At 37.4% G+C, this 63,257-nt stretch overlaps 5 protein-coding genes across 5 annotated transcripts; 4 read left to right on the top strand and 1 right to left on the bottom strand.

Annotated features, from left to right (window-relative positions):
* The first annotated feature begins 12,326 nt into the window (after positions 1 to 12,326).
* LOC125195988 (protein FAR1-RELATED SEQUENCE 5-like) lies at positions 12,327 to 13,192 on the top strand. The gene is made up of 2 exons (XM_048094318.1): positions 12,327 to 12,336; positions 12,750 to 13,192. Exons 1-2 carry the CDS (start codon positions 12,327 to 12,329, stop codon positions 13,190 to 13,192), a joined length of 453 nt encoding a protein of 150 aa, XP_047950275.1.
* Positions 13,193 to 27,114: 13,922 nt separating this feature from the next.
* Positions 27,115 to 28,555, top strand: LOC125195984. The gene is made up of 2 exons (XM_048094305.1): positions 27,115 to 27,933; positions 28,016 to 28,555. The coding sequence occupies exons 1-2, from the start codon at positions 27,115 to 27,117 to the stop codon at positions 28,553 to 28,555; spliced, it is 1,359 nt and encodes a 452-aa protein (XP_047950262.1).
* Positions 28,556 to 31,400: 2,845 nt separating this feature from the next.
* LOC125208635 (N-acylphosphatidylethanolamine synthase) lies at positions 31,401 to 34,509 on the bottom strand. Its single transcript, XM_048108290.1, has 5 exons — positions 34,263 to 34,509; positions 33,933 to 34,060; positions 33,280 to 33,365; positions 32,273 to 32,410; positions 31,401 to 31,796 (listed from the first exon to the last, which is right to left on the bottom strand). The coding sequence occupies exons 1-5, from the start codon at positions 34,457 to 34,459 to the stop codon at positions 31,518 to 31,520; spliced, it is 828 nt and encodes a 275-aa protein (XP_047964247.1). The 5' UTR covers positions 34,460 to 34,509; the 3' UTR covers positions 31,401 to 31,517.
* Positions 34,510 to 46,604: 12,095 nt separating this feature from the next.
* LOC125195974 (pentatricopeptide repeat-containing protein At5g06540-like) lies at positions 46,605 to 49,959 on the top strand. Its single transcript, XM_048094292.1, has 2 exons — positions 46,605 to 48,593; positions 49,213 to 49,959. Exon 1 carries the CDS (start codon positions 46,605 to 46,607, stop codon positions 48,111 to 48,113), a length of 1,509 nt encoding a protein of 502 aa, XP_047950249.1. The 3' UTR covers positions 48,114 to 48,593; positions 49,213 to 49,959.
* Positions 48,582 to 54,604, top strand: LOC125195966 (probable pectinesterase 55). Its single transcript, XM_048094281.1, has 7 exons — positions 48,582 to 48,593; positions 49,229 to 49,406; positions 51,729 to 51,864; positions 52,649 to 52,805; positions 52,869 to 53,081; positions 53,865 to 54,109; positions 54,442 to 54,604. Exons 1-7 carry the CDS (start codon positions 48,582 to 48,584, stop codon positions 54,602 to 54,604), a joined length of 1,104 nt encoding a protein of 367 aa, XP_047950238.1.
* The last annotated feature ends 8,653 nt before the right edge of the window (positions 54,605 to 63,257 follow it).

The raw sequence follows: 63,257 nt of genomic DNA, 5'->3' as shown, positions 1-63,257 counted from the left end.
GTTAGAAATCAATCAATAAAGAGAATACCCTTTCTCCAAGAAAATCCTCTCTACATTTTCATCAAGAAATCAGTGTGTGTGTTCTCTGTGTGTTTGTGTGTGCGATTGTTCATGCTGTGAGTGTGTGAGATAATCAAAGAGTGTTAGTCTTGCTGAGTTAACAAGTGGTGCCGTCTGTGGGAAATCTTGAAGCTGAGTTCCAGACGATTTTCAAGATGGAAGCAAGGCTAGATGTAGAGAAGTTTACGATAAAAATGATTATGGCCCGTGGAAGATTGAAAATGAAGGTCGTTGATTCAAGAGGTTTGGCAGTTCTTGGACCTACGAGAAAGGGGAAAGGGTCCGTCTTGATGAGAAATCCCGGCCCAGATGGAAGAGATGCAACTCAAAACCCACAAAGGCAATGATCTTGTGTCAGGAGACAAAGTGCTCGGAGATGTTCAAGAATGCAAGACTGCTATGGAGATTCGGAGAAATTAGATGAGGTCTATTTGGCTAAGTCTCTAGCAAATAGACTTTATCCAAGAAGAGCTCTACTCTTACGCCTTCACGAGATCTATTATAGAGCGTAGAGGATTCAACAAGATTATTGATGATTTTGGCTCGTGGATGTCAAGATTTGGGATGAAGATAAGGCCATCCTGGGACTCAATGCCCCCTAGCTCTTATGATAAACTGAGGATGCCATCATCTATGGGAGACAAGCCTATCACATACAAAGGTTTATTCACCATGGCTAAAGAACTTGAGAAATACCAAAAGGGACCCGATCTGCAAGCGAAGATCTAAATGTAAAGAAATTCAAGAAGCCAAAATTCAAGAAGAAGTATGAGGAAAATTCCAAGGGATCCACCGATACTCAAAAGGAAACTAGGTCATCCCCGTGCAAGAAGCGGCATCTAAAGAAAGATTGCTTTGCTTGGAAGAGGAAGCAAGCATCCGAGGGCGGAGAACACCTCGATTGTGTAGGTGTGATCCTCCACCAACCCCCCGAATGTAGTAGATAAAATAATCGGTGAATTATGGACTCGGGTCGGTTTCATATGTGCCCAAACGAAGTTGGTTCCATGATCTCACGAGGGGGGGAAACAGTTCTTCTTGGCAATAATATTTGCGGGATCACGGGAGTTGGAAGGGGGTTGAGACTCCAAGATGGTTCATTAAGATCTTCGGAGGAGGTTTATTCCGAAGTTAAGAGGAATTTGATCTCTCGGGGATTTTGGGAGCAAGGGTTTCAATATATTTGAATCAAGGAAAGATGTTTGTGAGGTCTAGGATCAAGTGATAATGAAGGACGTAGATCATATCCTTTATTATCTCATGCTAGGGCTCGATGGTGAAAGCTATGCATAAGTCAATGAAATCTTGATTGTGGCATATGAGATTAGGCCATCCAGCCAAGGGAGCATGAAAGAACTAGTAAAGAAAGGTCGATTCTGAAATACAAAGAAAGATGGACCCCTGTGAGCGGCTTTCGGGAAAGAAAGAAAGCCCATACCCTCCCGGGTATACACTCATCTACCCCCCTCTGACTACATTCATAGTGATCTTTGGGGTCCCTCCCCGTACATTCGTTGGTGGAGGGAGGTGCTCCCATTATTGATGATTACACTAGGAAGTTATGGGTGTATATTTTGAAGATGTCGGAGACTTTCTCTAAGTTTAAATTGTGGTGCAAAGAGGTGGAATTAGAGAAAGCGGGAGTGTGAAGGCCTAGGACGAAAAATGGCTTAGAGTATCTATCCTCTGAGTTTGATTTGTTTTGCAAGGAGAAAGGGATGAAGAGGCACAAGACAGTCCCTTGCAACCCCCAACAAAATGGGGTTGCAGAGAGGATGAACAGAACTATCGAGATGCCTGCTTCTAAGTTCTGATTTTAGCAGCAAGTTCTGGGGAGAGGCAGTGTATACTGCTGCCTATCTTATCAACAAGTGTCCTACTACAGCTCTAAAGTCAGAGACTCCAGATTACATGTGGTATGGAGCTCATAGTGATTATTCAAAGTACAAGGTGTTTGGATGTGCAGCTTTTGCACATGTTAGACAAAGTAAGCTTGAAGCTAGAGCCAGGCTCTGAAGTGTATTATGCTTGGCTATCAGAAGGGGGTTAAAGGGGTATAGGCTCTGGTGTATTGAGCCTGGTAAGCAAAAGGTGATCATCAGTAGAGATGTGATGTTCACTGAAACTCACATGCCCTATTTGAAGAAGGATTCAAATTCCTGATGAGTCTGATAGTGACTTCTTTAAGGTGGAGTCAGGTGGCCAAGATGTAGGTGGAGTTAGTGATTCTGAGAGTGAGTCAGAGGCTGAAGATGTAGGTGCTTCTAGTCAAGGTGGAGGTACTTCAGAGACTACTAGAGAGTACCAGATTGCTAGAGATAAAGGCAAGAGAAATGTGAGACCTCCTTAGAAGTTCTCTGATGAAGTTTACTATGCTTTGTGTGCTGCTGAAAACATTGAGAGCTCACTGATGCTCTCACTTATAAAGAAGCTATGAGGAGTAAGGATAGAGAAAGGATAGAAGTTATGAATGATGAAATTGAGTCTTTACTCAAGAATAAAACCTGGATTTTGGTGGATAAATCTCAGTTGAAATCTGATGGGAAGGAAAGGAGATTAGTAAGCTGCAAATGGGTGTTCAAGAAATAGGTTGGAAGCTGCTGATAAAGATAGAGTTAAGTTCAAAGCTCGTTTGGTGGCTAGAGGATTTACACAGCAAGAAGGTGTGGACTTCAATGAGGTGTTTGCTCCTGTTGTGAAGCACACTTCTATCAGAATTTTGCTGGCTGTGGTAAACCAATTAGATTGGGAATTGCAGCAGCTTGATGTTAAGACTGCTTTTCTCAATGGTGATCTTGAGGAAACAATCTTCATGGATCAGCCTGAGGGGTATGTGAAGGTTGGAGATGAAAACAAGGTATGCTTGCTTAAAAGGAGTTTGTATTGACTAAAACAAAGTCCTAGGCAGTGGAATAGAAAATTTGATGAGCAGATGGTGAGAATTGGCTTCATAATGTCAAAGTTTGGTGACTGCATTTACATAAAGATGAAAGGGCAGTACTCCAGTTGCCTATCTATTACTTTATGTAGATGATATGCTTCATTGCAGGGCCATCTGTGACTGAGATAAATAAAGTAAAGGCAAATCTGATGTCTAGTTCTGAAATGAAGGATCTGGGTGAAACAAGAAAGATCCTGGGGATTAATATTCACAGAGATAAAGGCTCTAAGAAATTGTGGCTGCTTCAGACAGATTATATTGAGAAGGTTCTGAAGAGGTTCAAGATGGACAATGCCAAAGCTGCCTCAACTCCTCTTTCACAAAGTTTCAAGCTATCTAAGGAGCAGGCCCCTAAATCTATGCAAGATGCAGAGGCAGATGGAGTCTATTCCTTATGCTAGTGTGGTTGGAAGTGTTATGTACACCATGATCTGTACTAGGCCAGACTTGGCTCATGCTATCTCAGTTACTAGCAGATACATGGCTGATCCTGGGAAGGAGCACTGGAATGCTCTTAAGTGGACTGAGGTATTTGAAGAGCACTAGTAACTGGGGTATTGTGTTCAATGGTTGTGATAAGGAGGGTGAGGAAGTAGTGGTGGGCTACTGTGATGCAGACTATGCTACTAATCTTGATAATAGAAAGTCCCAAACTGGTTATCTTTTTACCTATATTTGGCACTGTGATCAGCTGGAAGTCAGGGCTGCAGAGTGTTGTGGCTTTGTCAACAACAGAGGCTGAGTACATGGCTCTCACAGCAGCTGTGCAAGAGAGTTTGAAATCCTTTCTCCAAGAAAATCCTCTCTACATTTTCATCAAGAAATCAGCTGTGTGTGTTCTCAGTCAATAAAGTACCCTGTTTGTGTGTGTGTGTTGTTCATGCTGAGAGTGTGTGAGATAATCAAAGAGTGTTAGTCTTGCTGAGTTAACAGGCATACTTTCAACACCAATCACACAAAATCATCAAAACTGCCAAATTCCCAAATCCATGAACTCTAAATTTTGGCTCCAACAAAATCCATCAAATTAAATCTAATTTCATACTTAAACATAGAGAAAATCAATAATTGAGTACTATTTCATCAATGCTTTCAAACAAAGATAGTTCTCCTTCTTATTCATGGGACAACAATTCACTTCAATTATCATTTTATAAACAAGATTAAAGAGCTTAGGGAAGAATCTAACCTCTAATTTCAACTATTTTGAAAGTAGGTGTGAAAAATTCAACTTCTAACATTGAGAAGAACTAGTGGAAATTGGGACTTGGGGTTGATGACATGGGCTGTCGGAGGCAGAGGCGACTTCGACGGCAACTTCCAGTGCAGTGTACGGCTGAACGGAGAGAGGGTAGGGGTAGCGGTGGAGTAGAGAGAGCCGTAGGGAGATGGGAGAGATGAGTTCTAATTTGATTTCTATTCTAAACCTTTTGATGTGGATCCATGTATTTTGTGATCCATTTCCCAAGAATTTACCCAATTTGTAGGTGATTGATCTAATATTTTTGTGAAGTAGATTTTCTATTGTGTCAATAATGGCAACCCAACAACAAATAAGGAAACTAAGATGAACAAAGAAGGAAATAACATTGGATAGGGTGGAAATTGGGATACATAGTCATTGATGAAGCAAGCTAAGGCACTTACAACATAACTAACATGCATCCATGGCTAGATCTTCAAGGGAACCACAAACCTCAAAGCATACCTCTACTTGATCCATGCTTGAACTAGCAATTGATGGATTCAAGCAACCTAAATCTAGGAATTGGATAGAAACCCTCTCCAAGAGGAAACAAAGCTCTCAAGCATCTAATTTCATCAAAATCTAAGGAAAAGAAATGACATCAAGAGGTATTTATACTATGGGTCCAAAAATAGAAAGTTGGCCCACAAAATCTAAAAATCGGCATAATCGCCCGGTCGGGCGTTTTTCACATGCCAAAATGCCCAGCCCGGGCGTTTTCCCTGTCCCCGGGCGTTTTGCACAGTAAAAAACGCCCGGCCGGGCGTTTTTCCCGAAGCTCCCGGCCTTCTCTGCGCGACTTCCGTAAAACCACCATAACTCCCTCATTCGGACTCCGATTGGGATGTGCAAGATACCCACGCGAAGCCGTTTCCAAGACGAAGACAATGGTTGCAGTTTCATAGCTTTCGGTTATCATCTATATAGGACGGTTTTCGGTTGAATCCAGCTGTAGCTGAAATCCTCGACGCACGGCCTCCATGATCGTATCATCCTCCCCTTCTTGGAAAGGATTTGTCCTCAAATCCGAGCCTTCTCTATTCCTTGCACCCTCGGGAGGCCCTCTAGCTTTATTGGATCCTTGGCATGTCTTCTCTTTCATCCTTGGGCCCCAATCAACCCATGGTTCACGCCGAAGGGAGGACCCTTGACGTCGAGCACCCGTGGTCATATCATTCTCCCCTTCTTGGAAAGGATTTGCCCTCAAATCCGGATTCCGTACACCTATAAAATAGCACGAGATCAAATCAAATATCCATGTAGGATGATTGAGATTAAGACCACTAACTACTCTAATAGAAGTCACCATACCACGACGGTGGACACACTCTAACAAGCTCAAAACTAATACATAAGCTATGTTGAAACAAATACCCAGGCAATCTTTTACATTGAAGTCCCAAACAAAACCATGTGATGCATAGTCTTTGACAAAATGACAATAAAAGATACCAACCCCACTAAACGGCTTGATTGTCATGCAATGAAAACAAGTATTATGCCAGACACAAGCTTCACACAATTTGACTCTTTTTGCCTCAAACATTTCCACATTATCTATACCCATGTCCTTCAACATCTTCACAAAAGATTTGGCATTCTCATCAAGACAAGGCATATACAAGAAAGGGTCCTCATATGGTGCAAAATGGAAAGTTATCAAGAGAGGCCTAAGCACAAAAATCTTATTCTCACGCTCATGCAACGAACAATCATTTTCAATCATTAACACACCATTCTTGCTCAAATAAGAAGTTCTCTTCCATAAATTGACAAACTCTAGGTCAGGATATAGAGGAGGTTTATGATAATTCACATTAAGTTTGCAAGAAAGTGTCTCAACCAACAAACCAAGTTTATTACAAGGGATCTCACTCAATTGTCCCAACAATTTCAAGAAATGATCAAAAATATATGAGCAATGCATCCATATACCTTCATGCACAACATGTAGAGTAAGAACAACATCATGCATGGGGAACTTATGAGAAGCAACATCAAGTATCAAGAGAAATGTTTCCAAATTACCCCCACACAAATGCTCCAACAATTTTAAAATAATATCACAAACATGAGAACGATGCAATTTTATGTCATTAATCACAACACCATCCACAAGAGACATATGAGTGGAAAAATCCTTCACAAAACGGCCATAGAACACTCCAATCCCATTGAAGGGTTTAACCACTTTGCAATGAAGACATAGCAAACACCAAGTTCTAAAGTCATTATCCACGTTACTCTTCTTGGTCTTACTATCCTCACCCACATACACATGAAGCTCAAAATTACCAACAAATGAAAGCTTAAGCATCTTAGCATACAAGGAAGTCACTCCAACATTCAAGGTAGAAGCCACAAGAGAAATGTCATGTCTCTCAATGCTTGATTTTACCAAGAAAGGATCAATATATGGTGCAAAGGTAGATTTAGCATTCAAAGTTTCAAGCTCATGAGACCACTTTTTACACAAGACATCAATAACAAATTTATCAACACAAAGGGGTTTCTCTAATATAATCTCATTCAATGAAACATCACAAGGAGATAAGGATAGTGCACTTGAACCTTGGGCAAGGAGTTCATCCACTTGCCCTCGTTCCTCTTGTTCCTTCTCCGGGTGAGTAGTTTCCAAGCCATGTACAACATGATGCCTCACTTCCATGCCTTCAATTAAATTTCCTACAAATTCATGAACACAAAAAGACATAGAAGAAATGTTAGTGGGTAAGGGTTTAGTTTCCTCACCAAGGGCAAGAGGCAAAGGATCATTTGGTGCCCACCCAAGGTTGACCTTAGAATCTAACAAGCACCCTTTACTCACTTGTGCTTGTGGTTTTTCTCTCATTTGATATTTTTCTTTTCTCTCACCCCCACCACTCTCTCTTGACTTTTGCACCTCACACTCTTGTCTTTTGTCACGCTCTCTTGGCTTTTTAGACTCACATTCACTCTCAAGCCTTTTCTCTCTCTCTCGTTCTTTTTTTCTACTAATTTGGATTAAGCTCTTCGAAGAGGAGACATTTCCATATACATCAAGAGACTTATGTGATAAATGGAAAGAAGAGGGTGTAGCCAAATTACTTGATGAGTTACCTCTTTGGTTTGTGTCAACACCACCATGTGGGTAGGTAGGCCTCAATCGAGCTCTATATGAGACTTCTTCTTCAATTGGCCTCTCAAACCCCTTATGGCTAACTTGATCTCTCACCCTCCTAGAATACCACTCTCCATGAGACTTGGGAGCTCTTTTCCCACTATATCTTCTATCAAGCCCATCTCCATGGTACCTTGATTCATAGTCACCTTTAAAACGGCCACGGGCACCATTTCTTCCCCCAAACCGATCATTCTCCATGTGATTGACTCTATTTCTATCATTCCCCCTTTGTCATCCCTCATACACCACTTCTTCCATCATCTCCTCCGGGGCAACATTAGGTAGATTGTTACCCCTAGAAGTAGGAGTCCTAGATGTGCGGCCTCCCTTCAAGGTGTTGAACTCCTCAAATAAAGTGTTTTGGGCGGCAAGCATGCGGGCTTCGGATTCTTTTGATTGAGCAATGGATTCTTTTGCTCGCACATCCATTTGGATCATCATCTCTTGTTTGAATTCCATCATCATGCGGGCCATCATGCTCACAAGGTCCCCATCGGGTATAGGGTGAGTCATGCTTGTTTCCTCCCCTTCCGCACTTGTCCCCGCCATTTTGTTGGACCGGGTGCGAGGAGGCATAGAGTAAGTACCTACAAATCAAACAAACACTAGGAACTAGTCCTAGAGGTTAGTAATAAAAGAAAGTAGAATTTAAGAAGATGAACTCAACCTTGATGTCCCAAACCCCCTCAAATCACTCCCCAATAACTCTCGACAAAGGCTTAGAATATTGTGAGAAAGGTGGATTCACTCACACTCACAAATCCAATTCCAAGATTTAAGTGCTTGAGGTGGATCAATCAAGGTATACTCCTTGGTCAACAAAATCAAGAAGACAAAGCCATAAACACATATTAGCAAGATGCAAGTCAAAGAAAAACAAACAAGGGGTGACACTTTTGCTGAAATTTGGCTGATCTTTATGATTTTTTTTGGTATTGATTCCCGCGCCCAATTTGGATGAATTTTGGTGGATAGATTCCCAAACAAGTCTAGATCAAGGGAAAAATGGCCATATATCGTCAGATTTGATGATTGGATATGTTTTGTATGGTTTTCCCCAACTATGCCAAAACAGGGCAATGATGTTAATCTCCACGGTTAACTAGGCAAACGAACGACGTTTTTGATGAAATTTTGCAGGTGCATAGGTCACATAACATAGATCATACCCACCAAATTTCAGCTTAATCTAAGCACAATTGATCAATCCGATCATCCCAACAAAACAGAGCAAAAACAAAAGACAAAAGGAAAAATAACCCAACCCAAAGCAACAATAGATCAAACACCTAGTGGGTACTAGGCTCTAGATACCAAATGATGTGGATCCATATATTTTGTGATCCATTTCTCAAGAATTTACCCAATTTGTAGGTGATTGATCTAATATTTTTGTGAAGTAGATTTTCTATTGTGTCAATAATGGCAACCCAACAACAAATAAGGAAACTAAGATGAACAAAGAAGGAAATAACATTGGATAGGGTGGAAATTGGGATACATAGTCATTGATGAAGCAAGCTAAGGCACTTACAACATAACTAACATGCATCCATGGCTAGATCTTCAAGGGAACCACAAACCTCAAAGCATACCTCTACTTGATCCATGCTTGAACTAGCAATTGATGGAAATCCCATGCTTGAACTAGCAATTGATGGATTCAAGCAACCTAAATCTAGGAATTGGATAGAAACCCTCTCCAAGAGGAAACAAAGCTCTCAAGCATCTAATTTCATCAAAATCTAAGGAAAAGAAATGACATCAAGAGGTATTTATACTATGGGTCCAAAAATAGAAAGTTGGCCCACAAAATCTAAAAATTGGCATAATCGCCCGGTCGGGCGTTTTTCACATGCCAAAATGCCCAGCCCGGGCGTTTTCCCTGTCCCCGGGCGTTTTGCACAGTAAAAAACGCCCGGCCGGGCGTTTTTCCCGAAGCTCCCGGCCTTCTCTGCGCGACTTCCGTAAAACCGCCATAACTCCCTCATTCGGACTCCGATTGGGATGTGCAAGCTACCCACGCGAAGCCGTTTCCAAGACGAAGACAATGGTTGCAGTTTCATAGCTTTCGGTTATCATCTATATAGGACGGTTTTTGGTTGAATCCAGCTGTAGCTGAAATCCTCGACGCACGGCCTCCATGATCGTATCATCCTCCCATTCTTGGAAAGGATTTGTCCTCAAATCCGAGCCTTCTCTATTCCTTGCACCCTCGGGAGGCCCTCTAGCTTTGTTGGATCCTTGGCATGTCTTCTCTTTCATCCTTGGGCCCCAATCAACCCATGGTTCACGCCGAAGGGAGGACCCTTGACGTCGAGCACCCGTGGTCATATCACCTTTTTTTAATTTCTTTTTCTTGTTCTATTAATTATCACAAAGACATGTACTTTTCAACTTTGAGTCACCATTTTCTATTCTTTTTCTTTCTTTATTTCAATTCTCTTCCTATTTTCTATTTTTCTTTTTCTAATATACAACTATTGAAACCAAAACAAATAACACTACTATAACATAATTTCTAATTCTAATTCTAATTCTAATTCTAATTCTAATTCTAAATTTTATCATTTACAAAATTAGGATAATACAGATAACTATGTTTTTGAAGTTCTTGAAAGTTTCTAAAATTTGTAAGGCATGTTATAGTGCATGCTTGAAAGAATAAAATGATTTTTTGATATAGTACTTTCCCAAATAGAAATGAAGAAATTTGTTTGATTGCAAGCGAATTCGATCTATTTTCCTAAAATTTCTCACTATTCACAACACTATTCATGGAACAATTCATCTATACTTTTACCGTGTAGAAAATTACCACGTATTGATTGATCTCTTCATTTGTAGGTGCATGCTTGGGAATTGAAGCTTTCAAAAAATGGAGCACCAACTGTCATGTAAAAATCCATAACTCTTCTTTGTAGTAGCATAGATTAAATACACTAAGTGCGTTTCCCACTTGCAGAGAAATGACTATTATCTGTATATGAATATTTAGTATTCATTTGTGTTATAATTGTACATTGATAATTATTGGATATTTTTTTTATACTTTCATTGCAATCAAAACTCTTTGAGCATATCATTTTCTGGTAAAAGTATTTGATTAGCAACTAAAACCCATCAACGATTTCAAACATAACTAAACAAAACGTTAAATAAAATTAGCATGAGTCAAAAGAAATAATGACTTGATATACAAACCTTTTGATAAACTTTAAACATCATTAAGAGAATGAGGTGTTTCATGTAAAATATCAATATTTACATAATATAAGATCATAATTACATGTTATACATTCAAAACGAGGTAAATCTAGGCCTTAGAATCATACAATTAAATTCCGTATATATCAATCCGACAAAATTAACTATTTGTTTGGCCCTAAACTAACAAAGAGAAAAACTAAGAAAGAAACATGGACAACAAATAAGTTTATCAGGACATAAATCAACTCAAATAAAGTTATTAGTGCATTTTCGATACTAACTCATGTATCACAAGCGTGTGGATGTATGTTTATTAGTGACGCTTATAGTGCATATAGAAAAAAAAAATGCATGCTCTCAAGATAGCGATATGAAAAAATTAACCACAAGTTTGCCAAAAGTCTAATCCATTATCTACTTATGTGGTTGAAAATAAAAAATCGAAATGTCTTGTATTTGTTCGTGATGTAAGCTCTGGTGCAAAAGTATAACTAATTCAACCTAAATTATAGTAGCAAAGATAAATCAACTCATACTACTTTCATTTAGTGTCATTCCCAACAATTCATTCAAAACTTAGTAAATACTCTTAGATTTTTTCTAGATTTCTTTTCACTTCCCAACTTCTTAAATCTTCTTTTTTCCATTCGAATCTTATTTCAACCTCTCTATTTTTTTTGTGCATCCTTCTTTTTCCTATGCACAACTATTTTTTCTTTTTTTCCCCAGAAAAACATATGTCTATATTTTACGTACTACTATTTTTTTTATTTTTCTTCTTTTAATCTGTCCAATTTTTTTTTGCAAAGTATTCTATGCAACATAATTGTAAGTATCTCATTCTCATTGTTTAACTTCTAAAGATAGACTCAAAAACTTAAAATGGCTAACTATTAACATTTAAAGAATAAAGTCAAATTTAGGTGTAAACCTTGCTCAAATATAAGGATGACATAACTTCATCTTTTATCAATTTAATAACTATTGTAAATTTTGACAGACTACATGTAAGTTTTAGAAATAAATATACATAATTGTAGATAAATCACAATAAGTGAATTTAGAGTTTAAATCATAGTGAATTAATTTAAAGTTCAATTTTACAAGGTTCAATGCATGATTCAAGACAAATAATTAATTCACTACTTATGCATGTAAGTTTTATGTCTCACATATGTGACATGTGATAGAATCTTAAATAGAGTTGGATTTTTAATATAATACATAAATTTGGTATATGACACATTTTCCCTAATTAATTAGCTATTGGAATATTATATTATGAATGGGAGGATTTCTTAGTTAATTGGCAAAATATATTTCAGTCAATTAGCGCTAAAAGAATATATGAGTATAGGGATGTATTCATATCCTTCTTCCATATAATGTTCCATTCTCCTTTTTAATCTTGGCCATTTATTTTCTACATCTAATGGACGAAATTAGATGCTGATTTATACTTTTTAATTAATTAAAAAAACTGATAAGGGCTTTTAGGGTAATCACAATACAGACGGTTATGGTAAGTGCTTGATTATCTCAATCCAAAGATTCTACAAAATATTTTTTATCTTCTTCCGGTATTCTTCAATCTTTCTCCATTGCAGAAAATTATACAGATTGCAGCGGTTTTATTTCTCGTGGTCGCCATATTCGAGCAGCCCCGTATCGTGCTGGCCATATTATCGTTTTCGTGTTCTTGAACAATGGAAGAAGGTAATTTTAGACGAATTTATTTTGTGATTAAACTGATTCAGCGTGACTTGAAAAACCTTTGTGGTTTTTTTGTTAAATCAATAAGAAATAAGGTTTTCGCATGGTTTCAGCATTAGTTTCGAGTTCTTCTAGGGTTGAGTGTTTATTTTTTTTCGCAAGGTTTAAGCATTAGTTTCGACTTCTGCTCGTCGTCGCCATATTGGAGCAGCCCCGTATCACGCCATATTATTGTTTTCGTGTTCTTCTAGGGTTTGTTGTTTATTTTGTTTTATGTGCTGCTGTGTTGTAATTCTGGATTTATATAATGTACGAATAGTACTGTGTAATGCATTCTTTCTTATATTTAATGTATGGTTCATATCATATAATGAAACTAAATTCTAATATGCTTGTTGTCTTGATTTTATGTATAGTGTTTGTTATACCTGAATTTTCTCCACAATTGAAGCCTGTGGTTGGTCAGAAGTTCCAACCCCTTGATTTTGCTTTTGCGTTTTATGATGTGTACGCCCGCGCCGTCGGTTTTGATACACGAAAACAAGGAATGAGGAAGGCGGCGGACGGTGTAACTACTTGGTATTCTGTCGTATGCAACAGGGAGGGCAGCAAGAGGTCGAACGAGGAAGACGATGTGAATGCACGATCTGGTTTTACTATTAAACGCAGGCGGCTGTCCAAGCGATGTGGTTGCAAAGCAAGTATATCCTTCAAGTTCTTTTCTGAAGCAGGAATTCCGGGATATATTATTAAGGAGTTCAGAGAGGTTCACAACCATTATATGGTGGAGTCAGAGCATCAGCAGTTCATGAGAACGTACATCACAAATTCATTCTGGACTGTTCCAAAGCTAATATAGGCCCCACACTTACCTTTAAGGTATTGAACGAAATTCTCGGTGGGTTTGAACGTGTCCGTTGCAATGTCGGGGATATTAGGAACACTTCGCGAGACATCAAAGCATACGCAAACGGTTGTGAAGTGCAGATGGTGTTGGACGACATGGCGAAGAAGAAGGAGCTGTCCGATGCGTTCACATATCACTACGAAGTAAATGATGCTAACCAGTTGGTCTCCCTTTTTTGGTGCGATGGTTTGATGAAGAGGAACTACCATATGTTTGGTGATATAGTGGCGTTTGACTCCCCTTACAACACAAACAGCCTGACACAAGTAAATAATGCGTGAATTATGATTTAATAAAGCAAAAACCTCTGTATACAATGCGTTGTAAACTTTATAAAAAATAGCAACACCTTCATGCTCACCTCCAACACCATCATCTCCTGTCTCCTCGGCATTAGGGTTTTCCTCTTCCGGAGAACAACCCTCTGTCCGTTGTTCTTCTTGCGTAGCAAAAGGGTCCGGACACTCAAAGCCATCCAAGACGAACGATGGCCTATCAAATCCTCTGCTTATTGTTTTCTTTTCGTCGTATGCCTGCATCATCTTCTCCATTTCAGCAATCCACTCGGGACTGTACTCTTCCTCGTCTTCCCTCGCTTGTGTTAGTGTTGTCACGATTTCCTCATCTTCCACAGGCTTTTCATCTTCCATCCCTAACAACTTCAACCCAATCTGAAGCCCCAATCGGAAGCACCCATCGTCAAGCAGTTTAATAGGTATCTGCTTAAAATCGTCGACCCACCTTGAAATGTCGTGTCCCATCAAAGAAATCGAAGCAACAAAACGATCTCTGAGTCTCTTCGCCTTGTACCTGCTGGGTGTTCCACTAACATCCCTTTCCACAGCGTCCACTCTCCTTGCTTCCTCGTCGGTAAGATACTGATGTTTGTCAATGCGTCCCTCTAACCGCCCAGTTCCGAACTGATCAAGCTCCACATCTTCCCTTTGCTTGAGGGTCTCCGCTGTCCAACCCTTTATAGTTGGCCAGGCACGCTCGACTCGCCTCCGTATGTGAACCACACGGTCCACGTACGCACACTGACACAAAAACAATGCACAGTAAAGGTTGTTATAATGCAACAGATTGGGTTCATTAATGCAGCAAAAAGTAATGCATGTACTCTAACATTTAATGCACTGACACTATTACCTACCAAAAGAAAGTGGATTGGTCCGGTGAAGTATGCAGTTTCCCCCTGGCCCAGCCCGGATATGTGACTTCCAGAATGGATAAGATGTAACCGCACCAATTCATGTCACTGATAGCCTCCACATCGTCGATAAAGTGTAGTATCTTTGGCTTGCAATTGCCGTCTGACGGAGTCTCCATCAAGGCATTCTCGAGTAAGAACATGAATAGATGCATGAAGATCGGACCACCATCAGTTTCTTCCTTAATCATATTTGCAACATCTGTCGCGTTCAGCTTGTACCGAGACTTTTTACACCGCGCAGCAACCATATCGTTGAACTCGAAGTTTGATTGATATTCTTCTTTGCGTGCAATCTGAATCCGCCCTCTCGGGAAGCCCAATGTAAGGTGGACATCCTCCTCATCTAGTGTTAGGCGGTCGCCACCAGATAATGGAATCTCGCACCGAGCCAGATTTAACGACTTCAACACCCGGTAAGCTAGGTAACCTGGGAACTCCCTGATGTTGAACTCTAGGACAGCGCCGAATCCCAGTTCGATCACGGCTTCCTTCTGCCGGGGAGTCAGGTTTTGTATGCATGATATGAACTCAGTTGGGTTTTGTCGACAGTACAGGTGATCGGCTTTCTTCCCCCTGGGTTTCTTTTTCTCTAAGTCTTCATTGTGTGAACTTGTTGCAGCCTCTTCCTCGGCTAACCTTTGCCGAAGTTTCTGAGCTAATGCTATGGGAATAACATCGTCTACCGCTTGATCAACTCAGTCCGACGGTGCTTGGAGCCTGTCCAGAACAGGTAAAACCATGGTTTAGAACTTATAATCTATGCGTTTAAGTAAGTAATGCATGCCATCTATTTACCAATGCACAGAACTGAAGATGCAATGTACAAACCCAAACATACCAATCAATCACTTGCTAAAGGGATGCATCCAAGAATTTCATGCCAAACTCCCACAGAACAAAATTTCCAACAATAACCTATGCGTTACAGTATGTAATGCATGACATCTACATATCAATGCACAAAACCGAAGATGTAATGCACAAACACAAACATACCAATATATCACTTGCTAAAGGGATGCATCCAACAACTTCATGCCAAACTCCCACATAACAAAAATGCCAAATAACCTATGCGTTACTGTAAGTAATGCATGACATCTATATATCAATACACAGAACCAAAGATGTAATGCACAAACACAAACATACCAATATATCACTTGCTAAAGGGATGCATCCAACAACTTCATACCAAACTCCCACATAACAAAAATGAACAATAATCTACAAAAAAGATGGAATGATGCATAACCTTCATTCTGTTCTGGCTGGCTTTTGTAGGGCCGTTGTCTTTTAGTCATTCTAGATCTGCGCGACGAGAGGGCAAGAATCGGTAAGTTTTCAACCATAACTCAGTGTGGTATCACCCAAAGAATGATGAAAATTGTACATATTGGCCAGAAATCCAGCATACAGTGAATAGAATGCTTACAATACCAACGTCTCCAACAAAAAAACAACTACTTTTGTGCATTACACCTACTGTAAAGTAAAACGATGCAAAACCCAGATCCAAGGAAGAGAACTAATTGTGATAGCAAGGATGAACAAAACCCTATCTCTAATAACTGCAATTTCATCGTTTCCAACAAAATCGAGCCAAACAATTTTGTGAAATATTTCACTTATAAACTAAAAATCGATGTTTAGGAGTGTTTGTGCCTACCAAAGAAAAAAAACAGAACAACACCTTTTTTTTTGCAGGAGATGTTTCGACTTTCAACGATTCAGAGCGCGTAGTGATTTCACGGCGGGAATGGTCCACCAACGTAGATTCCACGGCGGGAATGGTCCACCAACGGAGAGTTCACGGCGGGAGCGTTGGTAGAACTTGATTTCAACTTACTCGGCGGCGGCTAGGGTTTTGGGGAACTGGGGGAGAATATTTGTGAAGAGAGTGTGGATGGGATGGAGTGAGAGAGAGGGGAGTTGAGAGGTCAATGAAAATGCCGCGTAAATTTCAGACCTGCCGTTTTGAAACTGATTGTGTAGTATGCTGTTTTACTGCTTTATCCTTTTAATGCACGAAAATGCACAAATAATGCAACACGGGATCAGATTGGCCCTTCTAATCTAGTCCATCCATTCCATCAATCTAATGGTTGATATTAAGAAGAGAAAAGACACTTAGGGTGTAATAGGACCCTAATGCTCCCCCTATGAGTATATATATATAATGATTTGGTTGCCATTTATGTGTAGCCAATAAAATTAGAATATATACTTTAATTTGCTGTTACTTTAAAGAAACTGATTCAAATTAATTTGGTCAATTAGTCATTACGATTTGATTAAAGAATGATATATTTATGGATCAAATTAGTTAGCAATATTAATGCAAAAGAATCGTCCATATTATTATATATAGCCACTTTGATGGAAAGGGTTTTAAAGTTTGATAATTAGGGTTTGTCATCTCTCTGTCTATAAATACAAGTGTGGTGATCCCATCAAATCACACACATTAAGAGAACACATAAACGAGGGAAAAAAAAGAGAAACAAATCCTTGGAGTTGCACCACTACGCCAGAAAAGGTTCAAGAAAATCGTCTCCTCCTTCCTCAATCGCTTCCGCTATGGATTGCCAAGGTATATCTCGATCCTATTATACTTATGGTTTACGTGAAATACATATTGTTCGAAGATCTTCCTTTATTTATATTCAATTATGTAATCTTGAATATATGATGATAAATAATGTCCAACAATGCATTTTTTACACTAAACTTTTTGAATCATTACGTTAAGAGAATTTATGCATATATAAAAAGCAAATTTTGGACCATTTTTGAAATATTTATAAATTGTGGGCATCAATTGGAATATTTATAAGAGTGCATAATCAATGTATCATTATAAGAAAAAAAAAACGTCTTTTGTGATTCACATTTAAATTCCACAATTGATATTACCCTACCTTACATTATAATATAAAAAAAACATGTCATTATAGCTTTGACCACTAATCAAATTTTAAATTTGAATTTTAGTTATCTAACTTATTTATCATATTTAAAGTGGATGTTTATAAGTTTTGAATTTGAAAGGTAAAAGCATTTTTCTTATAAACGGAGGAAGTGAAAAGTTACGAGAGGCATCTATTTTAAATACGTTGTTAGCTAATGGATGTTTATAAGTTTTGAATTTGGAAGGTAAAAAGCATTTTTCATTATAAACGGAGGAAGTGAAAAGTTACAGAGAGGCATCTATTTTAAATATGTTGTTAGCTAATCTATACGTATATAAAAGACGAGTTTTGGCCATATTTTAAATAATTGTGAATTTTGGGCAAAATTTTAAATATTTATAAATTTTGGATCTTGATTGTAATTTTGTATTTAATTTGTGTATCATCCTATCTTGAATTCAGTCATAATATTGTAACGGCCAATTACTCATAATTGTTTATCATCATACCTTGAATTCAGTCATAATATTGTAACCGCAATCATATTAATGTGGAAATTATAATATTTATGTTGATGAGTGCATAAATATTTAAATATGGAAAGAATCGTCAATTCCTTTGACCATAAAATTTATTTCCTTTTAGCACCCACTTAAAATTTTGAGAATTTAACATAAATTTCTTAATAATAATAACATCGTTGTCTAATTTATACATATATATAAAAGACGATTTTTGAGTTAAATATTGAATACTTAAGAGTTTTGAGTGCGAATTTTAAATATTTATTGTTATTGGATGTTTCTTATCAGTTTTGTAATATCTCGGTACAGGACGTAGATGAAATATTTACATGCACAATTGTTATAAGCAATATATCTTTTATTTCGTGAGAGATTGTGTGAATGTTTTGACATTTGTATGTCTAGGAGCTTGATGCAAATAAGTTTTCTAAACCTTATGAACGAATATATTGTTATCGTAAGGTACAATTTTTTATGCTGCATACTTATATTCTATGGACTCTTTTAGTATTGATAATTATCTCTACTTTTTGATGTATATGGTATTGAAGCATTTAGGCATGTCAAATCGGGTATCCACGGATATCCGATCCGAAAATTTCGGGTACCCGATCACAAATTTCCCAAAAACTACTATCCGATACCCGATCCAAAAATGATTTCGGATACCTGGATACCCGAGTCGGTTATCCAGTCCCAAAAAATTGGGTATTCAGTCCCGATTGGACACCAGTGGTAGAGGGCAGCAACAGTGGACAACTGTGGTTGGGCAGTAGGCGGTGGGCGGCGGTGGACGGCTGAGAGCGCTGCAAGGCTGGGAATATAATTCTTTTCTGTATATGTTAGTAAAACAATTTGGTAGGCTTTTGTTTCTTTGCAAATAAAGTGGTGTAAAATGATTAATTAACTACTTCTATTACTCCCTCCGTCCCAAAGTATTAGACCAACTTTCTTTTTTGGGATGTCCCAACATATTAGACTCATTTCCTTTTTTAGCAAAAAGCATCTATCTTATTTTATTCTCCATCTACTTTTTTCTCTCTTCTCTCCCCTACTTTTTCCCTCTCTCATACTTTACTCTCTCCACTTTAACTATTTAAATATCAATTCCTTATCATATGCCCAAAAAACGTGAGTCTAATGCTCCGGGACGGAGGGAGTACCTATTACCCTAAATTAAGTAACGAAGGAATAAATATATTTAGAAGGAAGCAAAATAGCACAGAAAACAAAGTACGGCGTCTGTTTCTGGGAAACAGCTTGGAGCTGTGCTTGTTTGCACTGTAGAGATGACGAGGGTTTTTGGGATACATTTAATTATTTAATTTTTTAAATAATAAATAAATATATAATTTACTAAATTAAAAAAAAAAAAAAAAATCGGGTAATTCGGGTATACCCGATCGGGTATCAAGTATTCAAAAATCACATATCCGAACCAGATGCCGAAACCCGAAAAATTGGGTATCGGATATCCAATTACCCGATTTTTCGGGTTTGGATATTGGATATTCAAAATCCGATATCCATTTTGACACACGTAGAAGCATTTATGTTGTCAATTAATACAATATGAAATTATGATTGTTGTTTCGTGGTAGACATTAATACAATATAAAATTATGATTATTGTTTTATGACAGGGAATAAAATGGTCATTTAAATTGTTTTACACATCTGCGATTTTTAAACACTTTGTTGATTTATAAAGTTGTTTAATTATATGTTTTGGATTGTTCATTTAAATTGTTTTACACATGCGATTTTTTAACCATGAGATCATATAATTGTATCTGGATTTAGGTAATTAGTTCAAAATATGATATTGTTGTGATGAAATTAAATCGACCTGTGCATCGCACTGATACTAATTTAAATAAAATACTACTCCATGAAAGATCTTTTGTCTAATGTCTCTAAACACGTGAATTTCCAAATTATCTAGATCTAGCTTCAATTTCCTCGATTTTTTTAAACTAAAATTACTTAAACAAAAAACTAAACGAAAATAATAAATATGAATAATATAAGGTGAATAAAAAATTGAAAGTGGTGGTTATGTCACGTGAATCCATTTTTTGTTCGTTTCCGTTTTTTTAGCTGTTAATTATTTTCATCTCCTAAATGATAATTATATTTCTTTGAATAATGATTTAATTAGTAGAATAATTTTTTCGCATTTTTATTTAAATTAGGTATTTATTTTTATTAAAATATATAGTTATAATGAATATAAAAATACTTTTCCCATTAGTGGAAAATAGTCTCATTTTTTCTAAGTTGATTCGTCTTCGGAATTAGTCTCATTTCTATTCATAGAACTTTTTCCTAACTTTTTATTTTTCCATTTAACTACATTTTATTTATTTTTTATCCTCTTAGAGCATCCACAGTCATGTCTAAAAAATAAAAAATTACACTTCCGGCGGCGGTAGCGACATCATGTTCAAACGAGACATTAGGAGTGCGATTGTTTGTTGATGCGTCGCTTGTTCTGACGGCGACATACAAGAAGTGTCGGCCGTTCTAGCAACGTGCAACATTCCAAATAAAATAGATGTAGAAGAGTCAAGAGTCATTTGGTTTGGCTCGTCTTGCCCCCTTTCTCTAGACATACTAGAATTGAGAAAAATGTTTGAGAGATAGTTTGGTTTGATGTAAAAAATTTGGGTGATGAATGAAGGAATGTACAGATGATTGAATTGAGAAAAAAAAGTTTAAAAAAGATGGTCATATTTTGGGAGTGGGGATTTTTTTAAAAAATTTTCTGACTTTTTTCAATAATTTTTTAAAAATAAATTAAATGGATAAAACGACACTCATCCGCGATGTGCTACATGGGCTGGACGCGTATACCTTGTGCCGCTAAGCTAAGCTCACTGCGCGAGCACACTGCCTAATGGTGAGCTTACGCCATGCCGCCAAAGAAAAACAATATTAGACCACCCCCATCGGTGACTATGAGATGGGGGTGGAGCATAAAAGACAAAATAGAAAGTATTAAAAATAAAGCAAAAATAAAATTATCCAACCCAACCCCCATTTTCAAGGCTTGTCAGCCGGCCCATACAAAAGTGAAGGCCAAATGACACATGTCGAATTTTCATTGGTTCCCTGTATTATTATTTTTACTTTTCTTATTTACTACTATTAATTATTGATTATCACTATTTTATTTAATAATGTACATGTCTTAGAATTATAATCTATAAATATGAAATCTAAATACTTTTGAATATTTTGAATATTGTGAATTTATGAAATTTTTATTATTTTAAGTGATTAATTTTAATTTATTTAATTACTATTATTTTTGTCTTTATATATCATTTCAAACTCATGTGAATTATTCTTCCAAACATTCATGTCAGCTCCTTTTCTGAAAAATTCACGTGAACTAGTTCATTTTATTTATGATTAATTGTTATTTTTTTTTTATTTCTTTATTATTTGCTACTTTTTTATTATGCTTCATTTTTTCTATATATATCCCACTAAGCATGCAAAACTCTTCACAAACAAATAACTTTCTTTTCATTCTTGTTTTGATAAATTTGGTTTCATGGATCCAAATTATCCAGACTATCGTCCTTGTTTCTCAAACCATCAAAATTCCCAAAATTATCAACAATTATCAGAATATCCAAACTCCCAATTTTTTTCAAATCCGGAGTATTCACAAAACCTTGAATTTTCTCCAAATTTAAGCCAAATTCCTACATCTACTGAAATTCCCACGTCTGGAAATATCACCCGCAATTTGTTCGGAGATGTCCAACAAGCGAACAAAAATCAGAGGAGCTCAAAAAATCTAAGTTGGGGTGTGAAAGAAGACATAGCACTTATGTCTTCTTGGGTCTACGCAAGCGAAGATAGTGTGCGTGGTAAAAATCAGAAGGAAGATACATTATGCAGCTAGAACGTGAAAAGCTGGATAAGCCCTCTATGAAGATGTACCAAAGAATGTTGCTTAAGTTGTTGGAGAAAGAGCACTTGTCCCCAGAAGATCAAGACATGAAAAGCAACCTAACGGAGATTGTGTTTGGAAAATAAATGCTTTTAGTTTGAGATGAGTTTGGTGTGACAACAAGTTATGTAATAGTAGTTTGGTGTGATCTTAGTTGTAGTAATATTTGTATGGTGTGCTTTTAATTATGTAATGTTAGTTTTGTGTGATCTTAATTTACTTCATTTGGTGTGATCTTTGTTTGCACTTTATGTAACATAAATTTATGTAAAATAAATTAGTGTCACAAGAATTTTCTGCAAAAGTAAGTGGGATGTCACAAACTTCAAATTTTACCACATGGATTTGCAGATATGAGTTTGATATCACATGCATTTACTAGTAAAAATAATTATTAAGATGCCAGGAACATTATTTCTCTATCACATGCAAAAGTAAGTGGGATTTCAGAAACATATGTCACATGCATTTTCTGGCAAAAGTGATTGAGAAGTCACAAGCGTAATTTCTTTATCACATGCATTTTCTGGAAAAAGTGATTATTATGTCACAAGCGTAGTTTATTTATCACATGCATGTTCTGACAAAAGTGATTGATATGTCACATGCATTACTGCAAGTATGTCTATCACATGTCTTGTTGGAAATATGAGTCAGATATCACATGCATTATACTACTAAAGTTATTGATATATCACATGCATTACTGCAAATGTGTCTATCACATGTCTAGGTGAAAATATGAATTCTGTGCCACTTGTAAATAGTATTTAGTTTATAAATAGCTTGTGAATTCTTTTTGAAGATAACACCAACTACTTACTCCAATTCCAAAAAATGCCTTCCAGTGAAAACTCATCACTTTCATCAGATTCAAGTTTTGATGATTCAAATACCATTGCACTCAATCAATGGGAAGAACGAGTTTCTCAACAAAATCATCAAATTTATACAATTGTTGAGAATATGTTATCTAACATTCCCAATCTAACTGCAGGGGTCCAAGCTTCTAGAGTAAGAAAAAGGTATTGTGAAAGGCAACGCGAGATTGGTGCTGAGCGTTTGATCAATGACTATTTTGGTCCCAACCCGACGTACGGACCAGAGGTGTTCCGACGCCGATTTCGCATGCACAAATCCGTATTCCTTCGGATAGTAGAAGCTGTGACTGCTAACGATGAGTATTTTCAGGAGAGACGCGATGCTACTGGGAGACAAAGTTTGTCCTCTTTACAAAAGTGTACAAGAGCTATGCGGGTGTTGGCGTATGGGACATCATCCGATGTCGTCGATGAATATTTGCGGATGAGTTCAACGGCGACAAGAGATTCTCTAATGCATTTTGTTGATGGTGTTATTTCATGTTTTGGTGCCACATATCTTAGAAGACCTAATGAACAAGATATGGCCAAACTTCTATTTGTAGCAGATCAACGTGGTTTCCCAGGCATGATAGGGGGTATACACTGCATGCATTGGCAGTGGTAAAATTGTCCTAACGCATGGGCTGGACAATATACAGGGAGAAGTGGAAAACCAACGATCATTTTGGAAGCTGTGGCATCATACGACTTATGGATATAGCATGCATTCTTTGGGACTCCAGGTTCGTGCAATGATATTAATGTACTCTATCGGTCTCCTGTTTTTGATGATGTCTTAGAAGGTCGAGCACCATATGTTAATTATGTAGTGAATGGTCATCAATATAATAGGGCATACTATCTTACTGATGGCATATATCCTGCATGGGCTACATTTGTCAAATCAATCACTTCCCCACAAACTCAAAAGCATAAGTTGTTTGCTCAACACCAAGAGTCCATTAGAAAAGATGTTGAGCGAGCATTTGGAGTCCTACAAGCACGTTTCGCATTTTTGCGACGGCCGTGTCTTGTATGAGATAAGATTTTGATGGGAAAAATTATGATGGCTTGTATCATCATGCATAATATGATAGTAGAAGATGAACGTGATACATATCAAAATTATTATGATGCCACTGAGTTTATTGAAGATACGCATACAAGAGTACATGAAGAAAATGTTGAAGCCTTTTGCTATTCCACTCAACGGATCGGGAGCTTGTCATCATATATGACTAATCGAGCTCAACTCCGCAATAGAGAAGCTCATATTGCTCTTCGAGAAGATTTGATTGAGCACATTTGGAATAAATTTGGCACAAACAATTAAATATGTACTAATGTTTATCTTGTTTAAGCTAGTTTTTTTTCCACTCTTCATTTGTATTTTGGTTTGTTTATTTCTATTATCATATTGTATTTTTTAATGTGTGTAATTTATTATTATATTGTGCTTTAATTATTTGAATATCTAATATTTTTTGTTTTAAATTTGAATCATATACTTTTTTATTATAATTTGTAGACATTATTTAATATATTTAAATTAATTATAAATCAAAATATTAATATAAAATATATGAAAAAGAAAATATTGGGTTGGGTTGGGTTGGGGTCACTGATGGAAGTAAAAAAGTTGATGGGGGTTGAATTGAGGAGGATAGAGAAATGAATATTTTATTAAAAAGTTGATTGGGGTTGGGTTGGATGAGTGTCATGGATGGAGATAGTCTTAAAAGAAAAAAAAGTTTTATGTAAATATATATACTCCCTCTTCCCATAATAGGAGTCACGTATGGTGTTGACACGAGTTTTAAGAAATATAAAGAATAGTGGATTGGAAAAGTGAGTTTTAAGAAATATAAAGAATAGTGGATTGGAAAAGTTAGTGGAAGATGAAGTCTACTTTTTTATATTAATTTTATAATAGAATGTGAGTGAAGTAAGTTAGTGAAATTTGAGACCTACTTACTATTTATGATAAAAGTGAAATGTGACTCTTGTTTGAGACGGATCGAAATGAAAAAATATGACTCTTATTATCATGCGGAGAGAGTATTATTCAATGAGTAAACTATATATAAGTAAAAATTCTAATCATAATTTTAATGTTTTACACGATGAATAATCATTCAAAAAAAAGAAACATAATCTAAGTTAGCAAATAAATAACGCAGTAACTAATTAGGCTGAGGGCCATTCCATCTGTCCTGAAGCGCGTCTACCAACCAGCCCTTGAAAACTATCGAACCTCGAACTGACCACATCAATTCCTACCCCCAATTTCTCCGCGGGCACATCTCTCTAACCCTTCCCCAATCCAGCCCCAATCCCGCCAAACCCTTCAGCAGCCCTTCATACGACCGCGTCCACGCCGCATTCCTCTCCACCAGCTCCGCCACCGCGTCTCGTAGGCGCTCACTCTGACCGCCTCCAATTTCGGCACCACCGGCGGCTCCGTCAGTCCAATCAGTCCCTAACCCTAATCCCAACGCCTCCACCATGCCGCTCGGCGTGGCTAATTGTGGCACCAGAACCCTAATTCGCCTCGGATTCTCGCATAATCGACCGATGAAATGTCAATCTAGAAGCTCCGAATCTTTGCCCAGGGCGGAAATGGTGAGGATTTCCCCAATTGAATTTGAATGCTAGGGCGGAGAGGGAAATTGGGTGGGAGGAAGAAGTTATGGAGGGCGGAGATAGTTGGCGGAGTGGGATCAACGGTGAGTGTGAGGCACCAGAGAGGAGTCCAGCCATTCAAATGGATGAGATGGGAGAGCCTGACGGCGTACTTCTACTTCTGTGGGGTTGTGAAGGCGATAAGGCCACAAGGAAATTGCTGTGGATTTGGGATTATTATTTTCGACGTATCATTTTTATATACATATCAATCAATTTTTTGTTTCATTCTTTATTAATTTTACACAAACTAGTTTATTCTTATTCTTTCACTTTCATTTGTTTGATTGTCACATTTTCTTCCATTTCATAATAGTGTTACATTTTTTTTTACTTTGTTATTAAATTTCACATTTTCTTTAAAAAATTTCTTTTATATATCAATATATAAAAATATACTAATGAAGAGTTGTTAAGTTAGAGTTGAATCGGTTAAATTGAAATTGTCAAGCACGCTCCGTTCCATAGTAATAGGGGCGTTTTTCCATTTCCGTCCGTTCCATGGTAATAAAGTCATTTCTCTTTTTAGTAAAAGTCAACACATTTCTCCACACCTACTTTACTCTCTCTTACTTTTTTCTATCTTCATCTCTCTACCTTTTTCATTTTTCACTTTATTCTCTCTTTACTTAACGCACCTAACACAATTTTTTTTAATCTCCGGGCCGAAATTTTTTGCCTCCATTACTATGGAACGGAGGGAATACTATTTTCTCTCTTTATTTAACACATGTTGTTTAATGATTAATATTCCCTTCGTCCAACAATACAAGGCCAATTTTGATCGGAAACAGGTTTTAAGAATTTGTAAAAGAAAGTGAGTGAAAAATGTTAGTTGAAGATGACTCCTAATTTTATATACTCCCTCCGTCTCATAGAAATAGGTCGTATTTCTTTTTTTGTTCGTCTCACACAAATAGTCCATATCCATTTATGACAATCTTTTTCTCACTCTCTCTTAGTTTACCAATTACACATTAAAACTCGTGTTAAATCCAAATGGTATATTTCTATGAGACGGATGGAGTATTATATTAAAATGAGAATGCAATAAAGTTAGTGGAATGTGAAGTTTATTTCTAAAAATAGTAAAAAAACAAATGAAACATTTATTGGTTGATGAACAAAAATACTCCCTCCGTCCAGCAATAGTAGTCCCATTTCTCCAAGGCACGGGTTTTAAGAAAGTTTTGGAGTGTGTAATAAATGGTGTGTGATAGTGGAATTTGGGACCCACCTCAATTGTGTTAAAATATTTTCTTCCATGTTGGAAGTTTTATTGGTATGAGATGAAGGTGCCAAATTTGGCTTATTCTACCAAAACTAAAGAAGCTGCCAAATTTTTTTTTTGGAGTTTTTATGTCTTGAGTTTCACGGACAGAAAGAAAGAAAGAAAAACTGAATTTAAAAATTACACAAACATTAACAAAATGCTTTCAAATGCTAATTCATCACATTCATTTCAAATCTGTTCAAAATACACTTCCAAAAGTGCTAAAAATACGAGGAGGGAACTGAAATGTTCAAATTTCTCTCTACAAAAAGTTTGAGGGAAATTTGAATTCCAAAAAGTACAACTCCAAACATCAGCTATAAATACACCACCTACACTCATTTAAGACACTCTTACCAACCCCAAAATCTGAGAAACTCCAAAAAAAACTCCCTTAGTTTATGTAAATTTAAATCCCTCAGAGAAATTTCATCATAGGGATGGATAATGGGCAGAGGCAAACCAAACACTTGAACAGCAACATCAAGAACAATGTGGTGCAGTTTCTACTCAAGCACAGCCATGATGGAGTACTTGCAAGAGGGGCTGTAATGGAGGCAGCAGAGACATTTGAGGTCAGTAGGAAGACCGTGTACAGGCTATGGAAGGCAGCCAAGGAGCAGATGCAAAGGGGAGAACCTGCAAGCATGGAAGGAAAGATTAAAGGATACACACATGCTGACATATTACAACTTGATGAAGAAAAGGTTAGAAACTTATCTATTCTTGAGAGAGCTTCATTGAGAACAATGGCTGTCAAATTGAATGTTAGCAAGAGCACAGTAGGTGTATGGGTGAAGCAAGGTAAATTAAGGCCACATACGAATGCAATCAAACCTGCCCTCACCAATATGAATAAGCTAGCAAGAGTTAGATGGAGTCTTAGTCAACTTCAGCCACAAATTACTCAAGGTAGAGTTCAATATCAGAGCATGCACAATGTAGTGCATATAGATGAAAAATGGTTCTATATGACCAAGGCATCAGACAGGTACTACCTTTTGCCGGATGAGGATGAGCCATATAGATCATGCAAATCCAAGAGATTCATCACCAAAGTTATGTTTATGTGTGCTGTCAGTAGACCACATTTTGGTATGGATGGGCAGGCAACTTATGATGGTAAGGTGGGAATATTTCCCTTCACTGAAGTACTGCCAGCACAGAGGAAGTCAAAGAACAGGCCCAGAGGGACCATGGAAACCAAGCCATTACATTCAGTCACAAAGGAAGTGATGAGAGACTGCCTTATCAACAAGGTATGCAACTTTTTCCATTCTATCAGATCTTAAAAACTCAACAAAGATCATCATTTAGCTATGTTATTGTTATTCATGCCAGATTATACCTGCAATTAAGGCCAAGTGGCCAATTTGGGCAAGCAAAGACATCTACATTCAGCAAGATAATGCAACCCCACACATAACAGCTATGGATCCAGAATTTCAGGTTGTTGCCAACTCAGATGGATTTAAAATCCAACTGATTTGTCAACCACCTAATTCCCCTGACACTAACATCTTAGACTTGGGATTTTTTAGAGCAATTCAGTCACTGCAGTATGAGAAACCATGCAGCACTGTGGATGAACTTGTGGGGAATGTGTGTAGCTCTTTTGCAGAGCTTTCACCACAAACTCTCAATAAAGTTTTCCTAAGCTTGCAGGCTTGCCTCACTGAAATCCTACAGTGCAGGGGTGGAAATGGCTACAAAGTTCCTCACATCAACAAGGATAGGCTACAAAGAACTGTTGGATTGCCTAAAGTGCTGGAAGTGGAGGAGGATCTTGTGAGAGAGGTGTTGCATTACTTACAAATGCCAGAGAACAATGATGGGTCAATGTATGATATTGGCCCTCTGTCAAATGCATTTGGCTTCTAAGTAAGCCAAAGTGATGGTTATGAAATAGGGTGGACTGATCTTTTTGGTGTGTTGGTCAGGCCATAGTGTTTATGGAATAGGGTAGTCTGATTTTTTTGGTGTGTTGGTCAGCCCCTATTATTTTTTGGGTTAGGGTCTGATGTTTTTGTTTTTTTGGTGTATAGAAATAGTGCAAATCTAATGTGATGCAAATATGCAGGATGATGCTATAAGACCCTCAGAAAAATTTCATCATAGGGAATGGACACAAGCCTCCAAACCTAATCAAGGGGTGGCTTTTCACACAATATAAGCACCACAATTCACCACAGCACCACCCAACAACAAATTGCAGCAAGTATAGCAACAATAAACCATCATAAACATCCCTCAGAAAATTTTCAGCATAGGGAACCAATAAAAGCCTCCAAACCTAATCAAGGGGTGGCTTTTCACACAATATAAGCACCACAATTCACCACAGCACCACCCAACAACAAATTGCAGCAAGTATAGCAACAATAAACCATCATAAACATCCCTCAGAAAATTTTCAGCATAGGGAACCAATAAAAGCCTCCTAACCTAATCAAGGGGTGGCTTTTCACACAATATAAGCACCACAATTCACCACAACACCACCCAACAACAAATTGCAGCAAGTATAGCAACAATAAACCATCATAAACATCCCTCAGAAAATTTTCAGCATAGGGAACCAATAAAAGCCTCCAAACCTAATCAAGGGGTGGCTTTTCACACAATATAAGCACCACAAATCACCACAGCACCACCCAACAACAAATTGCAGCAAGTATAGCAACAATAAACCATCATAAACATCCCTCAGAAAATTTTCAGCATAGGGAACCAATAAAAGCCTCCAAACCTAATCAAGGGGTGGCTTTTCACACAATATAAGCACCACAATTCACCACAGCACCACCCAATAACAAATTGCAGCAAGTATAGCAACAATAAACCATCATAAACATCCCTCAGAGCCATTCAGCATACAAATAAGCACCACAATTGGATTAATCAGCCAAACATCAGAAATTTCAGCATATAGCAGTAGAATGCACAAATTCCAGCAACCAACAACAAATTCCAGAGCGACCATCAGTCAAACATTACTAATTCCAACATATAGGGCAAGATTAAGCCTCCTAACCCAAAAGGGGGTGGCTAAATCAACACAAAAAAATACTGTAACCCTAAATACAGACCAAGTCAGAATCTCCGAACCCTAGATAGGGGGTGATTCTTACAAAACTCACAATATTAGAGGAGATCTTTCATGCCGGGCAAGAGAATCAGGAGGAACTCCTTGAACCACTCCTCTTCCTCAACAGGACGCCGCCGCCTCTTCACCCGCGGAGTTTCAGGTACCACAGTGGAGTCGGGACTCTCATAACCCGGCGTATCAGGGACGATAAGCTCCGAATCGAGCATGGTCTCCGGCGTATCAGGGACGATAAGCTCCGAATCGAGTATAGCTTCCAGATCTGGGGTTTCAAGGAACATAGAGGGCTGAGAATCGGTCCACGGAGGGACTTCCACCATCGGCGTTTCAGGAACTACGGTGGACATCGAATCGGCCGAATCTAGCCCATAGATGGGGGATAGGGTTTCAGAGGGTACATAATCTATTTAGGCTAGAGTGGGGAAGAGGAGGAGGCGGCGATTGGGAGGAGGAAGAGGAGGCGGCGTCGAATTAGGGTTTCAACAGAGCGAATTTTGGTGAGCGAGAGAGAGAGGGAGAGTTGTGTTGATGTTAGTGAGCGAGAGAGTGAGAATTTTGGTGAGTGAGAGAGTGAGTATTGGTGATTTTAGGGATAGATAGAGTGAGAGAGATAAGTTAATTTTGGGGGAGGTGGTGTTTTTTAATGGCAATGTAGTAAATTATTGAGAATTGGGAGGGTAATTAAATTGTCCAAATATAGTAAGTAGAACCGGGACTCCTATTGCCGGACGGACAAAAACGGAAAAACGAGACTTCTATTGCTGGACGGAGGGAGTAATATCCTTGTCTTTCCAAGATAAACGAGTCATATTCTTTTTTGAAATGTCTAACTATAAATGAGACATTTCCTTATTTAGCAAAAAATAATAATTCTTCTTACTTTATTCTCCACCTACTTTACTTCTCTCTAAACTTTTAAATATTAATTTCTTAAATCTCGTGTCCATGATAAATATTTCAAATGGAAGAGTTAAAATAGACCACTTATTTTAGTGTCTCAACTTCTGCATGCCAATAAAAGATTCATTAACACATGATAGCTTTCTGAATGACTTAATAATAGAATCTCAACTTTTATAGTGTAACTATTTTGTAATAAAAGTTTGATTAGCAAATGAATAGAATTGTACGATGCATTTGATCTAAGATCTTCAGCCTCGAACGGTAATTGTGTTACCACTATATCAATTCACGCACATAATTATTCTACAATAATTATATCATTTTTTTTATAATAAAAATCAATTTATCTAATATGTATTCTTTTTTAATTCATAATTATTCTACAATAATTATGTCATTTTATTTTATAATAAAAATCAACATATCTAATATATTTTTTTAAATCTCTATTTTTTTTCTCTATCAACATTTATCTACTATACTCAAATCACCAACTTTCTTCTCGCTAACACTCCTCCCTTAATGTCGGTGCCAAAAAATGGAAATGCTATCATTGTCTTGTTTTCACGCAACAGTAGATAGAGAAAAAATTAATGGGCTATTGAGATAAGCAAAAAAGACTATTTTTATAACAAAAAATAATGACCCAAAAAAAGAACCCCATTATTTATGGGGTTGGGCCCGTCCTAATTGAGAATCTATGAGAATAAAAAGACGTGAAGAAAGTCAAGTATAGCAAAAATGGATTTGGATGTTCATGTGTAATAAGGAGAACGATATCTAACAACAATACAAAAAAGTTTAGAAAATGAAGATTCTTTGGTGAAGAGTGATTCAGTTGAGTTTGAGAGATGATGTGCGCAAGCTCTCCAAGACCTGTCGAATTTGGTCCGATATATTGGTATAAAGTGATCTCTGTGCAGCCTCATCCAATCCACACATGGTCTTGGGCCATCCAGAGTGAGAGAATGATAAATCCCTCGACGTTTCTACCGCCTCTTGCTTCAGTTTCGGGACATCAAACACAATTGGCTCGCCTACATGTATCCGAACATCCTTGTTGCACAAAGGGAAAGGTGGCCTTCTGCCAAACATATAATTCTCAGGCATAACCTGCAGAACGCTACATTCGTTAGTTAACTTCATAAAGGAAGTAGTGAATCGTGGTTGCAGATTTCTGGAACAGCTACTACCATAAACAACAGATATAACTGTAACAGTGTGATCAACTTTTAAAGTATTGCCAAACTCTTCCCAAAATTATTTTTAATAGACAACTATGAGAATTTACTTGAAATCACAGTAATTGGCCTAACCCAAGCCCTTAATTTGCTCAATAAACTTCTTCATAGAGAGAAGAAGACCCAATAAGTGTCAAAACCCAAATAAGCTCAAAGTGATCTTCGCAAACAGTCCAGGAAAGTTGTACATAGTATAGGTTGGTAACTTGCTCAATGCTCATGACTTCTACATATATTAAAAATCATTACTCAATCTGCCTAGATCACCAAGCACGAGAAAAAGCAAGATCAAAATTGGCTAACCTTCTATGGTAGTACATCATATTAAATTGATGACAGAAGGAATACCTGTTCAAAACCCTGATGAACTATTGGCAAAACTATCGGAGTGACGGGGGCACGAACAATGAGACTGGCGGTTCCCCACTTCAACCTTCGTATAGGTGCATCTTCTTGATACACTTTTCCTTCTGGAAATGTATGCAACTGTTCATTTGGCATAAAAGTAAAAACAGATTCTTCAGAGCAACTGCATTTTTTCTATATGTGGGAAACATATAATTTTCTAATCATAGCATAGGATCATGGTATTGACAACACAATCATAATTAGTTGTTTGGGTTTACATAGGACAGTTTTCTTAAAATCTATATTCACCAAACAACATAAAAAATGCATGAGAAACGTCTACTCTAAATCACAAGCTTTGATAGTAGTTTATCCTGGTAGTTATCTACATATTGTCATAGTTATTGTGTTCCAAGGTCATGAAACATTTAGTACATAGAATTTTTTTCTGAGCAGATATGGGATTGCAAATAGAAACTATATAATTGAGCATCAATATTTATTAGTATATCAAATGAGTCTTTAATTGATAGTGGCTTAAAATAGTTATCTGGTTGCAGAATCAGACAAAACATGTGCTATCTTCTAGTGTAAGATCCTCAAAACATGTGAAACCACAACAGATAATTGATATAATCTAGCATTGCTATTTACACCATCGAATGGGTGTTTGACTGAAGAAAAAACTCTTAAGGACGGTCACTTAAAATTTGGTAGTTCGGAAAAGACGCAAAGTTAACAAACATAAATGGTTTTAAACACACTAGCCAATAGGTAATGTGAGACAGAAATGAATGCCTTTCCCGAATAGCAAATGGCCACATCAAAGTTTCAAATCTGTGTATTACAGAGGTGAAGAGTAAAATCACAAAACGTTCAAAAAATGTAGTACTAATAAAATTGATAGGAGTGGTAATTCCTACCAATATACACACAGGCTAAGAAGAAACACACGAGCGCACCACATTCTTCCAAAATTTAAAAATAAGTAAGACAAAGGAAAATACCCAAGCTCCATCAGCCAAGCGATCAAGTGCCTCATTCATGTGCTCCTGATAGATTCCACCACCTCTTCTTATAGGAATACATTTCCCTGTTAATTCCACACTCATTGTAACTTCAAGTAACTGTTATTTTAGAAAAGTAGTTTATAACTAGATAAACAAACAAGCAGTATTAAATACTACCTCCGTCCCCCAAAATTTGCTACACTTTTACCCGACACGGGTTTTAAGAAATGTAATGGAAAGTGAGTTGAAAAAGTTGGTGTGATGTGGGTCCTACTTTTAAAGTATTAGTTTTATAATAAAATGTGAGTAGGAATGAGTTAGTGGAATATGGGGTCCACTACCAAAAATGGTAAAAGTGAAGTGTATCAAATTTTCAGAGACGGACCGAAATAGTAAACTGTATCAAATTTTCAGGGACAGAGGTAGTAACTATTAGCAGCATTACTCAAAGATCAAGCAAGTGACCACAATGTAACTCTAATCCCAGTGATGAAGTTTTGCAAAAGGCTAAAGTTAACATAAACGCATTAGATGATTTAAACGGTTACTCTGTTGTGTTTCAAGATCACATATAATCATATATCCATTGAATACAACACTAAAGAAGTTATGCAGAACATATATGAACTAAGTAATGGAATAAAACATACCAAGTCGAAAACAATATGAATAGAGTGGGTTTTTGAAGCATATATCTTCAGCTGCAAGTACCCATCTCCCTAACTCAACATCCGTTATAGGAAAACCCTTGAATCCCCACAATACTGGGTCATCCAACCTGAACCACAAATTATTCAGCTAAAACAATAAAATGCAATTGCAAAATTCACCATTACCCAATGAATAAAAACAAACAAATAAAAATCTTTTCCAATCTCATGGAAATCCCCTATAATTAATCACCATTCTCCGATTAACTTCCACAAAATCCGAAATCAGTACAAAATCAAGACGATGAATTACATGAGAGGATGACTGACGTGGACATGTGATTGCTGACAGTGATAAGGGGGACGCCAGAGGGGCGGTGCCGGACAAGGCGGAGGAGGGTTTCGGCGTTGTAAACGGTGGTGGTGTTTAGCAGATTGGCCACAGCCTTGGCGAATGCTCCCACCGCCATGAAAATCATTTTGCGAGGAACTCCACGGAGGTGATCTCTTCTCGCCGCCCACTCCATACCCTGTTGATTCCGATTTCCGATGCGACCTCAAACTAAAACCACAGATAAAGAGTTATGGGTTTAATCCATCGGTCCAGATTTCCAAAATTCCATATTTTAAAGTGTAAAGGTCAATTTTGGTTCTAAATATATGCTCAAAATACGAATTTGGTCCAAAAATATTCACTTTATGAAAAACGGGTCCATAACATACGAAAACATTGTAGGTTTGGTCCTAAACATACGAAAACGCTGCCGGTTTGGTCCTTTTTTTGACGATTCCGTCAATTTTCTGACGGTCATCTGTGAATTAACAAAATTTTGACCAGATTAGTAATTAATTAAAATAAAATAAAACAAAATTAAAATTTAAAAATAAAATCTCTCTCACATCTCTCTTCCTCACCCCCTCGCCGGCAATACCCAATTCATCACTCTCCCTCATCAATTCTAAAATTTGAGATTTGTAGTTGTAGGCCTAAACCATTAATTCCATCAAATTGCTTCGAATCTCCGACTCTAGTTGTTGATTCGTCAATAGCGTTTCAACGATTTCCACATCCTTCCCCATGATGCAAGGATTCGATAATCCATTCTACGAATTCAGCGGCTCACCCAAACACCTCGCCACCTCCTTCATCGACAGCCTCCTCTCTCTGCACGACCTCACACACTTCGCCGACACCATATTCCTCACTCTCGCATCCCTGGGCGCCGGAACCCTAGGATCGTACTCGCTCATGAATTTCTGCTTTCTTATCAGCGGAATCGCCCAATCCACCACCAACGGCGGCGAATTCACCATATCTAGCTCTGGCGGTCTGGAGAGCTAATCGGAGGTGGCGGGGCCAGGTTGGGGGGCGAGGATTGGTGTGGAGGAAGTTGTACAAAGTACCATTACTCATGAATTCGACTAGGAGGCGGCTGTCGTGGGAGTTGGTGGAGAAGTCGAGGAGGTTAACGAGGGAGGGGCTGTAGAGGGAGGAGAGGATGTCGATCTCATTGTCGAGGTCGTTTGCAGAGGGCTTGTTGGAGTCGGAGAAGTTGGCGGTGGCTAATTGGAGGTCTTTGTAGGTAAATGATTATTCTCAAAGAATTCTTGGGTCAGGTAAAATAGGAACAAAATTTTATCCGTGCACTGACCTAGGGGATCTTGAGAATACTCATCTGCAGGTGTAAATAGTTTAATCGCTTATTCTAAAAAAAAAAAAAATCAAAACAAAGAAAAAAATTAATCTTCCAAAAATATTTTCGAAACACCAAGCTCCTTAGGAAAATTGTTTTGTCATTCATAATCCTCGACCTGGTACTTTGGTGTTTCAACTTTATTTTTGTGTGGTATTGAGAATTGCATAGGGGAGACAAAATCTTGAAGCAAAACTTTTGGAGGGAAATTGGTTGCTTTTCAAATTTCAAAATCCGCCTCTTGAGGAGGCGTACAGTTGCTTACATCACCCTATAACCGTTCGCATGCCTTATATAAAAAAATTAAAAAAAATATAGTTTTCTTTTTCATTTCAAATCGAAATTCCAACCGACATTCTCTATCTCATCTCTCCCAAATACTCTCTCGCAATACCCAATTTCTCTCAAACCCTAACCCACGTTTTACCCTAGTCTTCGTGAAATCTGTGCAGAAAAGGCCATGGAGAAGGTACAAGCTACCACTTTAAGGATGGAAAACCCCACCACAAGGCCGCCTTCCGGCGATTCGTCTAAAAGGCCGACGGATCTGACGGCACAGCCACCGGTTCTTGTGCAAGTAACTTTTCCGATGCACGATATACAATCCGAGTGGCAGGCGTCCTCAGTTCTAGAACCCACCGCCGCAGAAGACCCTAATGAAGCCGCGTTCTTGAAGGAGTTGGAGGAAAGTTTGGCAGCAAGGAGGAAGCCAAAAGGATTTTTGGCCTATTTTCGGCGATGCATCAGGGAAAATCTGTCGGAGCCGCAGCCGCAGTGCCACAACCGCCAAAAAATCCTGAGGATATGATAAGGCTAATTTCATGCATCGGTTATGTGGTGAAAAACACTTTATTTTACTGTGTCTAACGCAGTTTTTAAGCCAGGTGTGTGAAGGAATCGCTAGATCCAGGAAGAGCTGGAGGCAATGGACTAGCGAAGGAAAGCGAAGGAAAGTGAGCAGAGTTGAAGAGAAAAATGGCTAGGCGAAGGAAGTCCAAAGCCGAGGGTAACGAAGACTATTCACACCCTGCTGGACCCACTTCTATGCCTATATAAAGAGGAGCATGCAACACACAAGAGAGATGATTTTTGCTCTCAGCTCACACACTCACACACACTTGGGAAAAAGGGGAATTCTGGGGTAGTTAGGGGTTCATCTTCGGAGAAAGTTAGTGGTAACACCGTCCTCACGGAGGGCGAAGATACAATCAGTTTACATTCAGTTTTTGCACTTTTATTCCGTCGAAGTTCAACGTTTTGGAAGTCGATTTGGTTGATGGTGTCACACCCCAACCCCTATGACTTATACACTTACTATAAATAAATTCAAAATTTAGAATAAACAATCCACACGTATTATATAATTTCAAAATCCAATGATGAGGAGGAGAAGGTTGACAAAACGCGTCAGCCGCCGACCCTTATAATAACTGTAACTCACATCAACCCACGCATCATTGATATCTTATTCCTGAAAAATATTAGTGGTTTATATGAGCCACAACTCAGTGTATATAAATCTTACCTTTAATTCCACAACCCAAACAATCAATTATATTCTTTAACCAATATATATAACAATTATCAACAAATATTAAAATATTTCCATATAAATATGCATATGTCACTCTGTTCAGTTTATTATTCTGTGATAGTTCAAGCATGGTATCTGCCCGGGATTTCCAATATGCCACTATGATTTGACCCGTAGGTCCCACTGTGAATTGACCAGTAGGTCCCAATATGATTTGACCCGAAGGTCCCATTATGATTGACCCGAAGGTCCCAATATGTCCACTATGATTTCAGATCCAAGACATGACTATCACAGATCCTCTTTAATCAAATGATTCAATTAATTCCAATACCATATGCAAAACATATCTATTGCACCAATCACATATCCACATCATATTTCACCATCAATATCAAATAACACATAATTATATCAGAGCCACATCATATAATTAAATTATTCACTTTATTTAACACCTAGCAAAGAAGCACATAAAACATGTAAAATTAAAAGTGTGATTTATACACACCTGGATAAAAACTGAACTCCTGATTCTAATCTACTAATTTACTCCTCGATCTTCAATCTATTTCCATCCCATTTGTTACATCTCTCGTTCGCTTTTTTTTAAGAACTTTTGTTTCTACCTCCACAAGAAAAATATCACTCGCATGAAAAATATCACTCACATGTATATGTATATAAGGTAAGTTTCTCTTCTGCCGACAAAATCTATATGACTAAAGCGGTGTAAAAATAATAATAATTATAACTTGGCTTATCTTTCCCTATGCTTATCACACGTGCACTACTAATGATATACTATTATTTTATTAACTAATAGGATAAATATAAGAAATTAAGATCATACTATTCCATGCACACATTCACGGTATTACACATGCACACACTTAAAATAAATAATTTAGTATTTAAAGTACACCTACACATACAATTTATATGTGTGTACGATATATAACTATTCAAATAAATATTATAATTATGCAATGATAAATAAAATTATATCAGGATACAAAATGATGCGAGTTTCGGGTTAGGGATGTTACAATTCTTCCTCTCTTTAACAATTTTGTCCGCAAAATTCATTTCTTCCTAACATCTGTTTCTGACTTACCATCTTTCTGATGGTGAAAAACATTACTAAATTATAATCATGTCTCCATAAAGGATAGAATACCATATAATCGTGCTGCATCTTTCGCGTACTTTTCAGCTAAGTGATATAACAAAGAAATCCAACGTATAGGTAAGAAATATGCTAACTTGGTCAGTTTTTCTACAATCGTCCACATAATATCATACGGCCCAATATAACGAGGACTCATCTTACTTTTTTGCTCGAATCGCATGACTCCTTTCAGAGGTGAAACTCACAAAAAGACCATATTAAGACTGAGATAGTAAACCGCAGATCTCTGTCGATATATAAGATAACCATATAAGCGTTCCTACAGATAATGATGCCAAATCTTCAAAGAAAAATAATGTCGCTAATAACAGATTTTGATCAGAATAAAAATCTTAATGGTTGGAGAAGATGATGTCGCTGTTAGTTAGTACTTTAGTTAGTTGTTGTCCAGCTTTTCATCCGTATTTTACCTTTTCAGAAAATGGTCCCCACCGTCAGTTGTTTTCCCAGGTCTAGGTAATTTAGAGGATAGTTTCTTAGATCTAGTGATTGTCCCGCTCGTTCCAGTTTATATGCATGATATATGTTCTGCCTAGATCTAGATGTTAGAGTATCATGCTCAATTACCAAGTTTAGTTTAATTTCCTCAACCCAAAAAAATTGCGTGGCAGCAGCCAACCAAAAATAGTTCCCAAGTCCTTGAATCTTTTTATTGCGCATTCATCTTTGTGGGATCGATCCCTACTTCCCTGTGCTAATTTTAGTATACGTGGTTGAGGGTTTTGAAGAGGTATTCTGTGTGTCCGACGACCGAGATCTTCCAACGATCCGTGAGTTCCTAGACCCTGTGATCTAGTGGATTCGCTGGACCTAGGAAGCTTGATATTACTTACTGTGCACACGGTCTAAACCTAGTAGCTTCAGGATACAACAGCCAAACCCTCGATTCCACACTCGGAGGAAACCCATGCCTTAATTGCAGAGTCTACCCAAGATCAACCACATGCAGAAACTGGGCCGAGCCTCAACATAGAAGAGCACGAGGGCGTTGGTGGACTTGAGGTGGAGCAGGAGGGCGTTAGTGGTTTTGCGGAGGAGCTTGACGGAATGACGGTGGACGATTTTGGGAATGAGGATGCGAGGGAAGGTAAAATTTCTGTGGAAAAGTCTGTTGAGGGGGAAACCCCTATTTTAAAATCTACTGTGGGGGAAACCCCAAGGAGTGCCGAGGGGGTGACCCCAAGTATGTATATTGAGGGGGGGACCCCGTTTGAATCTGTTGTGGGGGCAACCCCGAGATTGTTTGCTGAGGGGGAAACCCCAAAACTCACTGAGGAGGAGACTCCGAAACTATCTAAGGGGGAAACCCCGTCTATGTTTGCTGAGGGAGAAATCCCTGAAAAGTCTGTGGGGGATGAGGTCCCCGTTATTGCTGAAGAACAGGAGCCCATGGAAGAAGGGCCACGTGAGATTGTGTATCTGGTCAATGTGCCAGAGGGAGAAGACTCGCCGATCAATCTAAGGGAGTCAAGAAGAGTGGCGCGAAGGAGCGTACTAGACGTGGTAGATGATGGCAACCAGTCTAGGGGATCAGGATTCCTTGCCCCAGGGGCAGGGAGTGTACAGGAAGGGGAAATGCCTGGGTCAGAAGAGGAGGTAGATACTGCGGAGGAGCGCCGCATGGCAATGGAGCGTAAGAGAAAGGGCAAGAAGGTGGCCACTCCTCGGGTAAGGAAGTCGCAGAGAATCTCTTCCGTCAGGGAAGCAGTGACGCCGCCCCGTGCACCATCTAAAACTCCTGGACCCGGTCATTCAAATGCAGAAAGTGAATCAGAGGAGGAGTCGGAGGAAGAAGAAGTCCCCAATTACAAGCGGATCGAAGTCTGGGTCACCAAGAAACTGTTGGGATCCATGGCTAAGTTTGACGACGCCAGGAGAGCACAGACTTACAAGAAAAGGAGCGCGGTTGGGAAGTTGGCTAAATCTGGCAAGCGTTATGATCCAGAGTCTTTAAGGCAAATTGAGTCAGAGGAAGAGTTCCTCGGCCATATCAAGGACATCGGTTTCGAGTGGTTACTTAAACACAGCGAGCACGAGGTACATGTGGTCACGACAAGGGAATTCTTCTCCACGTTCCGCTTCAAGGCAACCACCGACCAAGAAGCCGATTCGATTTCCTTCCGCCTATTCAATATCGAGCATTTGATGAGTGTCCGAGAATGGTCTCTCCGCCTGGGATCGTTTACTACTGCAGAGGACGAAGAGGGTATATGGGATGACAGGATGTTTGGCCCACCAAGGAACACTGATGCACTATTTATTAGCACTAAAAATACCTGCAAGTATACAGAGTATATATAGTATAGCTAAAGGTCAGTACCGGATATCGAACACGGGGAAGGCAAACACAAAGTGTCTATCCTTTACTAAGACTCAATTACTATCTGGAAGAACATAAGGTTTTGGAAAACTTTGAAAACATAAAATAATAGAAAGCAATTAACAACTAAATGCGAATAAAACACAGAGACAATCGATAGAGATAAGGGAATCCCAGGGATGTGCGTTCACAGTTATGGTTATACAAATTGTGAACTACAATACCCTAGCACAGTTATTACTTTGATAGGACGAGTCACCTAGCTTATGCTCATGCGATGCAAACGTTGATTACAAGAATAGGGTTGTCAATCCTAACACGTAACTCCAAATAGCTCCTATGACTGTTGAAAAGTCCTCACTCTCAATTAACAGTGCCGTTTTAAGGGAAGCTAACTGTAGCGTCTACTAAGTGGATCTAACTCGCTAGAACTCTCTCACAGTTATGAAGCAAGTTATATTAAATCATACACGATTGTGTCACTCAATCATGAAGTATCAAGATTAACTTAGGGAAGAAACTAAGTAAAAACAAAACGAATATTAAATAGAAAATTGGAGTTGTATAACCAAAGTCGTTACTAACACATCCCTAGAATCCTATGAGTTTAGTTACACATGATGAAATAAGCTAAACACATAGATTGAAGGGAAAACAATTGGAACATAAAACTAAAGCAAATAAAACCCGTAGGTTGAATCCTTGTCGTTCTTGATGTTCTTGAAATCCTTCTCTAACTCCTTGCACAAGTGAAATACTCTAGCTTTTGATCTCTATGAATTATTTTACAAGTAGAAGCTCACTCTTTTTCATGAAGCTTGAGGTCTTATTTATAGGGGAAAGCCAGTCCTTGTTGTAGAAGGAAAAGATCTTCATAATATGGCAAATCTTGGAGCAAATCTAGGGCATCTCGGATTCGCCGCCTTTCTCCAGCGGGCCGCCCACCTTGGCCGGCGGTCGCCGCGTTGGAGTCCAGAGAGTCTGTTTCTCCGGTGGCGGACTGCCGCATGACTTCCGGCGGTCGCCGAGCGAGACTTCTCTTCCAAGCGTATTTTTCTCGAGGCGGACTGCTGCATTGCTCTCTGCCCGCCGGGCGCCGGCGGTTGCCGCACACCTCTGCGGCGGTCGGCGGTCGCCGTCTCGACTCCAGATTTCCGGACTTTGCGTTTTGGCTCCCTTTTTTGGCTCAATTATGCACATTTCTCACAAAACACGTCAAAATACCAAAATAGACAAAATACGCAAATAATGGACATGTAGAGTGACTTTGACATAAAAAAATGGACCAAATAATGGCCTTAAAATAGTGCAAAATCCGAGCGTATCAAACACGGCCGAATTCGCACCGCAGACTGCATGGGAGTCTGTCACACACGCCAGGAGCGGAACCTTGAAGACCAGTGTGTTGAATGGAATCCATATTACAGATCACCTCCTCCGGTTTGCGCAAGAATTCATTGGTTACAACTTGATGGGCACGACCAGTTCAAGCCTCACCACCACCGAGCTGTATTTCACATGGTGCATGTCGAAGCGCATCAAAGTCCACCTTGGCTATTGGTTGGCCTAAGCCTGCCACCAAATGACAGCCAACCCTTCCCGCCATATGTATACCTGCCATCTCATGGGCACCTATATTGAGCGGAACTTTGTGATGAAAATTGGGAAGGCAGAGCCCAGTGTGACGATGTGCGAGCCCCCAGAGCTGTTCAGTCTGGAATATTTCTTTAATAAGGGGCTCCTATACATGGAAGGGAATGAGGTGTGCTTCTACAACGTGGGAGCAGCTGTGGATAAGGTGAAGCGGAAACCAGAGGAAGAGGTGGTGAGTGCCGATGTGGAGGAACTAAGGAAGGAGGTCGCCGTGATGTGTGAAGAATTAGGCGGGGATAAAAGGGAGTTGCAGGCTATCAGAGTAAGTATCGATGTCCTGGCCGAGAGATCGTCAGCTCGGAACGAAAGGATGACCGACACGGTCAAATTAATGAAAAGGATGGCAGAATGGCTGGAGGAGAAGGTTTCCCAGACCCAGTCTAAGCCCTTGGTAGCCCCTCTTGCATCGCCGTCCCTTGCGTTAGTCTCTGCGAAGAAACCCCTGTGCAAACAAACCATGATAGCTGAAGAAGAAGCGCCAGCGTTGCCGGCTAAAAAGAAGTTGAAGTTGAACCGCCCCAACGTACCATCCAGGTCTAGCTCCCAAGGGGGCCAGACACAGAATTGATACCCCCGTTGACCAAGTAAATTTTACAATTCAGTTTTTTATTTTATTTTATTTTCTTTCTTTTGTATTACTGTGTTTTATTTGTGCTGAGAATGTTTTAGTTGTTGTTGTGTGCATTCTCCCACTTAGCCCAATCCTTGGTCTAAGTGTGAGAAGTTTTTGTTTAGGTTGAGCATGCTGTTTTTCCATTATATTTTCGCTTTCTCCCACTTAGCCCAATTCTTGGTCTAAGTGTGAGAAATTTATGTGTATACTCAAACTTGATGTTCTTTTTTTATAGTTTTTACTGTGTGTACCAACATAAATCTGGTTGAATCTGGGTGATCGGAGATGGAATTTGCTGTGGTATGTTGTGGATGCCTTGGATCCGGAGTGGATGAAGCGTCCAGAGTTTAGATCTGTTCATGTTTGCATGGTTTGATGTTTAATTTCTGTTTTCGCTTTCACCTCGTCTAGAGATAGTAGATCTGCTTGAGTTTCAGCAGTTAATTGGAGTAATCAGTTTGATTTAGCTTGCTCTGTTTTCATTTCGTGTTTTGCTCTGTATTTCCTCTGCATTTCGTGATCAAGGTTTTTGAGAAGATGAAGTCATTGTTATTTAAGCCTTTAGTTAGTTGATCTGCAGCTTTTCGTTCGTACTTTGCTAATTTTGGGAAATGGTCCCCACGATTTATCCTTCCTCTGTCTAGGTTAGTTTTAGGAAGTCGTTTACCAAGTCTAGTATTGTTTCCACTCTGGTAAATTTGAGTACGTCTTGTTTTCGTCATGCATGTTCCGTTATTCCTGCCTATATCTAGCTGTTAGGATAGAGCATTTTGTTTCCCCAGTCTAGTACTCCCTCCGTCCCGGCTAAGATGACACATTGCTTAGTCGGCACGGGATTTTAGGAGTTATTAGTTAAAGTGTTTAATTGGAGAGAGAGAAGATGAGAGTAAGTATTAAAGTAGAGAGATAAAGAAAGATGAATATTTTAATAGGAGTGAGAAAAAGTGGTTGAGTGTAGTAATTGGAGAGAGAAAGTTACCAAAAAAGGAAATGTGTCATCTTAGTTGGGACAAACTAAAAAGGAAAACGTGTCATCTTAAGCGGAGCGGAGGGAGTAGTTAAATCTCAACCCCAAAAATGCGTGGCAGCAGCCAAAAACAGTGTCCAGGTCTCCTTACATGTTTACTTACGCCTCCATCTCTGTGGGATTCGATCCCTACTTCCTTGTACTAATCTTTTTAGCATAGCGGGTTGAGGGTTTTGAAAAAGCAAGGGGTAAGATTGTGTGCACCAACGACCAAGGTTTCGAGGGTTCCTTGAGTTCCTAGGCCCTGTGATCTATCGGATTCTCTGGATCTGAGAAGTCCGATTTTATTTTTGCCCTACACGTCTCGCTCTTACGCTCTTTTCAGTGATGTATGACTGTACTATGTTTACTGCTTAGTTAAGAATTCAACTCAATTCATAATGATGGACAAAAAGAATGCAGAAACTTAAAATAAGGATGCCCAGACATTACATTAGGATTCAAGGATTGTACATATTTGAAAAGTTACCAGCAAACTGATACCCATGAAAATTTAGCATCAAACTCTCTAGAGTGCCTATTTTATGGAGAGTTTCTCTTTAATTTCTCAAGCAATCAGGAAGAGTTACTAAGGAGATATTATAGTATTGAAAGAATGAAGAAGAAAGTTTTCCATGATGAATGTTTTTCAAATATCAATACGAAGTAAAAGAACACTAATCAGTATCCTTTATCCATCACACTAATGAAGTAAAAGCATGCTAATCAATTTTTTTTATCACATTCTTCACGGTTTATCCAAAGAAATGCAAGCAAATAACATAGCAACAATATAAGATATCAAAGATTGATTAAAATACCTCAAAAAAATTACTACTCCCTTCGTCCCATAAAAGATGTCACACTTGTGGGACGACACGAGATTTTAGGAGGTTTTGTTTTGTGTGTTAAATAGAGAGAGAAAATATAATTTTTATATTAATGTGAGAGAGAACTTTTTCCAAAAATAAAAATGTGACATCTTTTATGGGACAAACAAAAAGGGAAAGTGTGACATCTACTATTGACAGAAGGAGTATTAAACAATTGCCAAACAAATTATATTTGAAACGCAAGAAACATAGAAAGTTCAAATGACTATATGTCAAAGGTCCAGTTTGTTGCTTGATAATTGAAATTTTTCCCAAACAATCAGTTCTAACTTCACCACGAGCTCTTGAATTGATCATGACGCCACTCATTGCTCTTTTTTTTGAACGATTCTTATCAGTTTGACCAACTTTGAAGAATACAAATTGTTTCCAAACAAGCTCATTGTTTTTCTTGTTCTTTTTGCTACTACATGATCTTGCGCTAAAACCAGCATCCCGTATATACTGATTGTAGAATGCAAACGCATCATCTACGGTTGCAAATCTCATTACAATTGCCGGCTTTCGATCATTTGCAACTTGAGGGATATATAGATCATCGTTCGTATTTTCCCTAAAAGAGTTGATATCCGCTTCATCATTCTTTGTAGGTAAATAAATTGTGCAACTTAGTTTCTCAGAATGCATTGAGATAATAACATTCTATAAAATATACTCCCTCCGTCCCGCTTAAGATGACACGTTTTCCTTTTTAGTTTGTCCCAACTAAGATGACACATTTCCTTTTTTGGAAACTTTCTCTCTCCAATTAATACACTCAACCACTTTTTCTCACCCCTATTAAAATATTCACCTTTCTTTCTCTCTCTATTTTAATACTTCCACCCACCTTTTCTCTCTCCAATTAAACACATTAACCAATTACTCCTAAAATCCCGTGCCGGCTAAGGAATGTGTCATCTTAGCCGGAACGGAGGGAATAATCTACATAAAAAAATATAAAAAGTTGTACAATTAATAAAGAAGAAATGAAAGGCTAAAGTAATTACATGAGCATCTTCTTCCATAACTGCATGATATCAAATCAAGAGATAGAGCAGTATTAGTAACTTAAACAAAAAAAACTAATGTCTGTAATTTCTTGATCCAATAAAGAAAAACAAGTCATGTGGCCTTTACTCGTTTATATATGTGAATTTCAAAACCAGAGCTAGTGCAAATTTGACTAACTAATTCTTGACGAGGAAGATTTGAGAAAATTCTTGGAGTGGACGTCGAAAATTTGACATAAATGATCAACAATGTAATCTCAATTTTTTTAGAAAAAAGGCGTAGGGAGCATAATTCTCGTTGAAAAGGTAAATATTAACGTACTGTGAATCTAAGATCTATATTGCGCTAAAGGAGAGTAGACAGAATTTTATATAAAAAAAAAAAAAAAAAATTGTTGACCTGACTGGCGCTCATTCTCCCTCACAAATTGTCCCTTATTTAAAATTATATAGCTTTAATATTAAATACGAAATAAAAAAATTAAATATAACTTTTAAATAATTTTAATATACTACTCCCTCAATTCCATAGCAATAGAGTCATTTTGTCATTTTGGTACGTTCTATAGTAATAGAGTCATTTCCCTTTATAGTAAAAGTAATATATTTTTCCACACCTACTTTACTCTCTCTTACCTTTTTTCTCTCTTTATCTCTCTACCTTTTTCATTTTTCACTTTATTCTTTCTTTACTTAACTCACTTAACACAATTTTTTCTTACGGAGGGAATATTAAAGAGAGCATATGTTTCTCAAATTCAGTTTAGTTGTGCTGATGTCCAAATATTTCTCCCACGATTTGAAATCAATTCAGCGAGCCCTCTTAGTCTTGTATCACCAATGCTCAATTCCTCAACTCAAGCAAATCCACTCCAATTTAACCGTCACCGGCGCAATCCGCTGCTCCTCTTTCTTCAGAAAACTCATTGCTCGTTTCGCGATTCTCGATTTCTCTCATGCGGTGGCCCTGTTGCGCGTCTCTCCTCATCTCTCCGCATCCGGGTGGAACACTGCCATCAGCGCTTCATCCCAAAATCACCCCCCAGGAAACGCGTTCCTCCTCTTCAAACACATGATCCATCACGGCTTCTCACCCGATAATTACACATTCTCCTTTATTTTCCGTGCCTGCGCTCAGTTTTCCGACGTTGTTCCGGCGTTGATGTGCCACACCTTAGTGATAAAATTGGGCTGGGAGCGTCACGATTACGTGCAAAACGGGTTGGTGCATTGCTACGCTAGCTCTGAGTCCATTGAATTTGCGCGGAAGGTGTTTGATGAAAGTCCTGATCGGGATGTAATCACTTGGACTGCGCTCATCAATGGCTATCTAAAGAGGGGTGAGCTCAGGCACGCGCGGGAGCTGTTCGATGAAATGCCTCACAGAAATGCGGCTTCTTGGAGCTCCATGATAAATGGGTATGCACAAATGGGGATGTTTGTGGAGTCCTTGCAAACTTTCAGTGCAATGCTGATTTCCGGAACACAGCCTAATTATTCTGCGATAGTCGGAGCGCTCTCGGCCTGCTCGTATCTCGGTGCACTGGCGCAGGGCGTGTGGATTCACGCGTACATCGATAGGAGAGACATGGAGTTGGATGGAGTGTTGGGGACAGCACTAGTCGATATGTACGCAAAATGTGGATGTATCGGCATGGCTCGTGATGTCTTCGACAAGATTCCATACCGAGACGTATTTGCTTATACCTCTTTGATCTCTGGATTGGCTGATCACGGGGAAAGCAACGATGCTCTGGAGGTGTTCAGAAGAATGGAGGACGAGGGACATCGTCCAAATGAAGTGACGTTCGTATGCGTGCTGTGTGCGTGCAGCAGAGCTGGTTTGGTGGAAGAAGGGTTGAGGATTTTCAAGAGAATGAAAGATGTGTACGGGATCGAGGCGAGGCAGAAGCATTACGGCTGTTTGGTGGATCTTTTGGGACGAGCGGGGATGGTGGATGAGGCGGAGAAGGTGGTGGCGGATGTGTGGAGCGAGGGGGACGTGTGCATGGTAGGAGCGCTAGTGAACGCGTGGAGGGTTCATGGTGGTTCGAGTTTGGAGAAGGCGTTGGTTGTTGATGGGCTGAGTGAGCAGAGCGGGACTGGTGTTCTTGTTTCGAATATATATGCATCTTTGAATAAATGGGAAGATGTGGAGAGAGTGAGGAAGGATATGGCGGAGAGAAAGGTGAAGAAGATTGGTGGATGTAGCTTGGTTGAATTGGATGGTGTGGTGTTGGAGTTTGGTACTGGAGATACCTCTGCTATGTTTTCAACCTCTTAAAATGTAATTGTAGTAAAATACTAATGTCAGTAGAGATTTTTTTTAATCAGTAACATAAATCTTTCTCTGATTTTGAAATTGTTTTTAAGGGTGTGTTTGGGAACATGGAATTGGATGTGTGGAATTGGAATTGGAGCCTTCAATTCCAAATCCAATGTTTGGCACCACAAAAATGTTTGGATTTGGAATTGAATTCTTCCAATTCCACAATTCTAATTCCATGAAATCACAAAAGAATTCTAATTCCAATTCCATAAATTCCATGTAAAAACGGGTTGGAATTAAAAAAACGCGGACCCTAATGGGTCAAAATAGAAACGGGTCATATAAAAACTGAAATATGCAGCACTTTTTCGTTTCTCTCTCCTCGCGTCTTTTTCCTCTCTCCGGCTCTTCGCGTGCCCTAGCTCTTTCTCTCTGCAATTGCGCCGTGCCGTGCCCTAGCCGCTTCATCTGTGTGATCGATTGATGGATAATCAGGTGAAGAATCAAATTCCTTATCATCAATTTGATTAGTTTTGTTTCGTATGTGATGGAAAGCCACGGTGAAGTTCTTAATTTTTTGTTTGAGTTTATTTGAAATTTTGTTGTTACGAATTAATTTTACTTGCTCATCCTCCGATTCTTGCTTCGATTAAGATTAATTGTTGCTAAATGCCAACCCTTGTTTCCCTAGATTTTTTTCGTGCATTGGTTGTCTATCTTGAATTTGTGCGTTTATTAAGTGCTTTTCCTTCCTTTTTCTGCTGCCATTGTTGTGGTTAGTGCTTACTATCGTCCATCCGCACTTCATTTTGGTTAATTTTTGTTCGTTTGTGATCTTAAAGTTTTCGTAAATTCATCCGGTCTACGGAACTTCAATTTCGAAGTTAGATGTTGTCAGTACACTGTTTTTTTTTTGTCTGTGATTTGTGTTGGATCTTTCTCAGAGATTGGGTTTATCGATTCTGATCTTATATGGTATTCTAATCTGATCCTCATTTCTGGTTAATTTTTAAGCATCCCAATGGTACTATTTGTTTGTTGTATATAGTAGTACTTGTATAATTTGGTTTTCAATGAATGATAATGTTGTTTTCTTATAAATGTGTTTCTATAGTTTCGCTGAATGATAGCTTGCGGCGTGCAGCAAAGAACTAGTGCCACTGGTGGATCATCTTGAAGAGGTTCTTGGTAGTAATCATGTTAGGAGGAGTAAGTTATGGAATAATGGAAGTTGGTTTGTGCTGATAGAGCACGAGAGGAAGAGGCCGTGCTGCGTGATGGAGTGCCAGAAGTTGTTCGTTGATGAGTGTATGCGCACACTGCACAGAGTGAGGGTCTCTCTCTGAGAGTGGTGGTGCAGGTCCTCTTCTCTGAGCAGTTTAAGATAAGCAATCCGGTTTCCATGAAAGAGGGTGGGGAGTCACTGTACCAGCCCATGGTGCCAAACCGGAAGACATTTTTGGAGGGAACTCCTCAATCATTTCAAGAAGGATAGACAACGGCAAAGAAGGACATCAACACTCTCAAGTTCAAGCTGGAGACTGTCAAGACCAAGTATTTGGAGCTTCAGAACGACATGGAGACATTGCAACGTGACTTCAACAAGCTGACCAAGCCCAAGCAGACGTCGGCATGAACATCCGGATGGACAAAATTCAACAAAAGCTTACGAAGATGGCAGACGGCAATGACAAAGGATCCCAACTGCCAACTACTAGAAGATGGAGAAACTCCATTCCTTGAATTGCTTTGCTAGTGCTGCTGCTGTTATTTCTACATGTGATTTCTGTTTAGACTGCTTAGAGATGCAATATTGACATGATTTTCATTGTTGATAATAGAAATTAATTATCATTGCTTAGTTATTTTTTTACTTATATAATAAAAACTTTTGAATTTTAGAATATGAAAAAAAAGTAAAAATATGTTATTTATTAAAAAGTAACTATTCTAAAAAGTTTATTTTAAAAAAATTGAATTTTAAATTGAATTCTAGTTCAATTCCAATTCCTTTGTTTTGAGTTACCAAACAAAGGATTTGGAATTATAATACAATTCCGTGTCAATTCTATAACTATACCAAACAAAGGATTTGGAATATAATTCAATTCTTTCCAATTCAATTCCATAGAATTTCAATTCCAATTCAATTCCAATTCAATTCCAATTCCGTTTCCTAAACGGAACCTAATAGAAATTTTAATATAGATTAATTAACCCACCCACTTGGTGGGTTAATTTAAACATCAAACATAAAAAATGGGGCTGGCCCGAAAACTAACACATGCTAAATACATATTTTAATTTATATACCGAACAGCAACTAGACCTAGGAAAGTATTACTCCTAACATAACTACCAAACGGGTATTACGTCATATATATTATGTCTAAAATTCATTTTCCTTTAATAATGACGTGTATTAAGCCTTTAATCTACCGAAAATTTCGGTTGATTTTTTTTCATATTGAATTTTCAGTAAGATATATGGTATAGTTGTTTTAGTAAGGTTTAATATAGGGCTGCAATTTTTGACATGATACGATAATCCAACACGAATCCACACGAAATTATTGGGTTGGGTAAAGCCTTATTGGGTTGACCCGTTAAGAACGTGATAATTCCGGGTTTGGTTCGGGTTGGATGAGGGTTGGGTCGACTTACCCATTAAGAAATAATATTATTATTTATAAAAATATATTTTACTTTAATTTGTTAGTTTCTTACAAATCAGATTTTAATCGTACAAAATAGATTTTAATTGTGTAAATTATGTTGAAAAATAAGGTTTAATAGTGTAATATTAGATTTAATCGTGTAATATCAAGTCGTAATGGTGTAATATCAGATTCGGGTCGTTATCGTGTCCTGTCAACCCAAATTATATGGTGTCATTAACGGGTTCGTGTCAGATGCGGGTCGTGTTCGGGTTTGAAGGTAGCAGGTTGGGTTAGTGTTCGAGTTTAGAGTTTTCTTAACAGTTCGGGTTATGCCTTATTGGGTTGGGTCGATAGTAGGTTGACCCGATAACGACCCAATCTGCATGATTTGCTACCCCTAGTTTAGTATTAGGAATTGGAATTTACCTATTCTTGACGGTAATAATATAATCAAGTTCCCTCAAAAAATATCATCAAGTAAATCAGGAAATATAATTTACCTGGAAAAATATACATTTTAATTATATTTTATATGTAATTTTTTAACATATCGGTCCTAACGCTAAAATTGACCAAACTACGCCAATCTAGGTAAAAAATCTTCAAATTTATTGATGTTAATTTTTTATACCATAATAATTTGCTTAAACAATGTTAAATTTTTAAGGTCCAAAGTAAATAAACCAACCTAATATTGAAGATTTGCTGCATTTGCACGTAGAATAACGAAGTTTCATTATCTTTTCCTTTTTAACAAAATATAAGCCATAATTAAATTACGAAATGTAAGGGTAGCTGAAATAAGAAATGGATTCATTACCAAAAGGGAAAAGAAACGGATATATAATAGGATCAATATTCTCATTTATACTTGGCAATAACCTTCAAATTTTTCTCGCCAATATTTAAAGTAAAATGGCGACTCCTCTGCAAAATATATTGGTATTTATTGTTTTGGCATTTTCTTTAGGTTTTACAAGTGAATTAGAAGCTGCCAAAATAGTGTATGTGCCATGGAGCTTCTCTACTGTTCAAGCAGCCATTGATTCTGTGCCATCAAACAATAATAATTGGATCGTCATCGATATCAAGGCTGGGATTTACAAGTACTTTCTTTTCTCAATTTGCGTTTTTAATTATTAATTGTATTTGTGTTCTTCTCCTTTTAATGATTTTTCATCTTTTATTCCATGGTTTCTTGTTTAGGTTAATGTGTTATATTGGTGCTAGGGATAGAGCTAGGCTTTGATATTCGAAAATATAATTCCGTCCATCGAATTAGTACTCTCTCCGTCCCAAGAAAGATGACCCCTTCCTTGTGTGTCATGGGATTATATGCAATTTTAGTATTAAGTGGAAAGAGTAAGGTAAAAGAGAGAGAAAAGTATAGATAAATGGGCATCTATTTTTAGGAATGAATCATCTTGATTGAGACAGACTAAAAAGAAAAGTTATCATTTTCGGTAGGACGAAAATAAAATTGTAATTTTGTCCACCAATAGTTACAATCGTATCTCCATATGCAATATGCAATGGACGCAGAAATTTGTTTCTGGTAGGGCCTACATATATATTCTGAATTTTGATTTTAAAGTTTTGAAAATAATTTTCATATATATTCTTTTGATGATACATTTTTGCACGACAATTCACATAAAATACTGGAAATTTAACAATGTAATGCTAGTAAAAAAATGAGCTTGATAAGGGCTTAAGCCCCTCGTTATCACCACGTGTGTTCGCCAATGCATATGTATATATATCAAGAAATTAGAACTAATTAAAATCACTGTATTACTAAAAACACGTAGAATATCAAGCAAGGTTTACCAAGCATTTCTCTATTCTCCAATAAAATTCATTGTGTGTAAGTGTGTGTTATGTGTGCAGTGAGAAGGTGACAATCCCTTCAGACAAGCCATTTATTCATCTAAAAGGAGAATATGGAAAAACTTCAATTGTTTGGGGTGCAATCGACTCTATATTCGATTCTGCAACTTTTGATTCCTTGGCTGATAATATTCTTGTAACGGGTATCAATTTTGTGGTAAGAATAGGAATTTAATTTATTTCAAATTTGTTACTAGTGAATGACTATTCTATTCAACAGAACTCCTACGATTGTCCATTGAGAAAGGGCGGGAATCCGGCGAAGATAGCGTTGGCGGCGAGGATCGCCGGCGACAAATCGGCTTTTTATGATTGTAGTTTTTCAGGGTTTCAAGATACATTGTACGATTACGATGGCCGGCATTATTTCAAGAGATGCAACATCACCGGAGGTGTTGATTTTATATTTGGGAATGGACGATCTTTATATGAGGTACCAAACCAAATTCTAAATTTTTATTTAATTTTTTGCTTGATTGAGTTTTTTTTCTTTAATGAAGTATATACATGCATGATGATTTTACTTTTCTAAATTGTCGAATTTGTTAAAAATTATCTTCATTCTTTACTAGATTGAACCTACTAAAGACCAAATTGTTAGAGATCATATATACCAATAGTGTGCTTGTTTGGTAGCTTAGATAACTCAAAATGTACTCCCTCTGTCCCATTAAATATGCAACATTTGGGAATCGGCACGGGTTTTTATGTAGTATTGTTTTGTGAGTTAATGAAGATAGAGTAAAATAAGAGAGATGAAAAAGTAGAGATAAAGATGTTTTCATTTTATGAAATGTTTCATTTTTAATGGGACAAACTAAAAAGGAAACATTTCATTTCTAACGGGACAGAGGGAGTATGAGTTATCTGGGTTTATTGAAGTGTTTGGTAGATAAGATGGTTTATCTATATGGCCCATGTTTGGCTCTTAGGCCCATTGCAGCCTACCAAAGCCGGTAATAAATTAATTCACTTGTCTAGTTAATTCATTAGCCGAAAAGGATGGCTTAACATCTCATAATTTTTATCTTGATTCTCATCTTAAAGTTCATCTCTCTTTAACTATCGTGTGTTATCTTAACATGTCTAACAAATTAGCATAAAGAATGCCCCTTCCAATTTCTTTTTTTTTTCTATTGTCAAATTTGTTAGAAAATTATATCCAAACATTATACACTAGTAGGACTAGTTAATGATATGTTTCCCATTGCTGTAGGACTGCACCATATCAGTGGATCCTGATTCACAGCTAGATGACAACTTTGTAGGTTACATCACTGCTCAAGGAAGAGAAAATCCAAATGATAATACTGGTTTTGTTTTCAAATATTGCAATGTGATTGGAAATGCCAAGGTGTATCTTGGGAGAGCTTGGAGGCCTTATTCCAGAGTCATATTCTACTACTCGTATCTCTCAGATATCATCCTTCCTCAAGGATGGGATTCTTGGAATAATGATGTGTAAGTACTTTTCCTCAATTTCCTATCATTCAAAATTCCTAGATATTCAAAATAACGATGTTGAACATGCTAACTCTTCAAATACACAATTATATATACATATTGTTTTTTGGTTTCGGCTTTGTTGCTTTTGTACTTGCTGTATGTCGTGGCTTTGTTGAGTTAAGGTGTGCTCTGTTTTGCTATATCATTTCTTTGTTTTGCTAACGGTGTTGCTGGTGTGCCTTCTTTCTCCTTGGTTGAATTTTTGCTCACTATTGATTTCATGTTCGTGCATTTTGTATGAAATATGTGACATTTTTTCAATTCCATTATTGTTGTATGTGATGCAGATATAAGTTAACCTTCGTTGAGGAACAATGCCGTGGATTAGGTTCGGACAAGTCGAGCCGAGTGAAGTGGGAGAAAACATTAGGCCAAGGGGAGTTGCAATATCTAACAAGCATTTCTTACATTGATAATGAAGGATGGCTGTCCAAACTACCTTCTTATTAACTGATTAATTAATTTTAAGAATTTCTAACAGTTCATTAGACTTAGGTAGGTTGTGTTTTTGAGACTTTAGTTCCCAATGAATTTTTAATATTGTGGGTAGCACTTGGATATAGGAGTAATCCTATTTCAAGTGCACTACATTAGTACCATGTTTTCACCCTGTTTTCACCCTATTTTCACATATTTGTCATTAGAGGGCATATGAGTTTGTTACTATACTTTATTATTCAAAATGTATTTTTTCACCCTCTTTTCACATATATATTTGTTCTTTGATATTTCACAACAATAACCCTTATAACTACATTTTATAGTGGTGTTTCACAGGCAATTAATTTGTATAGTGTGTGGTAACTGGTAATTATATCATTCATACAAAATGTTTTACCATTATTTCAAACTAATCCAAAATATTTTAATTTACATAAATCATATAAAAAATTTCATTAGTATTTTAAGTCAAAACATTTCATTTTAACACCGTTAATTTTAGTAACCTAATAGATGAGATATATATATGAAAAAAGAATATCACTGTTTACCATTAAATTAGCAAATATTAAACTGTTCAACGCTATGATCTTACAAAGGAGAAATGATGAGTGTGTTTATTAAAATTTTGAAAATAATCATATCAACTTCTTCCACATTAAAATCCCACTGTAGAAAATAGTAATACTAAGCTCATAACTTATTCCATATACTACCTACGTCCAAAAAAATAAATAAGTTTTACCATTTTGGACCGTCCACCAAAATTAGATTAATTTTAAAAATAGAATGTTTTAAACCAATACTAATCCAACACAAATGTAAACCCCACAGTCTACTAATACTATTTTCATCATATTTACTTTACCAATTGTGTATTAAAACTCATATTATTTACTTTTTAGACAGAGGCTTAAGAATGCAACCTAAAGTATATATTCCTTGAAAAGAAAAGCAATGAACAAAATTTTAGCAAATGCAATGTACACCCTCCGTCCCAAGGAAGATGACCCCTTTCTTGGGCGGCACAGGATTTTATGCAACTTTATTTTGTGTGTTAAATGGAGAGAGTAAAGTAAGAGAGAGGGGATAAAGTAGAAATAAAGTGGTTTTCATTTTAAGTAATGAGTCATCTTGATTGGGACAAACCAAAAAGGAAAGTGGGTAATCTTTAATGGGACGGAGGGAGTATTTAATACTTGGCTTCCTACACAAAAGCGGCCAAGTTACAAATTAAGATGAACATATTTGTCTAAACAGTGAGCGCAAGATTATATTCGAGTGGATCAATGGCTGAAAAGAATTGTTTCAGTGTTCATCTTCTTCTTCAAGGTGATAAATTGCATTAATTCTCTAATTCTTTTATGATTTTTCTGAAAAGTTGGATATTTAACAAACTTAACTAGTACATTAAAAATATTTAAACAGAATGTATTAACTTAAAGCACAAATGAAACATTTTTATAATTTATGTAAACTTAATTTTTTTATACCAATTTAAAATATTGGTGGAATATTTTATTTTGTTTAATGTATTTTCTGCCATAAGCTTTATTAATTACATATCGAAAGTAGCAAGTGCAAATTTGCTGCACTAAAAGAAAATGCTCGAAGTAATTTATAATGGTATTTCACTTTTGGCATAAAGTACGTCATGAATAAAACTACGCCACACATTACTGGTAGTATTTCACATTTTCGACCTCGAATTATTTGATGAAATAATAGTAGATAGTAATATAAGTAAATTACTAAATTAGGGGCGAGTAAAATAATCGTAATTTGGAAATATGATTAAATTTTAAATTCTATCTAGAATTTTCAGATTTTTGAAACGGACTAGATCTAAATTTTTTAAAAATTTAGTTGTTTGGATCGGAAATATATTTTGTATTATAAATATCAGGTCATTAGCTTATAGCATCATATTTCAAAACTAAGACTAAATTACGCCTTTAGATTTTCTTAGATTTTGAGATGAGTAGATAGGATTAAACTTCACGAATTTCAATAAATAATAGATAAAATAACAATAAAAAGGTAAAAATCATCATTCTTTTATCATATCATAATTTTCATGGTTTTTTGATATCAACATAGTGTATTACAAATATCAACACAATAACATGCGTATTTCAACACAAGGGCACGAAAATATCAAGACAGTTTTATTGATATTTTACATGCATTATATTGAAATTTTTGATGCATTTGTTTAAAATATGTTTATCAACAGATACAAAAGCTAAAATAAAAATGATCAAATTTCATTATCCGAATGTCGTCGGAACATATGCAATTGATATCTCGTTAGAATCTTTATAAAATGCAATGAACAAAGTTCCAGCAAACGCATTAGAAACATAAATCATTTTTCGGTCAAGGTCGAGCATCATAACACATCATATCAACAAAGTCGAGCAATTCACAACCACTTAAAAAGCTATACATTGCAACACATGGCAATCTCTTTCACTGTAAAACACATAGTATATCACATACTCATGGAATAAAATAATACTTTCAAACACACTTAGAAGGAATTTCGTGACTTAAAATGATGCTCAAACCGATAAATCGAAAGCTCTAAAAAGTACTTTAGTTCGAAAAGCTCACCTCGTTCGTTTAATTTTCTGAATTTGAATTCCTTATTTCGACTTCAGTTTGTTCACGGAGAATCCCTTCCTTGAGAATTACTTTCCCCTTCCTTGAGAATTACTTTCATCACCTAAAACCTTTGCTTGGAGATGTCGACTGAATTCAAGACCGATGCTGGCACCATCGCTGCAGTAACTCCTTCCACCATGTCCTTTGCTTGGAAGGTGTATATAATTCCTGTCCAACCCCAATTAGTTTGAGGCCTTTTGGGAGTGACCCAAAAACAAATCCGTGCGGGCTTGACTCAAAGCGGACAATATCAAACTAATGTTGCAGTCGACGATACTAACAAGTGGTGTCAGAGACCAGGTGGCTTTGGGTCTTGCTTGGATGAGCCCCGGTTAGGGTCGGGCCCAGAAAGACTTGAGTTAGAGTCGGGCCCTGGATGACCCAGGGACCAGGACTGGAATGACCCATGTTCGCGTCGACTGCGTTCTCGATGTGGTCTCGGTTTGAGGGGAGGTTTGTTGGATACAAACCCATCTCACGTCGGATGAGTAAGGGAAGTTGGAAGGTGTATATAATTCGTATCCAATCCGAATTAGTTTGAGGCCTTTTGGGAGTCACCCAAAACAAATCCGTGCGGGCTTGATCCAAAGCGGACAATATCAAACTAATGTTGCAGTCGACGGTCCTAACAAGTGGTATCAGAGCACGTGTGGCTTTAGGTCGTGCTTGGATGAGCCCCGGTTAGGGTCGGGCCCAGAAAGACTTGGGTTAGAGTCGGGCCCTGGATGACCCAGGGGCCAGGGCTGGAATGACTCATGTTCGTGTCGACTGCGTTCCAGATGTGACCTCTGTTTGAGGGGAGGTTTGTTGGATACAAACCCATCTCACATCGGATGAGTAAGGGAAGTTGGAAGGTTTATATAATTCCTATCCAACCCCAATTAGTTTGAGGCCTTTTGGGAGTCACCCAAAAACAAATCCGTGCGGGGTTGATCCAAAGCGGACAATATCAAACTAATGTTGCAGTCGACGATCCTAACACTTCGGGAATAGGACGACCATTGCGGGCTCTATGCCCAACCAAAGTTTTGCTCCGTCAAGAGCAACAGGATGGATTCATTTCATGGACCAAGCTCGGGATCTATAGCACCACGAATGATGCCACCCGCCGAGAAGCCACCAGAGTTTGGAGGATAAGACTTCAAGAGGTTGCACCAAAAGATGTTGTTTTATTTAACAACATTAGGCGTCGTGAATTTTCTCACAAAAAACGATCTGCCTGCGCCAAGTGATCGAGAGACAAGGATCGAGAACATGACCGATTATGAAGCTTGACGAAAAGGAGATTATCTTTGTAAAAATTTCATTATAAGTGCTTTAGATGATAGTTTGTACAATATATACTCCGTTGTAACCATATCTAAACAAATGCGGGAAAACCTAGAGAAGAAGTATCGTACTGATAATGCAAAAGAATTTTAGTAGCCAAATACTTGAACTACAAAATGGTCGATGATAAACTCATGTTTTAGTCGGTATAATTGGTCCGTTGAGGTTCTTAATGTTGAGTTTTGATGCTTGAATTGTCGATTTCCAGCCAATTATCCTATCTTTTGGAGTTTCATGTGTTTGTTGAGTGTTCTAGGATAAATAGATGAAAAAGAGGAAAAAATCCGGCCGATTGTGCAAAGGAGGCAGCAGGGCCTTCAAAGGCTACACCCGCCGGGTGAATTTCACTTTTATAAATTCTACCCGGCCGGGTAGGACTTTATGACCAGAAAGGGGCCGGAAAATGACACCCGGCCGGGTGAATTTCCAGCACAAATATTCCACCCGGCCGGGTACTGCAGTCTGACGCGTCTGAAAGCTGAAAACGCGAATTTTGAAGTGGAAAAATGAGAAGAAATGGCTAGGGTTGGTTTTTGACGAGATTCATTCTACCTTACCGCCTCCAACACTCACACACACCTCCAAGAACACTTTGAGAGAGAGAATTGAAGATTGAAGACTCCGGATCGGAAGATTGAAGACTTCATTCCATAGATTCGTTCCACAGGAGTTCTTAGTATCTATCTTTCATGTTTTTGTTCGGATTCTTTGTGTTAACCTTAGTTTTCTCCATGAATGAGTAGCTAAATACCCTTCTTGTAGAATTCTTGGTGATGATGCACTAATTTCATAGTTTTTATCCAATTAATTTTGTCCTTACCTTGCTCTTGTAGTTATTTGATTATTCTTGGGTTTATTCCTTTCAATTGCTTGATCACCACTTGATTGTGTAGGATTAATTAGATTAATCGGGAGATGAAATAATTAATCTGGAAATAGGAATAATTCACACCTTAATGCAATAAAACTCGGGAGAGTTGAGGTTTTGAGTGAGGTCTTTGACCTAATCGAGCTTTTGGGAGTTAGGGGTTTTAGGATTAGAAGGGGACTTCCATCCTAGCACCTAATCTACAGGTTTCTCACCTCGGGAGGGGGTTTAATCTATAATTGTGGTCGACTTAATAACTCTAGGGACACCAAAAGGTAAGACAATTTGATTGGATAAGAGCTTGGAATTGTGCACCGGATCCTTGAGTTCTACAATCACCGTGAAGGTGGCTGCGCAGCAGCGGCGGCGACCGGATGGCAGTCGACATTGAAGCAGACTGGAGATCCTCGTGAGTCCACATGCAGCAGCGGCGATTGGACAACAAACGCACATCAGCGAGCGCTGGAGACGATGCTGACGCTGACAGCAGCTGTGTGAGTGGGAGCCCTTTGTGGGCAGTTCCCGGACTTGAAAGACGGTCGATGGAGGCAAGAGCAGGCTGTTGTGAAAGCGTCGACGCTCGCGTGGGTCTTCGTCCCGTGACTGCAGATTTCAAAATTAGTTAGGGTTCCCTAAACCCTAGGAATTAGTTTTGGAGATAATCTAAAATTAGTCAGGGTTTTCCTAAACCCTTTAGATATATTTCAAGATATGATTTAGAATAAGTTTTTAATACATCAATTTAATTGGATTATCTAAAATTTATTTATTTTAATTAAATTATGGATTAGTTGAATAATATCTTTGTTTTATGGATTTTGATAGATTTAATTCTATCTAGATAAATCCTAGATAAATTCAGATACTAGTAATTAATTTTATTTTGTCTTATGGATTTATGTAGGATTTAATTCTATGTAAATAAATCCAAGGTAGACTAAATAAATAGTTAATTATATTTGGACTTTATCCTTATTTTATGGATTTAGATATATTTAATTATATCTAGATAAATCATAGATAAATTTGGATAATAATTAATTTTATTGTCTTATGGATTTATATAGATTTAATTCTATGTGAATAAATCCAAGATAGACTAAGATAAATTTTAATTATGTTTATCCATATCTTATAGATATTGATAGATTTGTATCTATCTAGAATATATCTTAGTTGATTTGGATAATTAAAATCCATGCTTATCTTTATCTTGTGGATATTTATAGAATTAATTCTATTTAGAAAATATCCTAGTAGATTTAGATAAGTAAATTAATCTCTATCTTATAGATATTAATAGATTTAAATCTATTTAGAATATATCTTAGTAGATTGAGATAATTATTAAACCAGTAATGTTATTATCATTTGGATTTTAAGATAGATTTAGTTCTATCTAGTTAAATCCTAGTTGAATTAATTAATATTAATTCTAGTTTATCCTAATTTTATGGATATAAATAGATTTACTTCTATTTAGAAAATATCCTAGATAAATTAGGATAAAGATAATACAAGATAATCCTTATCTAATTGGATTTTGATAAAATTAATTTTATCTAGAATAAATCCTAATAGATATGATATATTCTGGTTTCCTATTCTAAGTAATCTAAGATTTGTTTAATCTTAGAATGATTGGGCTTTATCTTCATCTTATGGATTTTGATAAATTTGTATCTATCCTGAAATATCCTAGTATGATTTAGATAATGATAGTCCAAGGTCAGTATTATCTTGAAATTTAGGATTTGATTTTATTAATATAAAGTCTAGAATATCCTAATTGGGTTTAGATGGATTAAATTCTATCGAGGTAAAACCTAAATTAATTTGGATAACCATTATCCAAGATAAATTTATCTAATCTTCTATTTTGGAATAAGATAAGGAATTAATTATTTAATTAAATCTGCCTAGATTTATTAAATAATTTAAATAATTATCAAGTGTGATTAATTACCATGGATTAAATGGATTTATCTGTTTATTTGGTGTTAATATGCTTTAAGTGGATTATCTGCCTTATCCGCTTAATTGATAATTATGCAAAAACCATGTTGATAATTACAACAGTGCGTTGTATACGGTGTCCATAAATTGGTCCATATATGAAGCAGTTTCTAATATTATCGCGACCCACCTTAGTGGGAGCAATAATCCTATGAAATAGCAAGTTCATTAGATTAGACTTCTTAATAGTAAATTGTTTAAACTAGAAGCGTGTTTCTAATATTATCGCGACCCACCCTAGTGGGAGCTATAATCCTGTGAAATTGCAAGTTCGTATGTTTAAACATATTTATAAGATAGCTATGAAATTTTGTTAGTGGCGTACGACCTTCCCTAGAAGGAGTATCAAAACAAAAATGAAATTTCTAGATGCTAATATTTATGGTAAAAGCTTAGGCAATATTTGGCGGCCATGCCACCTTAGTGGTCTCTGGACTATTCGTCGATATTGTGACCAGGATTGTTGGAATCCGAATTTGTATGACCTCCCTAGAGGCGTAATTATTTTGATTTTGGCTGTTGCGAGATACATAAATTGTTTTGTGGTTGTTTGCGATTATGTATCAAGCATAGTATGTGATAAATAGTTTTATTTCTTCTTAGCCAAAATTCTTAATAATGTCTGCGAACCTTAAAGAAATCAAACTCGAGGCCAAAATTATGTAGACTGGAAATGTAAGTGGATAACATTCTCACTGCTGAAAACATAAGGTTTGTATTCACCAATTCATGTCCTTCATTTCCTTGACAAAATCCTATAAAGAAAGTTCAAGAATGCATTTCATGCATGTACTTGACAAGTTCTTTGAGATAGAAGGCCAAACTACTTTCTTTTAAGTAGTAACACACGTCTTGGTTTATATTGATTAAAGAGGGATATCCAATGAGGACGTTGTCCAGATTCTATGGAACATCTAAAAGAGATAGAATGTTTTGAGGAATCTTTTGATTTAGTTACTCGAATAGTTTCTACACTCAGTTCATTGCCAAATGTAATAGGAAGTGATTATATGAAGGTTGTTACTTAAAAGTTGGAAACCTTGTACATGATATTCACTTTATTACTAATAGAGGAAGATAACATGATAGATGACAATTTCGTTAAAGCTACATCTTTCCTATGTCTTAGTTCAATCGAACATAAGACTAGTAATGGAAAGAGGGAAGAGCTGAATTGTCATCAATGTCTGCTGAAAGCAAGAAAGACAAAAAATGTTTTGGTGAAAATGCAAAGAGAAGATACATTGTAAGTTGGATTGACCTTTTCTAAAGAAGGACAATGACTTAGAAAACAATGCAACTTCTAAAGGAGAGATCTTAATCCAGTTGGACAGTTGTTGCAGTGGTAGCTATTTATTTATGCTCAATTTATTGTTTTGTTTTGATGTTAGAGTTTTGTTTTATTGGTACAGTTTAGTTTAGAATGAATTTATATTCAGTTTCTAAACTTGTTTATGATTAAGCGATGTTCGATGTCATTTTATAATGCGTGCATTATTAAGAAATGTGATTCGAATATCTATCATTGTACCATAGAAAAACAAAATATACATCATAGTATCTAAACAATATAAATGCAACAAGAATTGAGTTTTGAACAACAGTTCAACTTCTTATACAATGAATGATAAAGAATTTATGGCACTTAGACATAAGGCCAAGAAAGTACTTAGTAATTGTTCAAACTGATTTTGTCTAACTCATGTGACTACCGAGATTTTGACAACTTGCTTGTTAAATAGCTCGAAAGTCAAGTAAGTCTGGTTGATGCACTATAAGTAA

Source organism: Salvia hispanica, chromosome 1 (assembly GCF_023119035.1).
Source record: "Salvia hispanica cultivar TCC Black 2014 chromosome 1, UniMelb_Shisp_WGS_1.0, whole genome shotgun sequence".
NCBI classification, from domain to species: domain Eukaryota; kingdom Viridiplantae; phylum Streptophyta; class Magnoliopsida; order Lamiales; family Lamiaceae; genus Salvia; species Salvia hispanica.
The sequence above is the reverse complement of the archived record's forward strand: the minus strand, read 5'-3'. Positions and strand labels throughout refer to the sequence as shown.

Coding starts and splice junctions, on each gene's coding strand:
- LOC125195984 (XM_048094305.1), top strand. CDS start 27,115: ATGGATAATGGGCAGAGGCAAACCAAACACTTGAACAGCAACATCAAG. Junction 27,934..28,015: donor GAGACTGCCTTATCAACAAG/GTATGCAACTTT, acceptor TATTCATGCCAG/ATTATACCTGCAATTAAGGC.
- LOC125208635 (XM_048108290.1), bottom strand. CDS start 34,459: ATGGAGTGGGCGGCGAGAAGAGATCACCTCCGTGGAGTTCCTCGCAAA. Junction 32,411..33,279: donor GCTTGGCTGATGGAGCTTGG/GTATTTTCCTTT, acceptor CCAAATGAACAG/TTGCATACATTTCCAGAAGG. Junction 31,797..32,272: donor TTCATCAGGGTTTTGAACAG/GTATTCCTTCTG, acceptor AGCGTTCTGCAG/GTTATGCCTGAGAATTATAT.
- LOC125195974 (XM_048094292.1), top strand. CDS start 46,605: ATGTCCAAATATTTCTCCCACGATTTGAAATCAATTCAGCGAGCCCTC.
- LOC125195966 (XM_048094281.1), top strand. Junction 52,806..52,868: donor TAACGGGTATCAATTTTGTG/GTAAGAATAGGA, acceptor TCTATTCAACAG/AACTCCTACGATTGTCCATT. Junction 53,082..53,864: donor ATGGACGATCTTTATATGAG/GTACCAAACCAA, acceptor CCATTGCTGTAG/GACTGCACCATATCAGTGGA.